Raw genomic sequence first — 72,089 nt, forward strand, 5'->3', positions numbered from 1 at the left:
CCAAGCTTTGATTTTCCACCTACTTGTATGGAATATATTTAAATATGGCCTTAGTAACTTCTTTCTCGAAATTCTCATAAAATATTCCTAAGTTAACTAACTTGGACATACATTCTTGAAAAAGTGTCATGTCCATATTTTCAACTATTTTTCTCACCATGTCACTTACCATGGTAATAGCTTCAATTATCCAAATGGAAAAATCTTTGATGACTTTATCTTTATTCAAGATAGGTGGTAACATAGTATCTTGGTATCCCTCTATTTGATCTTTTAGTTCAATCATATTATTCTCAATATAGTCTGCAAAATAGAAAAGTTCTTGATTGGTTTAACAATATTCACTATAGCCATGATGTTTGGGGGAGGGTTACTATCTACTCTTATACATAGCTCAATTTTCCTAATTTTCTCAATACTCACTAACCACTTTTGGTATCTTGGCATAAACAACCTGCTTTCATCCTCCATTTTGATAATGGTCAAATAAAGAACCTTACATACTTCATGAACTCTAAATAATTTAAAATTAATCTTCTCCAATAGAAACATATGCAATTCTAACTATGACTTCTTTTTTGTAGTCAAAATAAATTTTTTTTTTCTAACTACATTTTTAGATCCATAAACTCTTTTATTAGAGCATCATCACTTCTACTTTTATTTGATGAGATTTCCTTGGGATGGGTTGATAAAACTATTGGGAAAAAGGACCATGTTGAATTGCATTGATGAGGTGGTTGATCCCTATTGTAAACCATGGTTGCTTCAAGCTCTTCTATCCCTTTCTCTAGCAAACTTACATGTCTTTGCAGGTTGGTATTTTTCTTTGTCCTATGATCATAAGATGCATATACATGATTGTACTTTTCTTGCAGCTATTCATATTTCTTCTCTATCCCCTTTGGTACATTGCGAACATAGGCCACATGTTCTTGTAAATTCCTTGTGGATTAGGAAATTTTAGTATTTTGAACTCTTTACAAGACCATGTTTCCCTTTTCTCCACTATCCTCACTAGTAGCCTAACTAGAAGAAGAAAGTGAGAGAGACCAAGTAGCTAAGATAGCTAGATCTCCACTAGAGTACATCTCAGAGGTAGATATTTATGCTTCTGTCTAAAGTCTCTTCAACCTCACATCTTTCATGGTTGAGTAAAATGTAATTGCATCAACAATATTGAGATTTGGCAACAACTAGACTCCTAATTCTTTTACAAATTTTCCCCCTTCCTCTGGGCTAATGGCACCAAATTTCATAATCATTTCATGCTCAAATTCTTTACTAAGGTCATCAGGATCATCATTTTGTCTTTATTTTCTTCTTTCCCTTGACCATTTTGTGGCAATCCTCTATGTAGTAGTGCCATTGTAGTTGCTTGAAGGGGGATGATTTGAAAAATTCATCATCAGCTAATCCATGTTGCAAGATTTTTTTCTTAATTCCTTTTTTAATAGTCCCTTTATCTCTTTGGTAGTAATATCAAAGATTGGTTCCTTGGGAACTTGAAGATCCCTTGCTACATTAACTTTAGAAACTTATGCGAGGAGGGAATGAATAGCTAAGGCCAAAGGCACACCTAACTATCCAAACACCTTGTTGAGTAAACACAACAGAAGAAAACACACAGAGAACAACACAAAGGAGAGAGAGAACAAAATACTTTTATTGATTCATTAAATTATCAACATACATGCCCAGTTATAAGGCCTTTTGGCTTATGACCAGATACACAATAAAACTCCAAGATCTAAAATCAAGCTTCAAATTTACAATTCTAGAAATATCTACTCTAAACTCTCTAAGTCTTACTCTAACCTAAACTAATAATCTCTACTTATACTTTCTGAAATGGCTTACAAACAATTCTACATTATTACATAATAGAAAGGTTGACCTTAAATTAGTCTATCATCATCCCAAGATAAGATCCTATCATTAGATTCACAATCCAAAATAAATGCATAAGTTAGCTCAAACTTAGAACCAATCATAGAAAACCTTAGTCAAAGAAGGAACATTCATCAAAAAAAAATGTTCACTCAGTACATGAAGGAACCCTTGGTCAACACTATATAGCTCAGTTTAAACTAGAATTTAGTCAATAGTGGAACTCAATTAACACTTGAACTCAATTAACATTGCTAGTTAACACTGAACTCAATTAACACTACTAGTGAACACTAATCTTGGTTAACACTATTGGTTAACAGTGAACTCGACTAACACTACTAGTTAACACTAGCTTGGTTAACACTGTACTTGATTAATACTGTTGGTTAACACTAACTTGATTAACAATGCTAGAACTTAGTTAAAATTGCTAGAATAAACAAATGAGAAAGATTACAAAGAAACCCAAGATGCTCCTACATCAAAAACATAGATGTCTTCTTCTTCTTCTTCTTCTCCATATGGAAGATTCAAATTCCCAAATTGTTTTGTACCTTGAATATTTTTTTCCTCCCTTCTAATATCTTCCTCCTTTTCTTTGTGTATGTCATCACTATGCCTTTCATGTGGTGAAGCTATAGGAGGTGGTCTTGGAGATGCAGATCTTCTTGCTAGATCATTTGGCACTATTGCCTCCATACTTGGTATTTCAACTATTCTTTGGTCAATGAGCCTTTCTCCCATTCTCCTTCTTTGATACAATATTAGACCCTCTGGAGTCTCAAGATATTTCTCTAATTCATCATCATGGGTTTCTAACTCCTCTCTTAGTCTCTTATTTCCCCTTCTTTATTTTGGGACTATGTCAGTAGATTGTAACAACACATTTAAACTTTCTTCATCATCAATAAAAGTCACCTTTGCCTTTTTTTCTCTCCCCAACTTCTTACTCATGATATCATATATATTTTGGAAATTTTCCAAAAGTTTTCTCAATCTCTATTCTAAACTCTTACAATCTGAGAGTGGATCATAATTTGGGTCCTTTTCTTGAATCTCTTCCAAGGTCTCCCAATACATACACTGGTATACTTTCTTTCTTCTCTAAGATTTTAAATCCTCATCATTTCTGATGATTTCCTCTAGGTAGTCAAAGTCATGTTTACTCATTGGAGCCTTGTTTATCTTGCACATTAATCTCTCATAGAAACCTTCTACTTCATTAATCCTCTTTGAGATAACCTCAATGTTATAGGGTCTGCACAATTGAACCAGATTAGTCCTTCCATCTTTGATAATTGCAAAATGATGGAAAATGGTGAGGTCAAGAAAGAAAGTTCCTTTTCTAGCCTTATCTGGAGGGAAGTTAGTGCCTTGAAACATAGAAATCTACCTTATGATGTCAACGAAACCAATTCTCAATGGGACATATCTAAGGAGCACAAAAGGCCTCACTAGGAATCCATATATCTTGATGATTATGGTACAAGGGTATAAATAAATGTATCCACATTGGTGACACATCTTTGGTTTTGAATTAAAATCAATAAGCCTTAAGAAAATCTTCGATGGATGGAGAAAATTATCAATCAAAGACAAAATTCTTTCTCTCAAACAAATTCCAAATTGAATTTTAAATAGAAGTGAGTTAGAACCTTGCCATTCCATAGATATAATAGTTGACCAAAGGTGGACAGGTAATGTTTCACCATCCTTCTCAAGCTCAAGATCCATGTACTCTATAAAATAGTACTTATTGTAGAAAAGAATCATATGCATAAGAAATGAGTACCATTTAAAATTTGTGGATTCTTCATTCTTCAAAACTATCAATCCCTCATTGATATTGATTTCCAAGTATTTAGGGAAGTCATTAATTGTTGCATCCCCATACTTTTGAATTCCTAAATGTTAATCTCAGATTGGTTTTGACAAGGTAGTGACAAAACACTTACTCATTCTCTAGTAGTATTACAGTTCAAGCCAAGTGATTAGAGTGATTCAAGCAATTAATGTGAGTTGAGTCATCAAATCATTCCACACATAAGTTTTTAGACAATACATGTCGAGTGATTCATGTGTTAAGTAAATAGTGTGTGACAAGCTATTTAGAAGCTAAGTTACAACATTATAAGCATAGTAAAGGTTGAGTATTAGAGTCTCTGGATTCCAACTGAACATTTTTTGACATAGTTTTTTGTAATGGCACAAACTTCTATGTAAACCATTTTTGAGCCAACATAATCATATTTTACGATTCTAAGAGATAAGTATGGAGGTATATTATGAGTCCTTGTGTAGTACATGTAACCAATAAAATTAAGAGATGAATTAAGTAGCAATATGGATCAACCACAACTGTTGATTCTTAACTAACCCATTTCGCCTATGTTTATTTAAGAAGGGAAACACTAAAGATTTTGTGAGTGCATAAGGAGATGAATGCTAAATGTAGAGAAAGCATTCATGGTGGCTATGGAGGTTATGGTAGTGTTCTAAACTATAGAATCTATTAGAGAGAATAGAGTAAAGTAGAGATAGGATAGAGGAGACATATTTGATCAAAAGGATCAAGGATTTATTAGAAAAGAGAAGATCTGACATCTAGAAATAGTGTGCTAACTAAAGGATCATGGTACTAAATCATTCTAAAAGGTGATACAGAGAAAATCTCCTAATAGAGTAGTTTTAATAGGATTTTGTAAATCTTTTAATCAATTGATTTATTTATTGTAAGTTTAAATCCTTTAAAAGGTAAGACCTAATAGTCTGTGTAAGCCTTTAATAGGGCAGACCCTCATAGGGTAGATCAAATTTTATGGTCAAACTCATTGTAACCATTATTTGCTACACTTTAGGATGAAAGCCCATATTTTTGTCACCTTTGGAGCTAACTTTATTGATCTGGCAAGACTAAATTTGGTTGAACCTAATCTAGCCAAAACTGCATGGCGTTGAGTAGGCACCAAGTGGCATATACACATCCACAAGGATCTACTCAAAACCCTAAAAATTATATAAGTCACAAAAAGATAAATCCAAAAATCATTTGGATCATACGAGCTTGCTAGAACTATAGAGCAAGAAGAGCTATAGGAGTCATTCATTCAAATCAAGCATGTCAGCATTTCCCTCAATTTTTTAATATGTTTTGATATTTTTTAGTGTTTCCTTAGGTAAAAATATGATTTTTAATGTGCATTTCTAATGTAGATTGTTTAAACAGTTCATTTTTTATATTATTATATGTTTATGTTTTAAGTACTATAATATTAGATAAAGTTTAGAAAAAGTATTGAAATATAGTAAAATTTAGTACATTATTAGAGCAATTAGATTAATTGTAAAACATTATTTATAGAAAATAGTCAAAAATTATATAGTCAATATTAGAAAATTAACAAATTATTAGAACAGTTAAAAAAAATTTTAAAAATAAAAAAAATATATTAAATATAGAATATTAGTTAGATATAATATCAGAGAGTTTAAATATTTTTATTTTGTTTTTATTAGAAATCATTAGAAATTGTTGTGAAGGTAAAAGTTTAGAAAGTACTATAAGGTAACTAAAAACATTAGATTGAACTAAATCAAACTCTACCTCTTACCATGAGAACAAATAAATTCTAATTGAAACCTTAACATTGAACTTTATAAATTATTGGCAAGTGCAGAACCTAACATTGAATGTAATTAAACCACAACATTAAACCTAATCAAACTTGAACTAAAACTCTCACATTGAACCAAATTAGACTTTAATTCCTATATTGAACCTTAAATTTAAATATGTTGATCTAAACCCTAAACATTAAGCCATCTCTCTCTAGATCTCAAACTTGTAACCCTATGTCAAATATGTTGATCTAAACTCTAAACATTAAGCCCTCTCTCTCTAGATCTCAACCTTGTAACCCTATATCTCTCTCTAAGTCCTAAGCCCCATCTCTCTAAACCCTAAACTTCTTTCTCTAGAACTTACATAAATTTATCTCTCCCAACCGTAAACTCATCTCTCTCTTTCTAGATCTCAAACTTTTAACCCTTTTATCTCTATCTAATTCCTAGACCCCATCTCTCTAAACCCTAAAACAATTTGTATCTTGTAAACCCCATCTCTAAACCCTAAACTGCTCTCTAACTCCTAAACCCCATCTTTTTAAACCCCAAACCACTTTCTAAGTCCTAAACCCCATCTCTCTAAACCCTAAACTGCTCTTCAACCCCATAATCCCTAAACCTCTTTGTCTCTAGAACTTACATAACTTCATCTCTCCCAACCCTAACCTCATCTCTCTCTTTCTAGATCTCAAACTTTTAACCCTTTGTCTCTCTCTAACTAGTGGACCCCACCTCTCTAAACCCCAAACTACTCTGTAACTCATAAACCACATTTCTCTAAACCCGAAACCACTCTCTAACCCCATAATCCCTAACATAACTTCATCTCTCTCTCATACATAACCTCATCTCTCCCAACCCTAACCTCCTCTCTCTCTTAACTCCTATACCCCATCTCTTTAAACCCTAAATTGCTCTCTAACTCCTAAACCCCATCTCTTTAATCCCTAAACTTCTCTCTAAGTCTTAAACCTCTTCTCTTTAAACTCTAAACTACTCTCTAAGTCCTAAACCCCATCTCTCTAAACCCTAAACCACTCTCTAATCCCATAATCCCTAAACTTCTCTCTCTCTCTCTCTAGAACTTACATAATTTTACCTCTCCCAAACCTAACCTCATCTCTCTCTCTTTCTAGATATCAAAATTTTAACCCTTTGTCTCTCTCTAACTTCAAGACCCTATCTCTCTAAACCCTAAACTGCTTTTTAACTTGTATACCCTATCTCTTGAAACCCTAAACTACTCTCTAACCCCATAATCCCTAACATAACTCCATCTCTCCCATCTCATATCTCTCTGTTACATAACTTCATCTCTCTCATACATAACCTCATCTCTCTCAACCCTAACCTCCTCTCTCTCTCTCTGTTAACTCCTAAACCCTATCTCTCTAAACCCTAAACCACTCTCTAACTTCTAAACCTCATCTCTTTAAACTCTGAACCACTCTCTAAGTCCTAGACCTCATCTCTTTAAACCCTAAACTGCTCTCTAACTCCTAGGACCCATCTCTCTAAACCCTAAACTGCTCTCTAACCTCATAATCCCTAAACTTGTTATCTAAATTTGATTTGTACCTATTACTATAAAAAAGATGTACTATAGTTAACATTTCTTTATATTTTGTACAATAGGTTTGTTAAGCAATATTCATTTAGTGTGTTTTAATTCAATTAGTCTATATAATAATCTATGTATATGTATACATCTACATATGTATACATATACATATGTATACATATATATATATACACACACATAGATATACATATATATATACATAGATATATATACATAAATATATATACATAGATATATATACATATATATACATACATATATATATACACATACATATTTATATATGTAAATATATATATATATATATATATATATATATATATATGTATGTATATATATGTATATGTGTGTGTGTGTGTGTGTATGTGCATGTGCAGCTCTCTGTTATCATCTATCTAGTTTTGTTTTTTTATATCTTTCATCATTATGGAATTGGGGGGTAGTGATTCTAGAGAGGCCAATGTACATGGTCATCCCCATAGTGGTTCATCCTATAGATCGACTACTAGTACCTAGGATAGGGAGAGATTATTCAGTGACACTATTAAGCGCTTACAGAGTGCACTTGATATTATTGATCAGAGTCTAGAAGATTCATCTACCTTTTAGCATAGGGATAAGGTGGCTGGGGTTAGAGATGAGTTGATTATAATGATGCACACTATCAAGGGCTTTAACCCCTATGATAGTGTTAGTTTGGACACATTTTATAGCACTATATCATGTAGTATTAGTGGTGATTTTTGATGGGGGGAGATAGATGAGATGGTCTCGATGGAGAGTGTAAAGAGCATGTTCCCACATTATCGACCTTTGAAAATATTCAGAGGGTACCACACTACAATGTGTACTAATCCATTGGTGGCACCTTTCATATATCCTTGTTGGTTGGTTGCACATCACATATGGCCCCAAAAGGATGAGATCCCCTTATATTTCTACTAACAATTATGTGTAGAATTTCATCTACATCAAGAGGTTGATCAAACTAATATCCCTGAGCATGCTAGGTAGGGTCAAGGTAGGTTCTCAGATAAATTCAAACACCCAGATGGTCTTGTTCCCATTAATAAATGGGCATTGATTGGTCCTATTAGTGTTTTGAAATATCATAGTTTAAAATTACCCCGACGAGAACAAGATACATCTAGTGGTAACTACTTCCCATTTTTAATATACCCTTTCAAACACTAGGCCAACTATAAGGCTAGACCCTTCTTCTACTTCAAGCTCTGCAAAACCTAGGTGGCTAGACCTCAAATTCACTTATATGGTACTAGTGCTAAAACATACACTTGAATCTAACAAAGTAGATAAAAGTCTTGATCTTCTAACACTTATGCACCAATCTTAGACATGAAATAGCTAATAACATGGCCTAAGAAATTGATAAGTGAAGTGAGGGCATCCTTTTCAATTTATTGAACATTAAAGGGAAAGATATTTGATTAATGACATTGATTTCAGCAAATCCCCAAATATGCAGCAATAAGAACAAGTTGATCCTGTAGCTGACTAGTGCCTTATCAATTGGGAAATTCCACAAATCAAACACATAAATCTATCATACCAGTGACATATTCCATACATCAATATATCATATCTATCTTATCACTTTGTGAATTAGACATCGATGTTCATAAGGACCTCATTCTAATGAAATATCCTTCTCAAATAACCAGCTACCCTATCAAGTACATCAAGCATTTACTTGGCCCTTTGTTCCAATAGAAAAATATATTAGACATACAACCTTAAGGGGATGCAAATGGGTCTCAGTTCTTTGTCCCTAAACCACATAATATTAAAGATTATAGAGATAGGAGATGAGAATCAAAATGAAACTAATGAGATTCTTGCTCATTGTATTCATTTCTTTGAAACTATACATTTAGATGCATGTAAAATAATTCATAAAACCACTAAAAAAAATCAAAACTAGCTATATTAACTTAACTAATATTGTTTTTATAAGAGAAATATGTTGAAGAATGTGGTATCACAATGATGAAAACACATCAAAACTAGAACCCTTGGTCTCACAGTGAAAACTGCCAACCAACATGGTATCATAGTAGTGAGAAATTTTCTCCAAAATTGGAACCTCTACAATAAATTAGAAAGAGAAAAAAATAGGAAAGGAATTAAATCATGGATCTCATCTAGAAGTGACATGTTTCCACTTGAATCCTCATTCCCTACCATTGAAAAACATCTCTCATCTTTCTACCCATGAGCTCTGATATGATTTTCATCATTATTTTGTAACAAACTTGGAAATATCTCTTATGAATGATGAAAACCTTTGTGTTGCTCAAATATCTAAAATGTGTCATGAAATGTTGATAATATCTTGATTCAACTAACTTGGAGGTGACAAAACTTGACCCTAACTACATTTTTACTGCCTTTTACACACATTCAGTTCATCACCTTGCTAGAAAACAAATCTGAACTTGAATACCTGAATGTGGTTGTAAACTAAGTATCTAGGATAAAACCTTGAATAACCTAAGTAGATGGATTCTTATTAAAAAAAACTCCAAAAATGAAAAGTTCATTCTCTCTTGATTCTGGCAATATATAAAACTACTATATTTGCTTATAAAAAATACCCAAAATACCATTTTGAATATCATGCCCCAATCATTGCTCTGTGACTGAATTTCATTTCTCAAAAATTTAAAATATCGTAAAGTTTAAAACTTTAGCTTATATCCCTTTTTAATTTAAAAATTTTGCATATGATTTTTGTATGAAATAATAAAATATTGATTTTTTGTCATTTTGGATTTTTCCACTTTTTTTCATTCAAGTCAAACCCATTTTGATCAGGCTAACACATTTCACCATCTCATTGGTTAGAACTTTGCATTGTCACCTAACATCAGGCACCACATGGCACCCTCTGATTGATCCTACCTATCACGCTACCATGTGGTAGCTTCTCACTGGCTCTCGAACTATCCTAGTCAACACCACATCATCCTCTACCTAATGCTTTCCATATCACCGCCAACTAGGGATCACTACCACGTGTCAGCTAGGTGGATCCCCACGTGCACAGTCAGCAACTACTGATTATGTATGCAAGAATGCACCCTTTTGACACATGTCCCACTATGACATGTTAGTATCTTGGTTTATGTGTCAAGCTGGAACATCCCTACCATGTGTCACCTCTAGGTTCATCTATTGGTGCCACATCACTGTCACTTGTGAAGATGTGGTTGGTTTATGGATTCCACATCATGCTGATGTCATCTCCATCTCACAGGATATGTCAGCATATTTGTTCAAAATTTGGTTTTCCCCCATCGGCCAAGTGGGCCTCTTACACATGCTTACCTATGGCTTGAAAAGTTAAATGTCTTAAAGAAATTTAAACATTGAGTGGACTTGTATTTAAAAAACTAAAAGGACCACGACATGAATGTGGGATAAATCGTGATAACCTTTGCCTCAAAACATAAGGTTGGATAGGGATCTGTTTGGGATATAAAATGTTTCCTCTATGCTCTCCCCAACTGGTCTACATGAACCAAATCATCTTAAGCTCCTTGTGCTCTACTATTGCATTCTAATGAATTGATTCAGAGGACAATCAATCTGCTCATTGACCTCTTAAGCAAGCTAGGCTTGGTATAAAATTGTGCACCCTCGGCATACACTTGTTGCTCAGCCCTAGAGATAGCAAGGACCTCTAACTCATTTTTCTTTGGATGACCTGATTACTGGCATGAATTGATGCCTTTTAAATCTTTATTCAGTGATGCATGACTTGAAAGATGCGTAGTTTTAGAAGGAAGAAAAAGGTCATCAATTTTGTTGATGTAAATGTTTCTCTCCATAGTCTTGACATTCCTTCTTTGGCTCCAAATATAATAGATTTCAAGCCTACATTCACTAAAATTTAGTATCTAGAATCTCATTCAATCCTGCTCCTACAATACCCACCTACTCTTGCCTATATCATGTTGCAACTAATGAAAGCATTGAACATCGATGCATAGGGGAATAAGTACTCACTACATTGATATCTAGCCTTGAAGTTGCCCCAGCGAGGTTCCTTAAATGGATAAATGTTGACTTCATTGATCTAGATTTGTAATTGAAATCATAAATTTGTCATCCTTCTTGACTTTTTTGCATTCGTTAGCCAATACATCATGAGACATAGTTAAATGTTCATACTTCTTGTACTATATAATCTATTTTCATAGTAATTTTTCCATTTTTCACTTAGCATTCATAGAAGCATCATCATTTACACTTGATCACCATTTAACAAAAGCACTTTTCTTTAAAATGTCAAAATACCCTTAGCATTCCGTGACATTCATTCTTTCTAAAGCAATAAGTCAGACACCAAGTGGGTTTGGCTATAAAAAAATTCATTTTCGAACAACTAACATATCAAATTGATCCATTGAATTCATCTTGAAACATTGAATCAACTCTCAAAACTCATTTTACCCTTTCTTTCCAATTGTCAATTTAGTGCCAAGGGGTCTTTTAATTGGCCTTAAAAACTGACAAAAAACCATGACCAAGCTCTGAAAATAAACATATCAAATTTCTATTTCACATTTTATTACCCTGCCAAATCTTGCCTCATGACGAATTCACAATGAAAAGATATTGACTGTCAAATTTGCCTTGTTAGAATTGCCTACAAGAAAAAAAGTTAGAAAACCATAAAATGCATTCAAATTTGACTTTAAAAATAAGACAAACTAACACTTGGGGGCACGAAAACTAGGGCATTGGTTCATTTTCATGAGGAGAGTATAAATTTGGGATTTGAGCTCATGAAAAATAATTGGGCACATTTGGCAAGTGGTCAAAGTGGGCTACTAAGATTTGCAGAATTGGAAACACTGGTAGAAAAATGATTTTATCAAATGGAACAAACCTGGGAAAGTATGCAGACAGATTCTTCAAAGCCTACAAACTAGCACACTTAAATTATTTTCAAATAAAAATGTAATGATACAATCTATTCCACCTCACCCAATATGGATTTAGAGTTATGACATCACAAACAGGGGTACCGATCAATCTGTGTTTTATGACACCAGTAAAATGTTACAAATTGGACATGGAATCACATTCAAAAATTGATCAAATGGATTTTTCATAAGCTCAAATCAGAAACATAACAAGTCTCTAACCTTTAGAATGTAGTACAAATGGAATTAACTCATTTTGGTCAACTGGGTCAAAGTTATAACTAGTCAAATAGGGCCTCCCATTATTCTGAACAATTTACATCAACATGACAACAATAATCATCTGACTTTGAGGGATTCAAAACCTAGTCAAAACATATCAAAACAAATTGAAATCTAAAACATAACTTCTTTGATATGGATACTAAACACTCCCAAAGTGGCGATTCATGAAACCTTACTGGTGTGAGATATTCAAATGCAAGCTAGGCCTCCTGTCACTATTTGACATAGGAAAAAATGTAGATTTGGACATTGCTCAAAATAGAACTTCACAAGATGACTTGTGATGGAAATTTATCTTCATGGGATGAGTGAATATGTTGAATGCAAGGTGTTAAAAACATTAAACATGCTTTAAATATGCTTATAGGGCTTCAATTTTGAGTCCAAACATTTTGGTGATGCTAAAACATTTGGAGTTAGTTGTAGCTAGAGATAGAGTGACAAATAATACACATAGATATGTTTACAAGAGGATTGCCACTATTTCTACCCAGGTGCATGAGATGTCTTCTGATCGGGTGCATAGATACATGACACAGTCATGATCTACATCTACAGGTGGTCACAATGTTGCATCATCTTCAGGTGATGATGTGTATCATGAGGTTAACATCTCATCTCTATTATAAATCTCCATGGAGTCTTTAGCAGACTGCTTGAGGGCTATCAGTACATCTGTGTCCATTGATCTACTTTCAGCCTATCGAGCTATTCAAATTTTGATCAAAAAAACACTTAGTGCGGTGCCATTAGATGTGAGTGGTATCATCAGAGGTACATCGAAGGCATAGGGTTGTTAGGGGTAGGATGACATACATGTTGTAGCTATAGCTCCACCATATAATGCAATTGAGGAGGATGAAACTCCCTCTACCGAGGTAGGTTCTTACCCACCACAATGTTCATTGTTCACATATATGCTCATAGATTCCACGCTTGACATCAAAGATATGACCTTTAGTGATACAGACTTGAGTGAGATACGTAGGCATATATTTGTGATGATGATGGCATATGGGGACTTGCATACACCTACACATACTATGTAGCAGGAAACACGGGTAAAACTTTACAAACATGTATATTTAATTTTATATAGATCTTATATTAAAAACTTTAGTAAAGTATAACTTGTAATATATTTGTTTCTTCTATTGCATATAGACTACATCTACAACTTGTGAGGGTGGAGATGGAGAGATAGTTGTCGACCCTAGTCATCTTGAGTTACTAGTAAATTTAATTTTACTTATGTTATTATTTATTGAATTTATACACATGTTCATGATAAATTTGTTCTTATATTGGACAGAGGATTTGAGATCTCATCTGATTCAATCACATCATGGAGTGCAACATGATCATGTTTGATATTCATATATGTCATATACATGAGTTTAGCTCATATATTTTTTATGTTTGATATTGATTTACAATGATATCATTTAGATTTACAACTATGTGATATTTTACATTTACAACACACTCATATTTGACATATTTCATATTAGCATGAGTTATTTGACCATTTGCATTTATAGTAGACATAAATGATATTTTGATGAGTTATATGACCATTTACATTTATAGCTAACATATTAAATTTTTAATGAGTTATGTGACCATTTAAATTATAGCTAACATGTATGATTTTTTTATGAGTGATGCAGAGCATCTTAAAAATAAACCAATCAATGGGATACATTCTAATCTTTTCAAAATCTATGAAATAATTTCATTATATAGAGGCATCTTGTGAGGTAAAACACAATGTGTTTTAATACAAAAGCATTAACCCTTCTCCATTTACATATCCTGATTTCAATATCTAATTCCATTATTCATAAATTCTATTATAAACATCTTCTTGAAAAACCTTTTGGTGGAATTGTTACAAACTAGACCTATTAAGTAAACATTTTTTCATTATTGATCATATTAAGACCTCCTCTTACAATTTTAACAACTTATTACAAATGGCTCCTCTAGCCTTTACATCTTGACTCAAAAGACTCAAATACATTATAAATGACTCAAATAAATTTAAATATATCACATAAGATATATTATCCTCCTTTTGTTCTTATTTCTTAGGTGCTCTTGCACCATACTTCCAACCTTAAAAAGTTTTCAAGTCCCTTGGAAATATGGAATCAATAATCTGGAAGAAAAAATTAGACCAAAAATCTTCATCTTTACCTTCATTTGCCTTTGCCTCTTCATGCCTTTATCACCATCGTATTTTTCTTTAAGGACATGGGACTACCCTTAAATTCACCTTCTCAAATACTCCTATTAGTGGAGCATTAATAGTTGTAGATTCCATGGTGCCTTATCGGTTAGAGATCCACCTTTACCATGTTGCTTCAAACTCACCAAAACCAACTCTCCATGTGTCGTGCTCAGGATTCCTTCTCTTGCCTCTCTCCCTAGTCTCTTGGCATCCATTAGTCCTTCCCATGGCCCTTGATGAAACTTTCATATCTATCAACACAACAAAACAACATCTTTCTTTTGCAGCAAGATGGATGAGCACCTGCAACCAAAAACTCATCAACAAATCAAAACCAAATATCAAGGTTCTGGAGTGGATTGCCTCCTTTGACGCTCTACCCACACACTCAAGATCTTCAAGATCTAATACCAATCTGATGCATAGAATCTCAAAAATAAACCAATCAATGGGATACATTCTGATCTCTTCAAAATCTATGAAATAATTTCATTATATAGAGGCATCTTTTGAGGTAAAACACGTCATGTTTTAATACAAAACATCAACCCTTCTCCATTTACATATCCTAATTTCTATATTTGATTCCATTATTCATAGCCTTGGTTATAAACGTCTTCTTCAAAAACCCTTTGGTGGAATTGTTACAAATTAGACCTATTAAATAAACATTTTGACATTATTTATCAAATTAAGACCTTCTTTTACAATTTTAACAACTTATTACAAAAGGCTCCTCTAACCTTTACATCTTAACTCAAAAGTCTCAAATACATTATAAATGGCTCAAATGAATTTAAATATATCACATAAGATATATTATCCTTCTTGTGTTCTTGTTTCTTAGGTGCTCTTGCACCAATGAGTTATGTGACCATGTTAATATGTAGTTGATATATTTAGTATTTACATTTATAGAATATCTTTTATGTAAATTTGGAAACTTTTTTATGAAATCTCCATACATTATTATTTAGATAATTGTTATCATGTAAGAAATTTACATGTTCTATAAATTAATGAAAATATGTCTTACATAATTTTCTAGGTGTGTTGTAAAAGTGTATAGCAAATGTAAATGTAAATAGAAATAATTACATTATTTTTACATAATTTAATGTGTAATAAATTTACATGTTCTATAAATTAATGAAAATACATCTTACATCATTTTCTAGGTGTGTTGCAAAAGTGTATAAATATTGAAAAAACACTTAAACCAATGTAAACAAAAAAATAATTAATGTATATATAAATTTGAAATATTTTATGAATCATTAAACCTATCTATCAATTAGAAATTTGTTGATACATATGGTCAGGATTCTCTCTATCTTTAATAATCTCCAACAACTTTTCATGCTCCTTGATATCTAGCCTCCACTTTGGTTCGCTATGTCCTTTTTTTGGTATAATGTCAAACTAAATCTTTGTGGCTAAAACTAAGTGGTTTTAAAGAAAAAAAATTTGGCCAGGCATGTACTCAATAAATTGAACACCATTGTGGTCAATTTTTGTTTGTTGATAATAGGTGCCTACAAAATAAGATTTGTACTTCATTGAGTATTCTTAATAATATAGAAAAGAATTTTTTTTTAAAAATTAATCTATCATCTCTAATTAGTTGTATACATCTCACGAGAGGATAATCTATACCTTTTATAACAACTGAACCAGTTGGATATGATTGGTTATCATCATTTGTACTTGGTTCAATCAACTTAATTTTTTCTTTTGTCCATCTAAGTAAATAATAGTCTACACCTTCCACATTTTGAGGATCTACATACATAGCAAAGATGTCACCTACAAATGCACAAAATAATGGAAACTACAAATAAATAAATATGAAGACAAATAAATATAAAAGTGAAACATATTTCTAGAAACTCACCTAGAACAACTAAATAAAAAAAAATGTGCATAATTAGATAAATACATAGGATTATGAATGTCTATGTCATTGTCATATTCTTCATAAGGGGTGCTTTTGATTATGTTTGTCCTTGTCCATTCAGAGACATAGTCATTCACAATATTCTCACATTGATACAATGCATCATTTTGAATGCAGACATAACAAAAACATGATTTTTCTCCTACTTGAATTACTAGAGGTTTGTGTTGTCTGGTAGTCATCAATTGATGCAATCTTATAATTCCAACAATGGGTTGACAATTGTAAGGATATGATTGATCAATATGTGTAACACATTAAATTGGCAATTATCTATGTCAAAAATCAAAATAATAAAGTAATCATGTCAAAGAAAAATGGAAAGCTTACCTTTCACTTCCCAAGAAAATCATTTATGGGTAAAAGCAACAACATGTGTCACCCTTTTGTAAAGGAAAAGGCTACTAAAGTATAATTTTTCAACAACAATGACATAAAACTGGCATTATTATTTAGAATTTGGAAATGAAGTAAAATAATAAAATGTGTAGAAATGGATGAAGTTTAGAATTATAATTTTTAATAGTTATTTGGAGTAAGAATTGTTTTTTTTTTTTTTCCTAATTTTAATAGATAAACTTTTGTTGTTGAAAAATGCTAAAAATTAGGGGTCTAGCTGCCACCACAAAACTATATGGAATAAATTTATTTCCCTTTGATCTTAGACTATGTTATAGATAACATATATATCTAGAATAATAAAAAATAAAAAATGGTTTTAGACCTATATTTTCTCTTATATAATGATTCAAATTTTAACTCACCTAAAATCAATAGTTTTCATCTCCCATCACATTTTTCAAAACCAATCTACTCTAACCAAAAGGAAATTTATGCATTCTTTAACAAGGCTCTCTCCTTTAGAACATCGTATAATTTTTTTATGTTTTTATATGATTTAATATTTTTTCTTTCTCAAAATCAACATCTTGTCGATTGTTAAAATATGTGCTTGTAGAATTTTTTAATTACAATATACTATATCTAATTAAAACACTATAAACTCTATATAAAAATATTCTTGTCTTTGAGCTCTACAAAATGGTGTTTATATGTTATGAAAAAAATATCTTAAAAAATAGTAAGAGTTATTGAAATGTCAGTCTTCTAAAATAATTTTATTTCTTTAGTAATTGGATACAAACTACTATAAAACATGCATTTATTCCAATTGGAAAAGTGTGAGACCATATATAACTTAGCTAGAATGAATGTATCTAGATTATATGTTTGAACAAAATTAATTTTTAGATAGAAATACTCAAATTTAGCCATTCTAATAAGTTAGCCTGAAAGGTAATGCAACTTTGTACATTTACCCTTATTATATGTTGTATCATGAGGAAAAAAAAGAGATTTGTACCATTCAACAACTTGATTTGTTTTGTCTATCTTTGCACCTATATAAGAAAGAAAATTGTATTAATTTTAACAAAACATAAAATAATTATCTAGCAAGTGGTTAGATATGTCAAATTTGATTAGTACATAACAATATTATACCTAAAAGTTCATGTTGTTGAAGTGCACGCTTTACACATGCTCCTCCTCCATCATGCTCTCCTTTGTTGATATCTGATTGAAAAGTTCATTGATAAGAAAGATTGTTGAAGAAGACTATGTTTCAATCATTGTTTTGTCATTGATGCTAAACTTTCCATTTGCTAGTAAGAAAAATACTTATATGTTTCAAGTATTATCACTTAGTTGATTTATGAGGAAAATTTGATCAACAAGATGTAACAAAAGTACCGAGAGGAAAGGTTGAGTTATGATTATGTAATGAAGTACAAGGATCAGTTAAGATAGTGATAACATAATGTATTGATGATCTACTTGAGGTTACAAAATGGTTGGATACACTTAGAAAGTTTAGAAGAATAAGTTAAATAAAATTCATTTTCCAAGCTTGACCAAGTGGATAGTAAGTGTCGAGCAAAGTTAGTTCAAGCCAAGAAAAAAATTAGTTGGAGTTGAGTGAAAACAAATTCTAGTGGATGTCAAGAAAGATAGTAGATGCCAAGCAATTTTCAATTCATGCTAAGCACCAATAAAATCCAATTGATGTCGACTGATTTTACAGTTGATGTCGAGTGATGCAATATGTGTCAAGCATCAAAAGATTGATAATGCTAAGTTGCTTCATTATGACAAAGATCAAATATTCACCAAATAAAAGCTAACAAGTTTGTTTTCTTAGAACTTGTGAATTAGAATGAAGATAAGATTGATGAGCTAGTGGCATAAAATCTTATGTAAACCATTTTGGAGGCAAATTTAAATAGATTCTAAGAGAAGTTTCTAGAGAAGACAAGATATGGCGCAGATACATTCTATCCTACCTAATCCATCTAAAACCCTAATTTAGATGATGGATAATGAGTAGGAAAATGTTCTAATTTCTTGTACATAGAAATGTCTAGTCATGAAGCAAAAGAGTTAGAGTTTTTGGTACAAAAATATGATAAGGATAAGGAGAAAGGGGTTTTTCTTCATCGATTGACTAAGATAAGAGTCTATAATGGCATATTAAGCAAGAAGGCTTAAGAGGATGAATGCTTGAAGGGTGAACAAGATGTCAGAGCTATAAAGATTGGAAGCCAAGTAGAGATGAGGACTAAATAGAGATTTGTAATTTGTAAGTGATGTTGTAAGTTGTATCAAATCAAAGCTCTACTATTACTTTCTAACAATTGTATCAATCTAGGGTAAATCCTTTGGAGTAAGGTTGACTTAACAGTCATTAGAAAATCTTTTAACAGGGTAGTATTCCAAGTGAATGGCTTAAAGTCCTCTAATAAGGCTCACTTTTAACAAGGTGACTAAAATCCCTTAACCATGTCACATTTAATAGCGTGTATTGTAACCTTTAACAGGGTTGGTCTTTAACATGGTATCACTCCAAAAGAGTGAAAAAGGAGTAGCATGTTACTGGTGGTTTTTTCCAAATTGGGTTTCTATATTAAATCATTGTTTCAAATGTGATGATGGATGTGTTGTGTTTCATACTTTATATTTCTACATGTTGATTTGACAGAAAAATATAAGTTTTACTTGATACACAATGAATGCATGCATGGGTATGAATGTTTTATGGGTTCACTAAATTGTGAAAAAATTTATTTGTTCATTTGGACTTTGAATAATTGATTCACCCCTCCACCCCCTCAATTACTCTAAAATAATTCCAACAATTGGTATTAGATCCATGTACTTAAGAGGATTAGTTTTAAGGTACTAGAAGCACAAAGATCAAGATGTCAAAAAGAGAAGTACCCAAACTCAAAAGAGATAACTTTCTTGCATGGAAAAGATTGATGAAGCTACACTTTGGAGAGCTTAGAGATCATGCACAATCTTTCATTTTAGTGGAGCATCTTGATCCAGCAGGAGCCTTAACTACTGAAGATATAAAGAAAAAGAAAGAACACAATCAGGTGATGTTGGAGATTGCCTCTGCCCTAAGCTATGCCAAATTTTATGATATTAAAGATCTTGATAGTGCAAAGAAGATGTGGGATGTCCTGGCCACCACCTATGGAGGAGACAAAAATGTTCAAAGAGCCAAGTCAGAGAGTCTCAGAGGTAAGTTTGATGAAATGAGAATGGAAGGAGGTGAGAATATTGCTCAATATGTTTGTAGGATAAAACAAGTTGTTAGTGCAATAAAAGGTGCCACTAGTAGAATAGATGATGATACTATGTTAAGTATACTGTGTTAAGTAAAGTATTAAGGAAATTATTGCCTATTTATGCCATTAGATTTTCTACAATCCAAGAGTTAAGATGTATACTAGGAAATGATCTAACCCCTGAAGGTCTAGTAGGTAGACTCGCTGCTTTTGAGCTATCTAATTTTGAAAACTATAAACCAATGAGTATTGAATAATCTTTCAAAGAAAAATTTTTATTAAAGGATTATGAGGAGGTAAAATAGTAGAAGAAGAAAAGAAAGATAAAATATGCATCCAATGAAAGCAACACAAATGAGTAAGACATTGAACAATTGGAAGCATTGTTGGCAAGAAGATTTCATAGAGGAAAAGGAAAGTTCAAAGGTAAGTTACCCATCATTTGTTTCAATTTCAATGAAGTTGGTCATATTGCTACAAGACATACACAGAAGAAGAACTAAGAGAAGGAAACAAGCACAAAAATAAATGAGAAGATGATGGTAGAGATTACAGAGACAAAGGCAAGAAGTCGTGCTACATTGTTGATGAACATGACTCTGATGAACATGATGATGAAGTGGTATATGTTGCAATGAAGGAAAAATCTGATCAGGATGAGGTAACTACACTTGTGACTTGTGTGAACAAGAATGATAAAAGGATTATTGATTGTGGATGCTCACATCACATAACTGGAGAAAAAAGTAATTTTGTTACCTTAACTTGTTATGATGGAAATAGTGTAAGGTTTGGTAATGATGCACCATGTTTGATAAAAGGAAAAAGGTCCATCAAACTCATAGATAAGATTTCATGTGCCAATGCCTACTATGTTGAAGGATTGAATTATAACTTGTTAAGTGTGTCACAATTGAATAATTTAGGATGAAAAGTTGAGTTTGAAAACAAAACTTCCAAGATATATGACACAAATGGAAACTTGATTAGAAAAGGTTATCAAACTAGAAGTAATCTATTCTATCTAGATATAGAAGATGCTACTTTTCTTATTGCAAAATTTGATGATGTATGACTTTGGCACAAGAGATTATGTCATGTTTGATAATCGAATCAGTATCAGTAACATGAAAAGATTTAGAGGTTTTCCTAATTTGAAGAAACCTAATAATATAATATGCAAACAATGTCAGCTAGGAAAGATGACAAAGTCAAGCTTTAAAAGTAAAGCTTAGAAATAGTAGAAATTGTTCATATTGACTTTTGTGGACCTAATAATGTGTAAATCTACAAAGGAGATAAGTACATAATGTTATTTTTTGATGATTACTCTAGGATGATGATATTGACACTCCTAAAACAAAAATCTGTTGCTTTTCAAATGTTTAAGTGGTACTTGGCAAGAGTTGAAAAAGAAATAGGTAAAAGTTTGAAATGCTTGAGATTAGATAGAGGAGAATTCACTTTAAATGAGTTTGAAATGTTTTGTAATCATAGAGGAATGAAAAGATAGACATCTGCACCAAGGACCCCTCCACAAAATAGCATTATTGAAAGAAGAAATAGGTCCATAATGGACTATGCCAGAGCACTTATGATGAAGAAGAATGTTATTCTAAAATACTGGAGAGAAGCTATAAGTACTATTGTATATACCTTGAACCATGTGAATTTCAAGAAAGGTACTCATTCAACACCTTTTGAACTATGGTATGGATATTCACTTAATATGAAATACTTTAAGGTATTTGGAAGAAAACGTTATATTCTTAAAGATGTTAGGAGTGGAAAGTTTGATGCAAAAAGTGAAGGTATATTCCTTGGTTACCCCACAAGAAGTAAAGCTTACAAGTGTTTAAATACTAACACTAACAAAATTTTGGAAAGTGCAAATGTGAATTTTGATGAGTTTATAGCAGTACATGAGGCTAAACCTACAAAGGAACTAGAGGAATACAAATAATTTGTATGTTTCTATGAAGGAATTTCTGCTAAAGAAGATGCTACAAATAAAGTTTTAAACCAATAGAAAGTCTCAATAATTGTCAACTCATACCCTGTGAATGTCAAGTTGCATTCAGGAACTGAGCTACATTAAGATGTCGACTTCCAGAATGAAGAAAATGCACATTCTAATTTTGAGATCAACATACATGAAAGAGATGTTAAAATACCTAACAAAGATGTACATGATGACACTGAAGCTAATAGACAAAATGTAGTTACAAAAACTAAGCCAAGATTGTCCAAATATATCAAAAGACATCATCCTATAGATCAAATCATTGGAGAAAATGATGCAAGGCCAATGATAAGAAATAGATTGAGAAGTGGATCATGTTTATTAAGCATGAACGAACCTAAGACAATGAAAGATGCATTGCAAGATGATGAATGGTATAAGGCTATGGAAGAAGAAATTTAGCAGATAGAGAAGAACAATACATGGAGTCTAGTTCCTAGACTAGAAGACAAGAATGTAATTGGCACCAAATGGGTATTTAGAAACAAGCTAGATGAGAATGGTGAAGTTACAAAGAACAAAGCAAGACTAGTTTGCAAAGGATATGCACAAGAAGAAGGAATTGACTATGGTGAGACATTTCCCCCTATTGCAAGAATGGAAGGAGTGATAATTCTACTTGCTTATGTTGCATACAAAGGTTTCAAAGTTTATCAGATGGATGTCAAGTTTGCATTTCTAAATGGCCTACTAGAAGAAGAAGAAGTCTACATAGAATAGCCAAAAGGATTTTTTGATAAAAATAATAAGAACATGGTATGTAGACTACACAAAGCCTTATATGGATTGAAACAAGCACAAAGAGCATGGTTTGAGAGACTTCATACTTATCTTGTGAAGATCGGATTTGAAAGGACTAATGATAACAACAATTTGTACATGAAGACAAATAAGGACAATGGTATACTATTATCTAAAATATTTTTTGGTGATATCATATTTGGAGGACAAGATACTTTGTGTAAGGACTTTGCAAATTAGATGAAGCAAGAATTTGAAATGTCAATGTTTGGAGATATCAAATTCTTTTTGGGACTACAACTATATCAAATGAAATATTGTATATATATCACTCAGTCAAAATATGTCAAAAAGATATTGAAGACATTTGGACTAGAGGATTCCAAACCAGTAAGTACACCTATGGTGACAACACTCAAACTATCAAAGAATGATGATTCAGCTAAGGTAAATCAAACATTATATAGATCTATGATTTAAAAATTGCAATGCGTAGTACATAAAAAACTTGATATTGCATTAGCTATTGGAATAGTTGCAAGATTCTCTGCTAATCCCAGAGAGAATCACTTGATGGCTATAAAGATAATAATGAGATACTTGAAAGGAATAGAAGAGTTTGGTGTATACTATAAGAAGAATGAAAAGTTTGAATTGAGAGCCTACACTGATGTTGATTCGGCTAGAAACATTGATGATAGAAAAAGCACCAAAGGAGGAGAATTCTTCTTAAGGTAAAAGACTTGTTACATGGACTAGCAAGAAGTAGAGTTGTACCTCCAAATCTACTGCTAAAGCAGAATATGTTGTTACTACTATTAACTACACAAACATTGTATGGATCAAGTAGCTACTTAACGAAATGAAGGAAGAAATCATAGAACTAGTGACACTTCATTGTGATAATACAAGTGCTATCAATATATCAAAGAATCATGTGATGCATACAAAGACAAAGCACATTGCAATCAAGTATCATTATGTAAGGAAATTGGTTCAAGATAAAGAGGTATAGATGGAATATATCAATAGCAAAGGATCAAATTATTGATATCTTCACAAAAGCATTACCTAAGGATGCTTATGAGTATCTAAGAGGTAAACTAGGGTGATACCCCTACCAAAGACAATGTAAAAGATAGAGGGAGCGCCCTGCATCAAACAAGCTAACATTAATTTAAAACAAATTGATGTAGTGGATCTTGCTTTAGGAATTGCCTAAAGTAATCATAGAACTAGAACTACAAAATAGTCTCAAGCAAGGTGATAGAGGGAGAAATTGAAGAACCTGCAACAACCTATATCTACATATCTTAAAAATGCAAAGTGTTGAGTATATGTCTTTGGAATTATTTTCAAAGAGGGAGAAAATACATTAAACTAATCAAGCATAAGAGGAACAATGGAGAAATTACATCATTAGAAGATCAAGGAAAAAAGAGGGAGAAAGCATAAAGAAATCAAAGAAAGGATCAAAATAAATAGGGAGATATTTTATTGATCATAGGGAGTTATATTTTGTAACCTAATCAAATGGTGGAAGTTTTTGATAGAAGGAGAAATTTCAATACATTTTTTATTTTTGGTATTGGCTTACTATTTTAACCTTGTTAGTTTGATGGAACAAGATGTTCATCATTTGCTTCACTTGGTTGATTAATTTGGTTTTCCATCAATGCCAAAGAGGGAGATTGTTGATATCTGATTGAAAAGATCATTGATTAGAAAGATTGTTGAAGAAGACTATGTGTTTCAATCATTATTTTGTCATTGATGTCAAACCTACCATTTTCTGGTAAGACAATTGCTTATATGTTTCAAGTACTATCACTTAGTTGATTGATGAGGAAGATTTGCTCAACAAGATGTAACAAAAGTACCGAGAGGAAAGGTTGAGTTATGATTATGTAATGAAGTACAAGGATTAGTTAAGAAAATGATAACATAATGTGTTGATGATCTACTTGAGGTTACAAAATGGTTGGCTAAACTTAGAAAGTTTAGAAGAATAAGTTAAACAAAATTTATTTTCCAAGCTTGACCAAGTGGATAATAGGTGCTGAGAAAGTTAGTTCAAGCTGAGCAAAAAGTCAATTGGAGCCGAGTGAAAACAAATTTTGGTGGATGCTAACCAAGATAGTAGATGTCAAGTAATTTTTAGTTGATGCCAAGCACTAGTAAAATTTAGTTGATGCCAAGTGATTTTATAGTTGACCGAGTGATGTAGTATTTGTCAAGCATTAGAAGATTAATAATGTTGAGCTACTGCATTATGAAAAAGATCAAAGATTTTCCAAATAAAAGCTGACAAGTTTGTTTTCTTGGAACTTGTGAATTAGGAGGAAGATAAGGTTGATGAGCTAGTGGCACAAAATATTATGTAAACTATTTTGGAGGCGAATTCAAATTGATTTAAGAGAAGTTTCTAGAGAAGACAAAGTATGGGGTACATACATTGTATCCTACCTAATCCATCTAAAACCCTAATTTAGAAGATGGATAATAAGTGGGAAAAATTTCTAATTTCCTATATATAGGAATGTCTAGTCATGAAGCAAAAGAGTTAGAGAGTTTGGTGCTAAAATCTAATAAGGAGAAGGAGAAAGGGGCTTTGCTTCATCAAGTGGCCAAGAGAAGAGTTTGTAATGGTGTACTAAGCAAGAAGGCTTAAAAGGTGAATAAGCTATCAGATTTGCAAAGGTTGGAAGCCAAGAAGAGTTGAGGATTGAATAGAGATCTATAATTTGCAAGTGAGGTTGTAAGTTGTATGAAATCAAAGCTCTATTGTTACTTTATAACAGTTGTATTAGTCTAGGGTAAATCCTTTGGAGTAAAGTTGACTTAATAGTCATTGGAAAATCTTGTAACAAGGTGGCATTCCAAGTGAATGGCCTAGAGTCCTCTAACAAGGCTCACTTTTAACAAGGTGACTAAAATCCCTTAACTGGGTTACATTTAATAGTGTGTATTGTAACCTTTAACAGGGTTGGCTTTTAACAAGGCGTCACTTTAGAAGAGTGAAAAAGGAGTAGCATGTTATTGGTGGTTTTTCCCAAATTAGGTTTCCACATTAAATCATTATGTCAAATGTACTAATGGATGTGTTGTGTTTCATGCTTTACATTTTTGCAAGTGGATTTGACAGTAACATATAAGTTTAGTTGATACATAATGAATGCATGCATGGGTATGAATGTTCTATGAGTTCACTGAATTATGAAAAGTTTTATTTGTACATCTAGACCTTGAATAACTAATTCACCCCCCACCCCCCCCCACCCCCACCTTCATTCTTCTAAAAGAATTCCAACATCCTTTTCCATAACCACTTTCAAAGAATTTCCAAGGAAACTTAACATTTCATCTTGCATGTTGTGTTGAAAGCTAGTTCAATGCTTTTGTAGACTTAAATTGCCCTACGAAAAAATTAAAATAAATTAATGAGTAATTAAATCTATATAATTAATTGTTCAGTTAATTAAATGTGGATGAAATTTTAAAGTTTAACTCTCAAATACACATACCAGCACAAACATTAGACCAAATCCAATGTTTTAAACTAGTTTTCCCATGATTCAAGATATCATCAAAGAACATTCCAAAATAATGAGCTACATAGCTCCTATCATCAACCCTATTATCACTAAGATGAAAATTGACCTCCTTAATGATAATGTGTTCATCTGGATCGATACTTTCTACCTCATCCACCTCAAATTGTGCATGCCTATAGAAAACTTGTATAAAAATTTCAACTTGATCTAAGTTATAATATTTACCTTGAATTTTAGATTGAGGGGAAAAAGTATAGTTCTTAGAGAAGTCTACAATTGACAAAATGCATCATAGTGGAAAATAATTTTTTGAATCTTGAAACTATTTCACTTTCCATATTGCACCATGACAATGTTGGATGTGTGGATAAATCATAGTTTTGAATTTATCCATAAACTCACCATATGGAAAATTACTCTCCTTCAAAACCTTTTTTTTAAATTCTTCTCCATTCTTTGTTTGATATATCTCATAATCAAATCTATTCTACACAACTAGTGTTAAACATCAATATTGTCCATTTCATATGGAAATTTTTGCAACTCTCCACAATTTGTAGATGCATTTTTTATGCATTTTACATTGAATTCATCTGACTCTTCAACAATATTACTTAATAAAGACTTGAAAAATTATGTTGTGCTACTAGGAAATATCACATCTGGCTTAAGTGTTGTCTTAGCTTTTCTAAAATATTGCAAATAAAGATGAAACTGAACATGATTTCGACAACAACAAGTTTCACGTACCTTATTTATGTCTACAAAATAGGGGTGCAAACTCCCAAACATTTTTTTACAAATTTTCACATTTGCATATTCTTTTTTGAAAGCTTCAAATAATTCACTTTGTGTTGTATCTACAAAGTGTTTTGGATGTCCTATTTTCATACCTATCTCTTCATCTTTGATCTATATATTGTCTCTTCTATTGGAAGAAACACGTGACTAGCTAGTCCAATATTCAAAACCTGTCTTCTAACATCTTCAAAAATTCTATCCTTTTAAGAAAGTTGACAAATATTAACCCAATTCTTTTCAATGTTCTCATCAAGAAAATTTCTCCTTTTTATGCATCTTTGAACAGAGTTTCTAGATAGATTGAGCATTTTAGAAAATGCTCAAACTTGTTTTTTCTATGAAAAGTCCTTTCTCGTAATCATAATTATCAATGCTCTCCATGCAACACTTAAATCAACTACTCAACTTGTGTTATCAATAGTATTTAATGTATCTATCAAATTATAAATTATTGTTGCCTTGACATTATCTTATGAACTTTTCTTATTGTTCACACCTAACAACTCTAGAACATGCTTCATTTCCCTTTTCCTAAATAATCTAACAAATAGTTGTGCTTTACCAATTAGAGATTTATTTTCAAAAAAATTCTCCCAAATATTTTTAAGAAGTAGCTTAATTTTACTTTCAAGCATCATGTGTTCAGATGATTCAATTTCTCTAAAAAGAGAGTTTTCGTCAATATCTAGTAAATTTTCCAACCGTAAACCATATTTTCCAAATTTCATACTACTTTATGGAACTTCAATAGTATCTTCTTCAACTTCAATCAATGGATCTTCAATTGGTGGCTCTATACTCCATTTTGTCCATCCTTTCTTCTTGTCATCTCTAACTCAATCATATATTTTTGTTCTTTTTTCTTTATTCCCCATTGCACAAAAACTTGAATAGAGAGCTTGAAATAACCTGAACACAAAAAACTTCCAAATTCAATTACAGAAATAATAGTTGATCATATACAATTTAGAAAAAACTTTCAACTTTAGAAGCTTATTATATTTGATTATTTGTAAGACTACAAAATCTTAAGACAAGTAGTTGCATTAAAGCATTGCTAAATTTAGATTAAATAATTTACTAAATATATTAAATAAATTAAAAAATTTAACTATTTAATAATTTTAATAGTTTTCATAATGTTTTAAAATACCTAAATTCATTCTAATAATTGATTTAAATCAAATTAATTAATTAATTTAAAATAAATAATAAATTTAATTAATCAATTTAAATACATAAATAACTTTAAAAATCTAATTTCCAAATATTTCTTTAATAGAATTTATTTAATTCAATAAAATTTCATGTAAACTTAACTTTTTTAATACTACAAATGAAAATATGAATTAAATATAACAATTTAAAAAATAAAACTTTACCTTTAAACTAAAAAAACTATTTTATTGAATTAAATATTAAAATATAAAAATAAAACTTTACCTTTAAAATAAAAACTTATTTTATTGTGTTCTTTGAGTTTGCTTGCGGATGGCTCTCTATTTGAGCTCTTCTTCTATGTTTACCACCTATCAAATTGCATTTAGGGATAGAGTTTTTATGCTAGTTTATAATGACCCTAACCAGTGGTGACCTAGTTGTTGATATTGGTGTTCACATTGCTACTTCAAAAAGCCATGGCATCTCTATTGAACAAACATCCTTACAAATTCGTCTCGAAGGTCTTTCACGATGTAATCCTAATATTATCCTTCCTTTACAAGAATTTGATGTTGCTTGTGATTGGCTAGAATAGTATACCTTGATAGGGTATTTTATGGGTAGAATTCCTCTTGAAGCTATGCTCCAAGAATGAGTTAACAAGAGTTGGACTCCTCATGGAGTTCACTTTGATGCTATGAAAACCTTACCAAAGGTATTTTTATTTCATTTTGCCAACCCGTCTCAGGCAGACGCAGTTTTTAACAATGGCCCTTGGTCAGTATGTTCCTCCCTGGTATTTTTTCAAAGATGGTCAAGATTTTTTGCTATCTTTGATGACAAAAATCTTAGGGTTCCTATTTGGGTTGAGTTCTTAGGTTTACCCTTGCCATGTTGGCCTTTTATTGATTTTGTTGCCAATCCTCTTGGCAAAGTTACTGCCAAGGAACATAAATTTTTTTCAATGCTCATCCTCAGAAATGTGTGTGCATTAAGTTTGATCTCTCCAAGGATCTCAAGGATTCTGTGGAGATTATAGATTGGTTCTCAAACAATCTCTTAGAAGGTTCTCTATTTGAACCTGCTCAACACATGTAATAGGTGCCAATTAGTAGAACACAAGATTAGGGATTGCCCTTTGGCAATGCCTACGGTTAAACCCCCACCTAAGGACGGCCCTACCAAACTAGTAGAAGGTAAATAGAAGGAGGAATGGACTACTATTGGGTGAAAGGAATAGACTCCCTCGGCTCCTAAACAGTCATATGTTGTTGTCATTTTAGTTCCTTCTATTTCAATAGGAGTGAAAACCCCAACCATTGTAGGGTTGACGATAGTTTTCTAAAATCAAACCCTATTGTTTCTCAGGTTTCAAACCCTACTAGTTCACAAGGGATCAAGGCAGTTGCAAGGGCTACCACTTCTATTATGGTTCTACCACTTCTATTGTGGTTCACACTTTGTTTCTTGAATTCTCCATTGCAACTTAGAATGTGTCGTGTTCTCATAGTCCTCCCAAATGTGCTAAGAAACTAGAGGAGTTTCCCTATGGCTTCAACCAACTTTCAACTTTCTTGCAAAATAGTTACTCCTTTCTTGAGGACGAGGAAGATATGGAAAAGTTTTTATGAATTTTTAATCATGGAATGTGCAAGGTCTTACAGACCTCTCTAGAAAGTGCTATGTTAGGGACACCCATCATAGCCTTGGTAATTTAGATTTTCTTTGCATGAAAGAGGTTAAAATTTATGGTTTCATGCTTTCTTTTGCATGTCACATGATTTGGCCAAATGGCATTATGTTTTCCTCTCAGCATGAAACTAGTACAGGTGGTGTAGTTACTCTTCTATCACCTCATCTTCATTATGCTATTATTTTGCATGGTTTTGACCACATGCACAAAATAATTTGGCTTTTTATTTCTATCAACAATCATTCCTTTATAGTAGTTAATTTTTATACTTCCAATGACATTGTGGAAAGATCTCAATTGTGGGGCTGGATGGCTAACAACTTGCCTCCAACTACTTGGGTTATGTGTGCTGATTTTAATATGGTGTAGTTGGCCTCTGAAAAAGATGGCATATTGCCTTTTCGCTTGATAGCTGGAGAAAGGGAAGCCTAGTACTACATGGGTAATAAATTGGGCCTTTATGATCCCAATACTAATTGCCACCAGCATAGTGGGGTCTAGCACACTTGGTCAAACTTTTGTGTTGGCTCTGACTACATTTAAAAATATCTCGATTGTTCCATGATTACTACACAATATTTTTTCACCTTTTATAAGGATCAAATTTATCTAGCATTCCTCTACCAGATGTGTCATTATTAGACCACCATCCCATTTATTTTACCATTTCTTGGCACATAATTATCCAGTGAGCTATTAGGATGTAGTTTTTCCTCATTACATCAATGTTGACACATGCTTCCACTATTTCTCATATCCTACATGTCTAGAATTTGGAGCTAGGTCCATTTTCTTAGACAAGTTGGATCCAATGATGGAATGATGTTGTTATCAAAACTCCTAGATTTTTGCAAATCTATGGGTAGCAGTTGGTAGTTTTCAGATGATAGTCTTATGAATCCACTACCACAGCTCTGAAGAAAGCTTTTGAAACTCTCACACTTAACCCTTTTGATGTTGATTTGCAAATCCAACTTTCCAAGATTCGTCATGACAAACACATTGTAGGTAATTATGTTTCTCAAGGGGCTCAAATCAAAGCTCACCTCTATTAGTTGGAGGTTGGCAATAAGGCTTCTAAAGAATTCTTCCAGGCTCTTAGAGCCTATCATACCATTTTTGGGATTAAAATGATCAAATAGGGAAATTTTGTTCTCTTCAATCTCCCTAACATCCTACAAGCTTTTGTTCACCATTATGAAAATGTCTTAGCTTCGCAAGGAAATTCAATTGCTCAAAAGGAAGCCCTCAGAAAGTGTATTTTTGTTACTCCAAACCGCTTAGAATTTGATCAATGTGCTTTCTATGAATAGCTTCTTGTTGAGTTTTATGATGCTTAATGGTAGGAATCCTTACAAACTCCTCTCTTGAAAAGGTGATCTGGGATTAACTCCAAGGTTTTAGGTGATCTTGCAACCTACTAGAATCTACTCAGTGGAAGATAAATGTGAGTTTTCACAAGGAAGCTTTAGCTAGTTCAACCAATTTTGGATAAGATGTTCAATCTTCTTGCTATCTCAAAAGAGTAACCACACAAAAAGAAATATATTTTTGTATTATTTGTTTATAATTAATGTAATTTTAACTATGCAACTATATGAATGCCTAAATTAACCAAGTTTTTGTAAAAGCAAACAATGGAGGTAAGCTAACCATAATTTTAAACAAATGACTTTAAAAATAAATCCCTAATAGACATAAGACATGGAAACAACACGTCTATGAGTTAAACCTTTGAAAGGATTGATAGATAACCAATGAAAATAGGAGCAATGCTTCCTTAATTCCATAGATGCAATCATTGATGGGAATTCAGTAACCATAAGATGTTTCACTTTTCAATAGATCGCAAAGCCACAGAAAGTGTGCTCGTGCAAGACAAAGCTATGCAGGAACAATGGGGTGATCTCTTCTCTAACTAAGTACATTAGTGGAATTCGTAAACACATGGAAAACACTAGAATTAAAAGATCACTCAATCAAACTAACACAACAAAACTATTGGCTCCATTACACTCCATGAACATACATTCACAAAATATAACACACTCAGACAAGAATAAATACACTCTGAATGAGAGCACCAATAGCATACATTATTGCATCAAAACAATAACCTAGAATACATATTTAATTCCTTTATAGGAAATTTTCTCCTTAATTTGTGTTGAGAGCGAGAGATCTCTTCATGCAAATATATGCTTCTAAACTAATAAAACAACTCTATTTATGTACAAACTAACTCTCTAAATGGTGCTAAGTAGGACTCCACCCTTTTTTATATCATTTAATGGGTGCATGAGCCTTTAAATATCTTAAAACAAAGAAATCATAAGAAAGTAAGGAGAAAGCCATCAGATGATGTAGGAGTCTTTGTAGATGCCAAAAATAGAAGCTCAACCTTACTTTGGATGTTTTTAGGAGTTAAACTATCATCAGAATGCATTTTTGGTGCATGGAAAGCTCTAAATTTGGAACTAGTAGTTAACTATCAGCACACTAGCTTCTTCAAAAAAATTCAACACACCTTTGTATAAGTGTACCTTGGGAGACATCACACCTTGGGAGACATCACACCTTTGGAGACATGGTTTGAAAAATGCAAAATTTTTCCAAGTGTCAAAATTGAAATTCTAGCTTTTCGGTTTTGTTCCCCTTCATGCTAGAACTATGTCTAGATATTTTCTCTTGAATTTCTCTGTGATCTCCATCACTTGGGTTAGATTTGGAAAATTTAAAGCATCATACTTATCTTTTACTACTTTCCTATAATTTCCCACTTCTATGTGAGTCTTTGCAAAGTCTTCAAGATTTACATCAAATTCCAATAATGCCTCCTCCATCTTAAATGCTTGTCTAATGTCTCCATCAGTTGAAGCTTCATCAAATATCTTTAAAAACTATTTGATGACTATCTGCACTAGTAGGATTTTATCTCTTGTCTCATCTTCAAAGATGTCAAGGCACACATTACTATAATAATTCTCTACTACCAAAATTTTCTCTCAGGTTTGATCCTTGAGCCTATGAATATCCACATGTAGTGTCTCCATTACTTTATTACCAACCACAATCTTCTCAATTCAATCATCTATCTTATCTAACTCATCCCCCGTATATACATCCATTAGCATACCATATCTCTAATATTTTATTGATTGCAATGCTTGAATGTCTTTTTCTTAGGTATATACCTTGTCCATCAATCCAAAATCTTGGTTCAATATAGCAACCAATTTCTCCACATTTTTCTACATATGGTACAATAACATAAGGTTCCCCTGTATTATCTACACACAATTTTCCTCAAAACATTCTTGCCATAATTGACAAGCCTTCAAAAATGGATCGACAAGTATAACTGCCTTAACTTTCTTCTCCAAAGCTACTTCAAGAGTGGCCTCTAGATTATTTGGGTCATAGGACCAACTAACTCATGAAAAAATCCCCTCATGATTTCATTCTAGTTTCTCAACTTGACCAATTCAGCCTCATCTTTGTCTAAATTATTAAACACTTCTTTAATTCCTATGGTGACCATTAATTTAGATTTGTCCACAGTTGACTTTTCCAGCAATACTTCTTTGATTTGATAATCATTTGTGGTCAGATCTTCAGTATCTGCATGTAAAGAAGGGATAATAATGTGAGCAAAAAAATTGTGATTTTGGTCCCTCATAATGAAGTCCAATGTACACACATCACCCTTAGGTAACTTGGGCTTCTTGAGAGCTTCAACTAATTCTCTCATTCCCTCTTCCTTAGTGCAATACAATTTCCTTTTATGCCTAACCATCACCTCTTTTCTCAACCATCTTGGAGTAGTTTCCATTGGAGACTTATATTTAGATTAAGAGGGGATTTATTCTACTAGAACCTTTCCCTTATTGCTCCTCTCTAGAGTCCTTTCTTTCTATGAGGAATCTATATCAGGCATCCCTATATTTGTTCAACCCATAGTCCTTACCTCTATATCTTGAGAATTTTGTTGGGGTTCTTCATATATTTTCCCCTCCTCCGATACTTTATTGGTGGATCTTTTTTGTGGTTTTTCTTCTTACATTGGTTGCACCTATTCATGATTCACCAAAGGGAGATGAGTTGCTAAACCTTTATCCACTAAAGATACATCTTGACCTGATGATGGCAGGGCGCCTAGAGGTCCTTGTGGAGAAGATGGCAATTGACTCCAATTTCCTCCCAAAGGTTGATTCTTTGATGTATCCCTTATCTTGTCACCTATGATTTTAGTATCTATAGGTATGAAGTCAAAATCCAACATTTAAAAATATTTTCCCCTTAGTCCCCTTGTTCATCAATCCACTATTGTAACTCATCCTTCGAAGTTATAACCTAAATAGGTTGTGTAGGAATGGATGATGACACTATAGTGGAGCTACTTCTTCATTCTACCTTAGTAGCTTTGGCTAAATGAGTCCTCTGACTCAAGGGAAGGTTATCCTCTTCATCTTCTTCATCCTCTTCAACTCCTTTAAGAATGGTTTCCAAGACTAAAGGAATAGGAATAACCTTACTTTGCACCCTCTATCTTCTAGTCCTTTTAATTGGAGTCTTAGCCTTTTTCTCCTTGAACCTATTGGGACACCTCTTGTTCTTGCTCTTCAAATCCATGTCCCTATTCTGGTGGTGGCACTTGTGGATTATCTTGATCTTGAGTGGCTTCTTTAGCTTGAGTTTCCTCTTAGGCTTGAGTCCCTTCACCCTTGGGCTCAACTCGCTGTGGAGAAACTCTTTTCCTTTTATTTTTGCCTTTATGTGCCTTGAAGTACACAACTTCCCTATCATAATGATACACTATCTCTAGCTTAATTGAAGATTGGGTTGTGAACATTTGTACTATAACCTTCACTCTTTTACCTTTTATTGGGTGGGTTGTAGCTTGGAAACCTACTCTTTAATGGTCTCTTAATCCATTCCTTGGTCAACTGGATGATATGCCTCACCCTATGAATGATATCTTCATTTTCTTCTCTATCAATCTCTACATTCATGATCAGTCGATCGCATATCTTATCTCAATTATATAGAGGATTCAAAACATTTGAAGTGTCTTGTTGACCAACCTTCAATTTGACATTTGTTTTCAAGGCACTACCTACTAAATAAAGAGTCATCCTAGAATAATCCCTTATTTGGATATTGTAGTCATCTACTACACTCATCTAGTGATCCTCTATAGTATCTTCATGTTTAAATTGTTTTCTTACTAAGAATTGGACTTTTCCAATATTACCAAAACATGAATGAGGGGAGTTATAATCCTCCAAGGGATATTGATCCCATTCTGACTCAAAACTCATAGTATCTTGCTTCTACTTGACACTGAACAGACCTATGGTGATGGACCATACCCAGGTCTTCTTATGCTATTTCCTTACTCTATCATATGTAGACAAGAGTTTGCATGCAATCTCTTGAAAAATGTGTCTATCACATGGATACCTAGGGAGCTTCTTAGGATTTATAGTTGTACATGCTACCTTTAAGTAGGTGAATGTCTTAAATTGGTTGTAGTAGGCTCTTATTTATATAATTTTTGTTGCCATCTCTTTTGACACCCTTTTTACATAGTCTCCCTCAATGAATCAAATGATTACAAAAATGAAAGTATCATTCACTATTCTATATTCCTTGTTGTAATCTAAGAGCTTTTTCTTCTCTAGCTGAGGGTATACCACATAAGGTCATGCATCAGTATCTTGCAAGTTGCCCCTCTTAAACAACCCTAGGTAATCTATAGTTCTTGCTACTACTAGATACACCAAATAAGATGTCCTATAAAACCTTAGATCATTTTTTACTACCACTAGCTATTCATTTAAATTCTCACTGAGAATTGTGGCCCAATAAATTGGCATCTTTTTCATTATGATGGTTTCAATGAAGTGTACCATCTATATGTTTAAGTGTCCCACTACTGGTAATCCCATGATTCTACTCAGGAGCACTATGGAATGTCCAATATCATCCTTCATGTAACCTCTTGTCATTTCTACTTTTCTATATTTTCTTCAAAAAGGTGTCTTATCAATCAAATATGATGATTGAATAATTTATGTAGCTTCATGTTCATGATCTCTATACCACCTTTCTACTTGATGGTATGTCAGTCTTATCTATTGATCTACCCTCAGAAGATGAAATACTTTCACTATATTCTTGGGTCTTAGATCAAGAATGATCTCACTAGTTATGCTTTTGACCACCCTCTCTTCTAAAACATAACTCCTAGCTAGAGCCATGATCAACTTAGAAGATTGTACTAAAAATGGGTGTAAAGTTTCATTTACTAATCCTGATCTTATAAGTGTAGACACTATTAGGGGCCTCTCATTTGGTTTGTTGCATAGAACCAAGAATGTATTCCAACCAATGTGGCCCATTTCTATGTCTCAAATCTCTAAATGCGCATCTTAGAAGCATAATTTTGGTTGGGCACCTTGAAATTTAAAAATCACTGGCCTAGGAGCAATCTTTGCAGTGACAGAGGAATAAGAAGAAGCCACTATATCTACACAAAAATAAAAATATATTAGTCTATGAGGTGGAAAATCAAGTTTAAACAAACCCTATATGCTAGTAAAACTAACCCAAAACCTTAAAAAATCAAAAAATACCTTAAAACCCACTTTAAGCTACTATTATGCAAATTTTGGTGCACCTTGTGGGTGCACTAGATGTGTCCTATCACACTTAACAATTATTTACACCAAAGAATGTACATATTGCACACCTTGAGGGGTGTCCAATGTGCACACCTTACATTGCAAAGATGCATGGGTGGGTGAAAAATAGGGTGTGCACCTTGCAGGGTATGCAATGTGTGCACCCTTATCCCTTAAAGGTTTTGCCTTTGATAATGAGTAGTTGCACGCCATGGAAAGGTGTACAACTACACATAATCCTTATGATGTATTTTCTTTTGGTTTAGGTAAGGTGTGCACATATGCACACCTTACATAGGGTTTTTATGTATGTTTTAGGTTCTATTAAGTTTTTTTGCAAAATTGAAAAGTGTGCACCTCTTAACCTTAGGTGTTTGTGGGTGAATGTAGGTATCGAAGGAAGAGGCACACCTTTTTGGGTGTAAAGATGCACTGCCAGTAGTTTGGAGAAGAAAAATGCATAAGGGAGAAGGGGAATCCTAGGATTTTATAGGCCTAGGACAAAGTGTGCCTCTTGAAGGTGCACACCTATGCATGTACCTAGGTGTACACTTTCAAGAGGAGATGCTTCCATGCTAGCAAGCCTTAAAGAGTGTGCTAAGTGTGCTAGGTGCACTTGCACACCTATTTACACTTAAATCACACTTTTCTCAAGAATTCTGAATTTTTGGGATTAGCTTTCTCAAGAAAAGGACTAGGCTTTTCTCTAACACTAGGTAAAGCCCTAAAATGACTCAAACCCTAGACTAGGGGTCTGGAAAAGGAAAAATTTACTAGGGGGTCCCCATTTCTTAAGAGAAATGGGATGTTCATTATGAAACCACAACACTTCTCACCATCCAAGACCTCAAGGAGGTGGTCTTATCCATGGCTAATGACAAATCCCCCAGGTGTGATGGGTTTCCCTATGAATTTTACAAACACCTTTGGGAGTCTATTGGTCCTAACCTACATAATTTTTATCTTGAAGCTTATCATTCTAAGAGTCTAGGAGCCATTATCAACAAAGAAAACATCAAATTCATACCTACAATTGCTGATCCTAAGGATATTTTTAACTAGCAACCCATCATTTTTCTTAATGTGTCTTATAAGATTATTGCTAAGGAAATTTCTTCTTAAAATTTTCCATCTCCTACCTTTAGTTTTGTGGCCAGAGAAAATTGGCTATATCAAGTCCAGGTATATTCTTAACAACATCATTGGTATCTAAGAAGGCATGGAATGGGCTCACAAATCTAATCAGTCATCTATGTTTTTGAAAATTGATTTTGCTAAAGCTTATGATCGAATTGAATGGTCTTTCATCTTGGCTATTCTTCAAGCTCTAGGTTCTAGTCCCAATTTTCTTTAGTCTATGGAGATACTTTTTGGAGATACTAATGCTTGTATTACTATCAATAGCTCTCAATCTAAAGCCTCTGGGCTCTTTTTCTCCATTTGACAGGGTTTCCCTCTAGCTCTAGTTTTATATGTTCATTTTGTTGAAGGGTTTGGTTCCTTTCTATCCCACTCTATTTCTTCTAGTTTGGTTCATGGCATCTCCTTGCTAGATTCCTCATCTTATTTGGTCAATGAAAACTTTGTTGATGATTTTTTTCTCACTCTTTTGGAGGATGAGGAGAACATCACTAATGCCTTGCAATGCCTAGACACCTTTTGTCAAGCCTCTGGTTTTGCTATTCAATGACACAAAACTCTTTGTTATAAGAAATATTTTCTTCCAACTCCACCATGGCTTGACCAGTTTGAATGGAAATGGGTCACTCATAGGAAGATCTTTTACTTTCTGGGCATTCCCTTTTCCTTTCAAGCTTCACCAATTGATTTTTGGAATGGTGTGGTTGTTAAAATTAAAAAGAAGTTTCACTATTAGCTTACTAAACCCCCTACTCTTGCATGAAAATTTCAAATTTGTTCAAAGATCCTAGTGGCTATGCATGTTTATTATTCTTCTTGTTGGGATCCTTCCAAAGCCTCTTATCTAAACTTAGAGTGATTGTTCCATGACTTTCTTTAGGCTTCTAGTTTTGACCATCATGGCTTTCATAAAATGGCCTAGGATTTTTGTTGTCTCCCCAAACAATCTAGAGGCCTTGGCTTGTTGAATACAATTTTTCAATTTTGTGTTGTCTTTGATGTTACAAAAATGTCATATCAGTTAGTAGACAGAGTCTATCGAGCTCAATTGGTCAGCAAAGAAAATTCTAGAGTCTATCGAGCATTCCTAAAAATACTCTATGGAAATTATTTCTACCAAGCTCACTCAGGCATCGAAGGATTTTGTGGTAGAAGTTAGTGGTAACCAAGCTCACAAGGTTAGCAAAGGAAAGACAATGTTTACTCAGTTCACTCAGTCTCGAAAGGATTTTGCAGAGTTTGCAATGTTAACCAAGCTTCAATTGGTTAACACTAAAAGTCATTTTTGGAGAAGTGTTTACTGAGTAGGGTTAGCCAATGAGGGATTTCATTATTTTGGAAAAGAAAGCTTAATTATTTTATGTAAAAATTGAAGCCAATTGATGTAATGATTATTGATAATTGTAACTTTTAAATGAACCGAACCAACAATTTATAACATATAAATAAAAGGTCAAGTTGTGAATTCTAAGTTGTAATGAGTGAGCATGCAGGTGTGTTGATTGGGTGAAGAGGAAAGTGTGAACAAATTTTGAAGAAGGATTAGATATTTTTGAGGAGTAGCAAATTTGTATCCAATCAGAAGAGGATCTTGTAAAGTAAAATAGAGATCTGTATCAGCAATTCAATTGTATCTCATTTAGGTCAAGTCATTGTTACTTTCTTACCATTGTAGCAGTGATTTCTAAATCTCTTTATAGATTTGGTCTAATAGCCATTTTGTAAATCCTCTAACAAGGTGAGAGTTCTATTGAATTGTTATAAAGTCCTCTAGCAAGGCCACTCCTAATAAGGTGATTAAATCCTTTAACAAGGTCATACCTAACAGTGTGTTTTGTAACCTTTAATAGGGTTGGCTCCTAATAGGGCTCACTTTAGATTAGTGAAAATTAATTGCTAGTTACTTGGTGGTTTTTCCCATATTGGATTTCGACATTAAATCTAGTGTGTCTTGTGTTCATGTTATTTCTTTTATGGTTGCATGTTAATCTCTATGAATGTTTAAAGATCAGTAATAAGTTAGCATACATTGCATCTACTAAGTTACAGCATTTTTATGTATGGTTACTGAGTGATAGTAGCGACTAGGTTATAAGACATCTAAGGGATCTATGGATTTTTTTTTGTGGTAACTAATTCACCCCCCCTCTCAGTTACTGCATCTATATTTCCAACAATTGGTTTCAGAGCTTTTGATGCTTGCAGGAAGGATTTCAAGGATCTAATTTAAAGATCAGGATGTCTTACAAGAGGGAAATTTCAAGGCTTGACAAGGATAACTTTTCAGCATGGCAGGTGCTAATGAGACTTCATCTAGCTTCCATTGGAGTTACAAGATTGAAATGCCTTGATGAATAATATGTTGATAGAGTCAAACCAAGCATCAATGCAATCAAAGCTTCTATAGGAGATATCAAGGAGGAAACAGTTGTAAGGAAAGTTCTTAGAACATTGCTTCCCATTTATGCAATTAGAGTTTTTGCAATTCAAGAAAGAATATGTGAAGCAAATCATAAGATAAATTTAGAGGCCATAGTAGGAACATTGACTGCATTTGAGCTAGATAACTATGATAACTATGTTCTAGCTTCCAAAAACTTTGAATCAGCATTTGAATCCAAGCTTTCACTCAAAGAAAAGGGCAAGAAGATAAAGGATTCTCAGTCAAAAAGTGAAGAAGAATTAGAATAGAGTTTTGACAATGATCTTGAGGTGGTTGAAGCTCTACTTGCAAGGAAATATTCTAGAGGCAAAGGAAAATACAAATGTAAGGTTCCTCTAATCTTTTTTTCATTTGAGAAAATTGGTCATATTACTGCTAGGTGCCCAAACAAGAAAAACAAGGATGAGAAGAAAGGTCACAAGTGCAATGGCAAGACAGATTTTAAATCATTCAAGGAAAAAAGTAAGAAAACATGTTTCATGGCTAAGGATTCTAAGGATTCTGATAATAGTGAAGATGAAATTGTTTACATTGTTGTGAAAGATGAATCTAATAATGATGAGGAAGATAAGATAGCACTTATTTCTCATGTAAGCAAGAATGATACATGGATCATAGAAAGGGGTTGTTCTCATCATATGACTGGTGACAAAACAAAGTTTGAACATTTTGAAGACTATGATGGTGGTAGTCTAAGGTTTGGTAATAATGAACCTTGTTACATAAAAGGAAGAGGAAGAATCTCATTAACCAAAGAACTTGTATGTGATAATGCCTATTGGGTTGAAGGACTAAAACACAATCTGTTGAGTGTGGCATAGCTAATCAATATTGGATTCAAGGTGTTATTCATGCATGGGAAATGCAAGACTACTAGATGATAAAGGAAAGTTGATTGGATCAGGCATACAAACAAAAAGTAACCTGTTCTATCTTGAACTTGGTGAATGTTCATGTTTCATTGTTCAAGTTGAAGAAATTGGCTATGGCACAGAAGGTTATGTCATGTGAATTTTGATAACCTAGTGAAAATAAGAAAATTTAGGAAAGTAATACATTCCTAGTATAAAGAAACTTGATGTTGGTCTATGCAAGAATTGTCAAATTAGTAAGATTGGAAAGACTAGCTTTAAAAGTAAAAGCTATCAGTCTGAAGATATTTTGAAAATTGTGCATATTGATTTGTGTGGACCTATTGGAATTGAGACCTATACTGGAGAAAATTTCTTCGTTCTTTTTTTTGATGACTACTCTAGAATGATGACTATCATGTATTCGAGAGAGAAATTAGAAGCATTTGAGAAGTTCAAATGGTATTTTGCTAGAGTAGAGAAGGTAACAAGGAAAAGACTAAAATGTTTGAGATCAGATAGAGGTGGTGAATTCATTTTTCATGAATTCAATGACTTTTTCATTAAAAGAGGAATGAAAAGACAAGTATTAGCCACTAGAACTACTGAGCAGAATGGAATAGCTAAAAGGAGGAATAGATCTATCATGGATTGTGCAAAAACTCTAATGATTGAAAATAAAATTGCTATCAAATATTGGAAGGAAGCTATAAGTAATACAGTTCATACCTTGGACCAAGTACAGTTGAAGAAGGACTCATTCAAGACCCCCTATGAGTTTTGGTATTGCTATAAATCCAATGTAAGTTACCTAAAAGTATTTGGAAGAAAATGTTATATCTTGAAAGAATCTAGAAAAGACAAATTTGATGTGAAGGGTGATGAAGGCATATTTTTTGGATATTCTTGCAAGAGTAAGACATATAGATGTTTGAATTTGTCTACTCACAAAATCGTAGAAAGTGCACATGTGAAAGTTGATGAATTTGTAGAAAGGACTGAAGAAGAAAGCAAAATGGAACCAGAAGATTAGAGGAGATTTGTTTTCATTGAACCTGACACAGTGCCAGACACACTTGTCAATCAAGAAATTTCTAACCCCAAGTCTTCAGTCACCAATTTGCAAGAAGTTCAAACCAAGTTGCAAGAACCTAAGTCACATTCAAATTCTATCGAGCCAATGCCTACCAAGCTAGAGTGACCAAAACCTAAAGTTGAAGTTCAAGAGGATGACAATGTGATTCATTTAGGAGGCAAGGAACCTATATTGGCCAAGTATATTATGAGACATCATGTACCAGATCAGATTCTTGTAGATAAATCTAAAGGTACTATGACAAGAAGCAAGCTAAAAGGTACTTGTTTACTTGCTAATTTTGAACCTAGAAATGTCAAAGTTGCATTAGAAAATGAAAGTTGGATTGAGGCTATGAACGAAGAGATAGGGAAAATAAAGAAGAACAAAACATGGACTCTTGTACCTAGGCCTAAAGATAAAAATGTGATTGGAACTAAGTCAGTATTTAGAAATAAGTTGAGTGAAGATGGTAAGGTATCAAGGAGCAAAGCTAGATTGGTATGTAAAAACTAATCTCAAGAAGAATGAATAGACTATCGAGAGACGTTTTCTCTTGTTGCAAGACTAGAAGGTGTCAGCACCTTACTCACATATGCTAAACACAAAGGATTTAAGGTATATCAGATTGATGTCAAATCTGCATTTCTTAATGGTATTCTGGATGAAGAAGTTTACATTGAGAAACCTGAAGGTTTTTTTGATCCAAAGAAAAAGGACATGGTCTGCAAATTATACAAAGCATTGTATGGTCTGAAACAAGCCCCTAGAGCATGGTATGAAAGATTGCATAACTATCTTATTTAGATTGGTCTTCAAAGAACTAATGATAATAGTAGCCTGTATATCAAGGAAGGACCAGATAACAAGATTGTTTTGGTAGAAATATTTGTGGATGATACTTCATTTATAGGAAATGATGATCTATGCAAAGAATTTTCAGAGAAAATGAACAAGGAATTTGAGATGTCTATGTTTGGTGAGATTAAATTCTTTGTTGATCTTCAAATTCAGCAGAGCAAGAATGGAATCTACATTACTCAGTCTAAATACATCAAGGAAATACTCAAGAAGTTCGGTATGGAAGATTATAAACCAGTTTGAACTTCCATGTGTAATGGACTAAAACTTACCAAGGACAATGAATCAAAAGAGGTAGATCATACCTTATATAGATCAATGATTGGAAAATTGTAGTATGTAGTTCATAAAAGGCCTAATATTGCTCTTGCAATTGGTATAGTAGCACGATTTTCAGAAAAACCCAGAGAAAATCACATGATGGCAATCAAGAGGATCTTAAGATACTTGAAAGGCACTGAAGATTTTTTATTGTGGTATAAATTTGGAGGAAATTTGGATTTGAAAGTTTTTACTGATGCTGATTAGGTAGGAAATATTGATGACAAAAAGAGTACAAGTGGCGAAGCATTTTTTCTTGGAAAGAGGTTGGTTTCTTGGACAAGTAAAAAGCTAAATTGTACATCCCAATCTATAGCAGAAGCAAAGTATGTTGCAACAGCATTAAATTGTTCTAATATTGTTTGGTTTAAATAGTTATTAGAAGGCATGAAGGTTGAGATCAAAGAACTAGTTGTTATGTTTTGTGACAATACAAGTGCAATTAACATATCAAATAATCTAGTGATGCATTCCAAAACCAAGCATATTGCAATAAAGTATCACTTTGTCAGAGAATTGGTGCAGGACAAGGAGATTAGATTGGAATATGTCCATACAAAAGAACAAATTGCTAACATATTCACCAAGCCATTAGCTAAGGATGCATTCTTGTATATAAGAGGTAAGTTTTATTAGTTTAGTTAATTCTAGCTTTAATCATGTCAACTCTCACGAGGTGATCTTGTATCCCCTAAGCCTATTGTGGTTTCACAATGCATGCCCCATTTCACCTAGAAATGGTGATCCCCTACTTTAATTCTTTAGCTTTCTAGGTTCCTAGTCTAGGGCATGAGTCTTTTTTAGGGTTTTTCCTAGTTTCTTTATCTAATCTAGGTCTCTCCCTAAAAACCTAGATTCTAGAAACCTTATTTTGGAGAGGGATAATAAAATTTTCTAAGGAAAAGGGTGAACTAGTTCACCTAGTGCAACTCACTAGGTGCGCTAAGTTATTCATGCAAAAGCACTTCCTTCTTGGAAGTGCACAACAACACAGTTACACACCTCTAAGAGGTGCACTGAGCTTGGGGACTATAAAGCCTAGGACCCCTACCCCTCTCCTCACCTTCATTCTTCTCTTCAAGCTATCATCTCTTGCATTTTTGCACCTCCTAAGGTACACTACTCTGCCCTCACACCTACACACAACACACCAAAAAAAAAATTAAGTATATCTAAAAAAAGTTGCACATCTACCACATCTCATGAGGTGTGCTAGGTGAACACCTTGTATTTGCAAAAATTTGTTTTTATTAACTAAACTAATAAAACTAAAAAACCTCTAAGCTAAATTTTCACCTAGCATAAGTTGCACAGCTGTGTAAATTAACTAAAGTTAAACACCACCTTTGCATCATAAGCATGCACACCTAGTGCATCCCATGAGGTGTGTTAGATGTGCATCCTTTTTTTTTTAAGATCTTTCTTAAAGAAAAGTGCACCTAGCACACCTCTAAGATGCACTAAGTGTGCTCTTTTTTGTCATTTAGAGGGCTATTTAGGAATTTTTGATGTTTTTAGATAGTTTTGGTAAATTAGGGTTTACATTAGTGAGTTTTTTTCTACCTCCAAACTAATGGATGTTGATTTTGTGCAAATTCAATGGCCTCTTCCTCATCCTCCCTCACTACAAAAATGGTCCTAAAACTAGTGGTTTTCAAGTTTCAAGGTGTTTCAGAAAAATTGTAATTACAAGATGAGTATTCAGAGATCTGGGACACTAAACTTGGTCATATCAACTAGAATGCATTCCTAGTGTTGTGAAAAAAACCTACAGAGAGGTCCCCCATGATATCTTCTCCTATTCAATCAAGACTAGTAAATGCAGCATCACACCTAGTATTGGTACAGTCCTTAGAGTTGATCATGGAACTAGTGGAAAACTATGCCTCTAAAGAAAGGTTCATGAAGAGTATAACTGGAGAGATTGTGCTAGATCTCAGACCTAAGAAAATAGAAAAGGTATTCCATCTTTCGAGGGTAGTGTTGGAAATATAAGAGTAACTAAGAGGGGAGGTGTGAATCAGTTACTACTAAAATCCCTTAGATGTCAAATAAAATTTGGATTGATAAAACTGATTACTGTTGATACTCAATAAGCATACATAAATTGTTGTAATTTGGTAAATGCAAAATGTTTTTAACTTAGCAGATCCTAAGATATTGTCAGCAATTTTCCTTGCAAACATGAAAGAAATAACATGAACACATATGACACTAGGATTTAACATGGAAACCCAATTTGGGAAAAACCACCAGTTGTAACTAGTTATTGTTTTTCACTCTTCTGAAGTAAGCCCTATTAGGAGTCAACCATGTTAAAGGTTACAAAACACGTTGTTAGGTGAGACCCTATTAAAGGATTTAATCACCCTATGAGGAGTGGCCTTGCAAGAGGTTTTGAAACAATTCAAAGGAATTTCCACCTTGTTAGAGGATTTACAAATGGTTGTTAAACAAACTCTATTAGAGATTTTAGATCACTACTACAATGGTTAGAGAGTAACAATGAAATGACCTAATTGTAATACAACTGAATTGCTGATTACAGATCTTTGTCCTGGCTTATACTTGATCCTTCTTGTTTGAATAACAATTTTATGCTCCACAAGGATACCTTCTTATCCTTCAAGTTTGCTTCCTCTCTTCTTATTTCATTCTATTCATTCAACTTGCATACATTGAAATCACAAATTGACCTTTTACTTATACCATCCAAGTTGTCAAGTTGGCTCAAATACAAATTAGAATAACCAATATTCATTAACAAAGTTGGCTAGAATCAATAGGTAAAATAATTAAGATTTACATGCCAAAATGAGAAAATCCTTTGGTAGTCAACCCAGCTCAGTAGAAACTAATCTTAAAGAAATTTCTTGTGTTAACCAATAGGAACTCGGTTAACATTGCGACCTTACAAAATTCCTTTTGTAACTAAGTGAACTCAATTAATAGTAGCTCTATTCAATCTTCATTTTTTAACCAAGTGAGCTTGGTTAACACTCTTTTCCACATAAGTTCCTTCAACGCCTAAGTGAGCTTGATAGATACTTCCTTTTGTATAGAGAAAACTCAAGAATGCTTAGTAGACAAGGAAAACTATCTTCACTGACCAAGTGAGCTCGACATGCACTAACTATCAATTGATATGACATTTGTGTAACATCAAAGACAACACACAATTAATCAATTGTATCAAAAAATCTCCCTCTTTGGCATTGATGGCAACACAACATGTCATGGCACAATGAAATTTTGAGAACAAGACTCCCTCTATCAAAAAGTTTTTCCCTCTTTGACTTTACACATAAAACTTCTCCGATAGTGTTCTACCTCTATGAATTGGATCTATTTAACTTCTCCTTCTTGGAATTACAAAATTTTAGAAAGATGTGATAGTAAACTTCTCCCTCTTTGACAACAGATGCCAAAGGCAATTTTGATTAATGTCAATGTACCTTGAGTATAGATTCATCTACAATATATCCTTATCAATATTGCATCAATTGATTAGTCTTCAACTTAGTTCCTATTGATGCATCACTTAACTTTATTTAGTGAGCTTTAGATAGGGAAATGACCCCTAACTTACCTCTTAGATATAGAAATGCATCCTTAGGTAATAACTTGGTGAATATATTTGCAATTTGTTCTTTTGTATGCACATATTCTAATTTGATTTCCTTGTCCTATACTAATTCTCTTACAAAGTGATATTTTATAGCAATGTGTTTTGTTTTGGAATGCATCACTGGATTCTTTGATATGTTGATTGCACTGGTGCTATCACAATACATGACTATTGGCTCTTTGATTTCAACCTTCATTCTTTCCAACAATTGTTTGAACCAAACAATGTTAGAGCAATTCACTGTTACAGCCACATATTTTGCTTCTGTTGTGGATTGGGGTGTGCAGTTTTGTTTCTTGCTTGTCCAAGATACCAGCCTTTTACCAAGAAAGAATGTTCCACCACTAGTGTTTTTTTTGTCATCAAGATTTCTTGCCTAATCAGCATCAATAAATACTTTTAATTCAATATTGCCTCCAAGTTTGTACCATAAGCCATAGTCTTTAGTACCTGTTAGATATCTCAATATTCTTTTTTATTTCCATCACGTGCTTTTCTTTGAGTTTTGCTAAGAATCTTGCCACTATCCCAACTGACAAGGCAATATCAGGCCTTGTATGTACTACATATTATAATTTCCCAATCATTGATCTACATAAGGTCTAATCTACTTCTTTGGAGTCATTATCTTTGAAAAGCTTAATTCTAGTACACATGGGGGTTCCAACTGATTTTGAATCTTCCATTACAAATTTCTTGAGTATCTCTTTGATGTTCTTAGATTGTGTGATATAGATAGCATTTTTGTTCCGTTGCATCTGCAATCCAATAAAGAATTTTATTTCACCAAATATGGTCATCTCAAACTCTTTATTCATTTGTTCTAGGAATGTTTTGTATAAGTCATCATTTCCTGTAAATAGAGTATCATCCACAAATATTTCTGCCAGCACAATCTTCTTATATGGTCCTTCCTTGATATACTGACTATTGTTATCATTTTTAATTTTAAAACCAATCTGTATCAAATCATTATGTAATATTTCATACCAGGCTCTAAGAGCTTGTTTTAGACCATATAGTGATTTGTGTAATTTGTAGACCATGTCCCTTTTGTTAGGATCAACAAAACCTTTTAGCTATTCAATGTAGACTTCCTCATCAAGAATTCCATTCAAGAATGCAGATTTAACATCCATTCGATATCTTTTAAATCCTCTATGAGTTGCATATGCCAGTAAAGTCCAAAAACCTTCTAATATTGCAATGGGAGAAAAAGTCTCACCATAATCAATACCTTCTTCTTGAGAATAGCCTTTACATACCAACCTTTCTTTGTTTCGTGACACTTTTCCATTTTCATTCAACTTATTTCTGAATACCCATTTTGTAACAATTACATTTTTATCTTTGGACCTAGGAACAAAAGTCCAAGTTTTATTCTTTCCTATCTGTTCTATTTCTTCATTCATAGCCTCAATCCAACTTTCATTTTCTAGTACATCCTTGACAGTTCTAGGTTCAAATTTAGCAAGTAAACATGTACCTTTTAGTTTGTTTCTTGTCATTGTTCCATCTAATTTATCTCCAATGATCTAATCAGGTGCATGCTGCCTTCTGAAATATTTAGTCAATATAGGTACATTGACTTTTAAATGAACTGTACTGCCTTCATTTTGAATCTCAACTTTAGGCTTGGGTCCTTCTATCTGTGGCTCGGGTTCTTTGGACTCAATATACAATAACTTGGTAGCCTCTAAATGTGACTTGGGTCCCTGTGACTTGGTTTGCACTTCCTACAACTCGATAACTGATGGAGACATGGAGAGCTGAAGAGATGAAATCTCCTTTTTGTCAAATGTGTTTGGAAATGTATCAAGCTCATCGTAGACAAATCTTTTATAGTCTTCTGGCTCCTTTTTTGCATTTTTCTTCAGTCTTTTCTACAAACTCATCAATTCTTACATGTGCACTTTCTATGATTTTGTGAGTGGATAAATTTAGACATTTGTATGCTTTACTTCTATAAGAATATCCTAGAAATATACCTTCATCACCTTTTACAACAAATTTTCCTTTTCTAGATTCTTTCAAGATATAACATTTGCTACCAAATACTTTCAAGGATCTTACATTGGGTTTGTAGCCATACCATAGTTCATAGGGAGTTTTGTTTGAATCCTTCTTCAATTGTACTTGATTCAAAGTATGAACTACAATGATGATAGCTTCCTTCCATTATTTGATAGCAACATTCTTCTCAATCATTAGTGTTCTTGCACAATCCATAATGGATCAATTTCTTTTTTAAGCAATTCCATTCTGCTCAAGAGTGTTAGGGGCTGATATGTGTCTTTTGATCCCTCTTTCAATCCAAAAATTTTTGAATTCTTTTGAGATGAATTCATCACCTCTATCTAATCTTAAGCATTTTAATCTTTTTCAGATTTCTTTTTCTACTCTTGCTAGATACCATTTGAATTTCTTAAAAGCTTCTGATTTTTCTTTTAGATACATAACAGTCTTCATTGTAGAATAGTCATCAACAAAAAGAATGAAATTTTTTTCTCCACTATAACTTTCTATTCCAATGGGTCCACATAAATCAGTATGCACAATTTCCAAGACATCTTCTGACTAATAGTTTTTGCTCTTAAAACTAGTCTTTCCCATTTTACCAATTTGGCAATTTTTGTATAATCCAACATCAAGTTTTTTCAAACTAGGGATACCTCTTACTCTTCTTGGTTTTCTTATCTTGATGACATTATCAAAGTTTACATGACATAGTCTTCTGTGCCATAACCAGATTTCTTCTAATTGAGCAATAAAACATGATCAATCACCAAGATCAAGATAAAATAGGTTACCTTTTGTTTGGTTGCCTAATCCAATCAGATTTCCTTTGTTATCTAGTAGTCTTGCCTTGCCATTCATGAACTCTACCTTTAATCCAATTTTGTTCAACTGTGCTACACTTAGTAACCCAATAGGCATTGTTACATAAAATTTTAATGGTTAATGAGATATAACTTTTTCCTTTTATGTAACAAGGTTCATTATTTCCAAACCTTACACTATCTCCATCATGGTGTTCAAAATGTTCAAACTTAGTTTTATCTCTAGTCATATGGTGAGAACATCCACTACCTATGATCCAAGTATCATTTTTACTAACATGAGAGACAAGTGCCATATTATATTCTTCATCATTAGATTCCTCTTTTACAACAATATACACTATTTCATCTTCACTATTATTAGAATCTTTAACCGTAAAACAAGTTGTCTTACCTTTGTCTTTGTAGGATTTGTGACCTTTAAATTCCTTCTTCCCTTTGTACTTGTGGTTTTTCTTTTCTTCTTTTCTTTCTTTGTTTGGACACCTAGCAGCAATATGACCAATTTCTTCACAAGAAAAATAGATTAGAGGAATTTCACCTTTGCACTTTCCTCTACTCTTGGAATATTTCATTGCAAGTAGGGCTTCAACAATTTCAAGCTCACTATTAGAAATTTCTTTAGTTTCTTCCTCACTCCCTAATTGAATATCTTTTATTTTCTTGTCCTTTTCTTTGAGTGAGAGTTTAGCTTCAAATGTATATTTAATATTCTTGGAAGTAGGAACATAGTTGTCAAAGTTGCCTAGTTCAAAAGCTATCAATCTTCCTACTAGGGCATCCAAGCCTATCTTGCTATTTGGATCACATCTCTTTTCTTGAATAGTAGACACTTTGTTTGTATAGATGGGAAGTAGAGTTCTGAGTATTTTTCTTACAATAGTTTCTTCTTTGATTTCTCCTCTAGATGTTCTAATTGCACTAATACTAGCCTTAATTCTTTCCAAATATTTTGCAACATTTTTATCTTCTCTCATTCTCATTTGATCAAATTTTTCTCTAAGGGTTTTTTCCTTGGCTCTTCTTACATTGGCATCTCCTCCATAGATTTCTTTCAATTTGTTCCACAAATCAAAAGCAATTTTACAGTCTTTGACCTCATCAAATTCAGCATAACTAAGAGTAGATGCAATATCAATCATCATAATTTATGGTTCTTTTTCTTAGTAATATCTTCAACTGATAATATTCTAGTTGAAGTTTTTTATTCTTCATCAAGATATTTGCAACCTAAATTACTAATGGTATCCAGATGAAGCCTCATAAGTCCTTGTCATGCTACAAAGTTGACTCTATTCAACTTTGGAATCTCTCTTTTGTAAGACATCTTGATCTTTAGCTTAGGTCCTTGAAACCTTCTCTTCAAGCACCAAAAGCTCTAATACCAATTATTGTAAATATAAGAGGAGTAACTGAGAGTGGAGGGGTCAATTAGTTACTACTAAAATAAATTCTAGATCCCTAAGATGTCAAATAAAATTCAAACTAATAAAACTGATTATTGCTAATACTCGATAAGCATACATAAATTGTTGTAACTCGGTAAATGCAAGATTGTGTTTAACTTAGCAGATCTTAAGATATTGTCAGTAATTTTACTTGCAATCATGAAAGAAATAATATGAACACATATGACACCAAAATTTAATGTGGAAACCCAATTTTGGAAAAACCACCAATTGTAACTAGTTGTTGTTTTTCACTCTTCTAAAGTAAGCCTTGTTAGGAGCCAACCCTATTAAAGGTTACAAAACACATTGTTAGGTGTGACCTTATTAAAATATTTAATCACCCTATTAGGAGTGGCCTTGCAAGAGGTCTTGAAACAATTAAAAGGAATTGTCACCTTGTTAGAGGATTTACAAATGCCTATTAAACCAATTATGTTAAGAGATTTTAGATCACTACTACAATGGTTAGAGAGTAAAAATGAATTAACCTGATTGTGATGCAACTAAATTTCTGATTACAGATCTCTATTCTAGCTTATACCTAATCCTTCTTGATCAACTAACACTTTTTTGCTTCACAAGGATACCTACTTATCCTTCAAGTTTGCTTCCTTTCTTCTTATTTCTTTCTATTCATTCAACTTGCATACATTGAAATCACAAATTGACCTTTTACTTATACCATCCAAGTTGTCAAGTCAACTCAAATACGACCAATATTCATTACCATAGTCAGCTAGAATCAATAGGTAAAATAATTAAGCTTTACATGCCAAAATAAGAAAATCCCATGGTAGCCAACCCAACTTAGTAGAAACTATTCGTAAAGTGATTTCTTGTGTTAACCAATAGGAGCTTGGTTAACAATGTGATCTTACAAAATTCCTTTGGTAACCAAGTGAACTCAATAAATACTAGCTTTGTTCAATCTTCCTTTATTAATTGAGAGAGATCAATTAACACTCTCTTCTACGCAAGTTCCTTCAACACCTAAGTGAGCTCAATAGATACTACCTTCTATATAGAGAAGACTCAAGAATGCTTGGTAGACAAGGAAAACTATCTTCATAACCAAGTGAGCTCGGCATGCACTAACTGTCAACTAATATGGCATTTGTGTAACATTAAAGACAACACACAATTAATCAATTGTATCCAATAGGCACATCATTGTATCAGATTGACCTTCACCAAGCGAAAAGGTAGTACAGAGAACATGTAGAGGAAGCATTTAAAATCATCCAATCCTTATACCTCATTGAGAAGACTCCTCTTGGGTGTAAAGTAGGCAAAGTGGACATGACAAGAGACTATATGAAAGAAGATATTGGATATTTTATAATACTTTTGACTAGATTCAAGGGGTTATCAGCATTAGGACACCTGAATATATTGATGGTACACTTCATTAAGACTATTAGAATAGCTAATATGCCAATTGATTGGGCTTTGATTCTTAGTGAGAATTTGGATGAGCAACTAGTGGTAATTAAGAGCAATCATAAGTCCTATATGACATCCTATTTGGTGTACCTATTAGCTGGAAGGGCAACGAACTATCTTCAATTGTTTAAAAAAGTTAGCATGCACGATGCAAATGTGTGGCCCTATATAGTATACCCCCAATTGGTAAAGAAAAAGCTTCCAAAGCATAGATATGAATATAGAATAGTGAATGATGCCTTTATTTTTGAAATTATCAAGTTCATTGAAGGGGATTATGTGAAAAGGATGTCAGATGAGGTAGCAGCAAAGATTTCAAAAGTTGGCATCTATTACATCCAATATAGGAAATTCACTTATTTGAGGGTAGTGGGTATGATTGTCAATACCAAGAAGCTCCCTAGGTATCCATCTAATAGACTCATAATGTTGGAGATTGCTTGACAACTCTTGTCTACATTTGATATAGTAAGGAAGAAACACAAGATAACCTGGGTGTGGCCCATTACTATAGAACTATTTAGTGTGGCCTGGAGATAGGATATTCCATCTTTTGAGTTTGAGTGAGATCAATATCCCTTGGATGAATATAATTTTCCTCATCCCTATTTTGATAACATTGGAAGAGTGTAGTACTTAGCAAGAAAACAATTCCAACATGAAGATGCAATTAAGGACCATTGGATTAACATAGTAGACAACTATGATATTCATATAAGGGATTATTGTATGATGACTCTCTATTTGGAAAGTAGTGCTTTGAAGATAAAGGTTCCTTTAAAGGTAGTGCAACAAGATTCTGAAGAGGTCCTAGATCCATTGTATAATAGAGATAAGATTTTTGATCAACCTATTATGAATGCAGAGATTGATAAGGAAGAAAATTCAAATATTAATCATAGGGCTAGGCACTTCATCAAACTAACCAATGATTGGGTCAAAAGATCTTTCAAACTAGATATAACTCCTCAAATGGTAGTCTTCCAAGCTACAACCTATCCATCAAAAGGTAGAGGAACTAAGGTAACAGTGCCCACTTTCATAGCTTAGTCCCTAGTGAGGCCAAAAATAGTATACCAACTTGATAGAGAAGTTGGATATTATAGGTCTCAGAAGCGTAAATGCAAGATGAAAAGAACTTCTCCCCAACAAGTCAAGCCAAAAGAAGGAACAACTCAAGCACCACCACAACAAGGGGTAGAGAATGTACAAGGGTTAGAGAATGTAGAAGCTATGCAGACCCAAGTTAATTGTAAGAATTTTCCTTAGGGAAAAATCACCCAAGATCAAGGAACCCAAGCACAAGAACATAATAGACCAATAGAGTATGATCAAAATAACAATATGATATTCAATTGATGTACAAGTACACTAGGAGTGTTTGTTTATAAAGGCCTCTAGAATTCTTCTAGAATGTCTAGAAGTCAACACATTGATAAGTCTTAGAACCAAGCACATGTCCACCAAGAGTGTATTATCCTCCATTAAGCACAAGATTAATTGTGATGATGAAAGGATAAGCCTACATAGGTGTAGCATGAAAAATAATGTTGTAGACATCATGTACTTTATTAAGAGTGCAAATAACTATGTTATCTACATGACAACTTAGCTAATTACATGCAAACTCTAGTGTTGTAGACACCATGTGTTGAACTAGAGTTGCTTACTTCTATGTTGTCAACATGAAAACATAAAAGTACACAAACTCCTTAGTGTCAACCAAATAAATAATAAAATAATGCATTGACGAAAGTAAGCTTAAGTAAATTTTAAATAGTGAATACTTATTTATACCAATATTAATACTCAAGTTCCACCAACTAAACAAGGGCAAGGAGGAATTGAAACAAATGTAGAAATAGTGTCTCCTCCTCAACAAGAAGTACAAGCCTCCCCATCGGCTCCTAAGAGATGAAAGATCAAAACTCTAGTCAAGAGGGAAAAAAAGGTGATTAGAAGAGTTATTCCTTTTCCATGAGTCCTGGAAGTCATTCCAAATGAGGAAGAAGAGGATGATGAAGATGAAGAAGACAACCTTTCTTTGAGTCAGAGGACTCATCTTGCTAGGGCCACAGAGTTGGAGTAGAGAAGAAGCTCCACCATTACACCACCATCCATTCTCACTCATCTTATTCAATCTACTACTTTAGAGGATGAGTTGCAGCAATGGATTGATGAATAGGAGGATGAAGGGGCTAATGTCTTTAAGATGTTAGATTTTGATCTTATGCTAGTTGGCATTGAGTTGGTGGGAGATAAGATAAGGGATACTCTAACTAATCAACCTCAACAAGAGGATTGGAGTCAATTTCCACCTCAACCACAAGGACCCAAAGTAGCTCCACCATCACCAAATCAAGGTTCATCTTGCATGGATAAAGGTTTAGCTACTCCTCTCCCTCCAAGTAATGAAGAAGAGAAGGTCCAAGAAGAATAGGAGGAAGAGCCACAACAAATACATGCTGATGAAGTGTCTAAGGAAGGGAAAATATGTAAGGAACCTCAATAGACTTTCCAAGACATAGAGGTCAAAACTATGGACTCGACAGATACAAAGACTCCCAATGTGGATCTCTCACAAAAGGAGAAGACTTCGAAGACGAGTGGTAAGGGAAAGAGCATAGCAAAACAAACTCCTTATTCTTGAAAAGGTAAATCTTTGATGGAACATACTCTGAGATGGTTGAGGAAAGAGGTGATTATAAATAAAAGACAACAACATGATACTGAGGAAGAGGGAATGAGAGAATTGATTAAAGCTCTCAAGAAGCATGAGTCACGTATAGATGATGCACAAACATTAGTTTTTATCATGAGTGATCAAAATTAGGACTTGTTTGCACATATTGCTATCTCTCCTCCACATGTAGATATCAAGGACTTAACCCCAAAGGATTATCAAATCAGGGAGGTTGTACTTGGGAAACCTATGGTGGACACTATCAAGTCAATGGTGACAACTAGAATCAAAGAAGTGTTTAGGCACTTAGAATAGGAGTAGACTAAATAGATAACTCTTCTAAAGTAGAATGAGATCCTAAAGGGATATCTAAATGAAGAGTTGGTCCTTTAGATCTCAAAAATCATGAGGAGACTTTAAAAGTAGCACTTGGGAAAAGGGATAAGGAGAATGTGCAAGTTCATCCATTTTTGAAGGATTTTCAACAATGGCAAGAAAGTTTTAAAGAGAAACATGTGCAGTTATATAGGGAAATCTTAAACTGCTACACCATATGCAAAATAATGTAGATAAGCTAGTTGCTATCTTGAACTATGATTTTGGTTTAATGGACAAAGTACATGCCTAGGGTAAGGACCTGCAAGCATTACAGTCTATAAAGGGTCAAAGGTATTAGATATTGATGGATGTATATATAGTAGAAGAATTAGATAAAATTGATGATTGGATAGAGAAGATTATAGATGGAAATCAAGTAATGGAGACATTACATGCGGATATTCATAAGCTCAAGGATCAAACCCAAGAGAAAATTTTGGAGGCAGAGAAATATTGCAGTGATGTGTGCTTAGACATTTTTGAAGATGATTCAAGGGATAAATTGATGACTATAGAAGTAGTTATTGAATAGGTCTAAAAGACTTTTGAAGAAGCTTATAATGATGATAATATTAGACAAGCATTAAAGACTAAAGAAGCATTACTAGACTTGGATGTGAAACTGGGAGATTTTGCAAAGACTTGCATCAAGCTAGGTAATTATAGGCAGAAAGTGAAGGACAAATATGAAGCTTTAGATTTTCCAAATGTGACCCAAGTCATCAATATTATTGAGAAATTCAAGAGAAAATACCTAGACATAGCTCAGGTATAAATGGGAACAAAACCTAAAAGCTGGAATTTCAGTTTTGACACTTGGTAAAATTTTGCATTTTTTGAAACTACATCTGAGGTGCACAAGTGTACCATGTGCACCAGGTATACTACTTCTAAGTTGTACTTCTTCCAAGGTATGTTGGAAGTTTTTGAAGAAGTCAGAGGTGCACTAATAGTTAACTACTAGTTCCAAATTTAGAGCTTTCCATGCATCAGAAATGCATCCTGATGGCAATTTATCTCCTACAAACACCTAGTGAAGATGGAGCTCCTAGTTTTGGCACTTCCAGACACTCCTACATCATCTAAGGGCTTTCTTCTTCTTGTTTTCTCATGCTTTCTTTTTTTAAGACATGTAAAGGCTCATGCATCCATTTAATGATATAAATATGGATGAAGTCCTACTAAACACCAGTTAGAGAGTTAGTTTATACATAAATAAATTTGTTTTATTAGTTTAGAAGAATATGTTTGCATAAAGAGATCTCTCACTTTCAACATAAATTGAGGAGAAGATTTCCTATAAATTGAGGAATGTAATATGTATTCCAATCCATTATTTTGATACAATAATATATGTTATTGGTGCTCACATTTAGATTTTATTGCCTATAAATTGAGGAGTGTAGTGATTCTTGCCTAAGTGTGTTATATTTTGTAAATGTATGTTCATGAAGTGTGATTGAGCCAGTAGTTTTATTGTATTATTTTGATTGAGCGATTTTTTAATTTTGGTGTTTTTTATGGTTTTACAAATTCTGCTGATGTACTTAGTTTGAGAAGAGATCATCTATTTTTTTCTTGCATAGCTTTTTGTCTTGCATGAGCACACTTTTCGTGGCCTTGTGATTTGATGAAAAGTGAAACACCTTACAGTTACTGAATTCCCATTGATGATTGCATTAGTGAAACTAAGGAAGCATTGTTCTTGTTTTCATTGGTTACCTACTGATCTTTTCAAAGGCTTAATTCATAGACTTTCTATTTCTATAGTTTATGTCCATTAGGAATTTTCTTCTCATGTTATTTTCTTAAATTTATTGTTACCCTATCCTTGTTATTTCTTCGCTAATCCTTGGTTAATTTTAGGAATTCATATAGTTGCATTGTTAGATTGCATTCATCAAAAATAGAAAAATAGAAAAATAGATTTCTTTTTGTGTGGTTATTCTTTTGAGATAGCAAGCATATTCAAAATCTTATCCAAATCAGTCAGAACCAACAAAGGCCTCCCTATGAACAAATACATTTATCTTCAACTAAGTGGATTCTAGTAGGTCGCAAGATCGCCCAAAACCTTGGAGTTGATCTGAGATTATCTTTTCAAGAGAGGAGTTTGAAAGGATTCTTGTTGTTAAGAATCATGCAAAAAAAAAGCTCAATAGGCCCTTTTGTGTGAACTGTAACTAGTATATTATTTATTAATAGAAAAGGACAATTCATCAAAAAAATATTAAATATAGAAATTTAAAAAATTAAACTTTACCTTTAAAATAAATAATCTATTTTATTATTTAAAGCAAATAAAAAATTTAAGCTCATGCATGTGACCTTGTGTAGATAATTTTTGGGTCATACTGATCTGGCCAAATTTGATCCAGTCATATTGGATCCGATTGAAACCATCTATGTATCATCTGATGTGGCCCTTTCTTTCATGTTTTTTGCAATTCTAAAGAACTTAACACTTCACAAGCCAATTTCATCATTAGAATTAGGATTTCAAAAAATATATATACCACTAGATAGAACTTGTAGTTAGAATTATGCCAATAAAAAAGTATAGGTGACACAATATTGATTACAATAATTACAAAATAATGCAAGTAGGTATTTTGACATTAAAGATCGTGCACATTCAAAAAAAATTTAAAATTAGTAGATGATACTGAAAAAAAAATTAAAATGATGAATTTTTCTAGAGGAGAGAGTCCTCTTCGATAATAAACAATATTTGTAATGGTTAACATAGATTTACTAGGGAAAAGATGGTGGGAATGAAAAACTGTTAAATTATGAAAAGTTCAACTTAAAATAGCTATAAAAGACAAAATATATAATATTTTTAAAAACTTCTTTTCGATAGTTCTAGGTACATATGTCATCAATAACATACTTCAAATTTAGATGAAAAACATTTATTTGCAATTATTTTAGTCGTGGGAACTATAACCCCTAATTTGCCCGATTTTTAACACTATCAAAAAAGGTCATTAAAAATTATAAAAACATACAATTTAAATTTTTTTTTTTTTTTAAAAATAACATACATAAAATTTTTCCTTTTATACACATTTCATTAGTTTACACTAGCTTAAAATTCAAAACAGAAATATGACTTTCACATTGTTGAATTTTAACACTTTTTTTGATGTTAGCCTTTTCCTTTGTAAAAGGGTGACACATGTTTGTACTTTTACCCCTTACAACTGCAGTAGTGAAGATTTGTGGGTGTCATCCCCACCTGAATTTTACCTTCTCATTGGAGGGTTTATGGGTAACCAAATTTATTGTGGCATGTGTCATTTGTTTCATGTTATGGATGCAAATGTGTAGTTAGCTATTTTAGTTTATATGCTAAATTATGAGATGTATGTGTGGTGAATATTTTATGGTTTAAATTTTTTTGAAGTGTTGATTCACACACCCCCCCCACCCTCTCAGAGTTTACTTTCCCATCGTTATTCCCAACAATTGGTATCAAAGCTTTGTTCTCTAGAAAGGAAAGTTTTACAACTTTGGAGGTAAGGTCTTGAAGATGAAAGTCTACAAGTTTAGAAAAGATATTGAGAACTAGAAGATTGAAATACAGCTTGCCCTACACCAACTCAAGGAAGCAAGAGATGAATTGTAGAATTCATTGTAGAGAAGAAAGTAACTAGATATTCAGAAAAATTACACTCAATACCAAGAAGAAGACACTACTGAATTGTTTAAGAATTGAACTTCAAATGAATTTGATGTAGGAGTTGCAGATCTGATGGAAAATAACAATGCCCTAAATGAAGAGGTCAAAAATTTGAAAATAGAACAAGAAATCCAATTAGTATTTCTAAATAGAAAAAGAAAGCTAAAGAATACAAAGTCATGATTGAAGATAACAAAAGGATACTAACTAATAGACTAGAAGAGAAGACATCAAATGTGTGAAAGCTTGCTAACATGCAACTAGATACAATGAATCAATTGATTCTTGCAAACCACGAATTGAATGGAAAGGACAATGAGATCACAACTCTAAAGTTATAGAATAATCAGCTAAGAAATAAACTTAGAGAAGAGAAGGAATTCATTGTAAGATTCAACAAACCAAGTGAAGCCATCAGATACTTTGAGAAATTGATGGAATTTCAAAGACCTAACAATGATACTATTGGATTGGGATACTCCAATACTGAGGAAGGAGAATCATCTAAAAGTGGTGAGCAAAGGAATAACAAAGTTAAGAACTACAAACCCACTTGTCATAATTGTGGAAAGCCAGGTCATACAACAAATATCTATAGGAGAAATAATGGAAATCAAAATCCTAAGAAGAAATTAAAGTGTTATTGTCATAAGTACAACAAGCAAGGACATCAAGAACATGAATGAAGGTCAAAGACAATAAGCACTTAAAGGTTTTAAGGGTATTTCCACAATTGTTAGAAGTATAGGCACAGATCATATGAATACAAATCCAAGACCAAGTGGACATCAAACAAGAAGAAAAAGGTACAACAAAATGGAAAATCCTATGATTGGGATTACAACACAAGGTATAGTTGTCACTATTGTCAAGAATATGGATATGTTCCTAAGAATTGCATTAGAACACATTTTAGAGGCAACTACGTAGATGGTTGAGTGAAACTACACACTTTAGTTGTTTCAAGATTGGTTAGGTCAGTAGAAAGTGTCCAACTAGGTCACCAGCACCGAGTAATGAAACTATAAAAGGAAAAGAAAAGGTCAATGTTGAGAAGGTAAAGGTATAGATGAACAAGACATGGAACAAGAAGGAAGAATAAAATACATCAAGCTTATATGAGCTCACTTCATCTAATGGATTAGGTGATCACATCACCCTCAACTTGGTAATAAAAGGTATGTGCGAGACTATTATTTGAAAAGTTATATTATACATCAGTTCCAAGAATCTAAGATCTAAAAAGATAATATATGAATGAACTAAGATGCAATGTAGTGATTAGAACCTAGAGGAAATCTATAGTTTTTTTATTTTCTATTTTGGTGTCGAGCATGGAAATTTTCACAATTATTGTCGAGCATGAATGATATTATAGTTATGATCAAGCATATTGGAAATCATGTGTTAGCTGAGTATGTTGAAAATCTTATGATAGTTGAGCTTATAGTTGTGTAAGTACTGCGCATTTAATGTCAAATATGAAGGGTTATTTCTTTTTTTTTTGACTCATTTTCACCTACCAAAGTTTATTGACATTAGGAAGAGCATGAAGGCTAATTGATATAGAAGATTCAAGTATTTTTGAACTAGAATCAGATGTTACTTGACATCAATAGTCTGATTTGAAAGGTATTTAGCTACTGCTAAGTTATGCTACGTCATTTCTCACAAACCCTAAGTAGTTAAATGACATCTAGCTCTTTTACAAATGTTAGGAAAGATGGGAATGAGTTTTTCAATGTTTAATTGATAAGTAATGATGTTAGGCACCTCCCTTTCTAAGTTATTCTTGAGATAGCATATAAAGGAGACCCGTCTGGTGCATTATCTATGATACCACCAAAAGTATTGATGATCCAAGATGTTAGATGTTGTTATACTAGAAAGAATAGAAAAGTAGGAGATGTGGAGATAAGAGATTCCTATAGAAAAAATGTGTGATAATGGAGTTTTGAGGGAAGAGTATAAAATTGTTGAAAAAAAAGGGTTAAACCATGTTGTAGATTTTCCCCAAGTGTTTAAGACTAAATGGATTCAAATTTTTCTAAGCCGCATCCATGATAATTGTATTTGGTTGGAAGGTGGACCAATTAAGATCACTAAGAGGATTATATATTGAGTATTAGGGTATCCTATCCATGATAGAACCAAGAGTATGTAAAGTGATGCAAATGAAACTATTGAAAAAGAATATAGGTGTTGTGTGAAGAAAAAGAGGGATGTCTATTGACACAATTTTAGATCCCCTAATTTCCTTTATAGTAAGAGTGATAGCTCACAAATTATTCTAGTCTAGCTGATTGAATAGTGTATCATGTATGGATGTTGAATTGGGATTCAAGATAGTAAAGAGAGACCATTTTGATGACCTTGTCAAATTTCAACTACACAACTATCAAAAAACTTCGAGGCCATCAGGAAAGAAAGAAGTGCATCGTGTAAGTTTGCTTTTTTACTTGTTTGCATATTCTTTTATGTGTAAAACACCTTCCCCACCTTTGGTCAAGTTTCTTGGAAGACCAATAGGTCAATTACATAATAGATTTTAGAATTTACTAAGTAGCTAGGAGATAATTTTGAGTCAATGGTGACTAGTTAATTTGAGGATTTTAAGAAATCCATGAAACAAAGGTTGAGGATCCACTAGTGGAAAAACATTATGATGATGTTTGTTTCCTAATGGATGTAGACCATACATATGTGCAAGGAGTAATTCCAAGAGTCAAATTTCTAAAACCCTTGCCTTATGAGATCAATATATAAGAGGCCTCTATAGCTATTACATCTCTACTAGAAAAAGATATTGACAAGAGTGCCACCTCATTTGGTAATTATGAGGAAGAAAAATCAAGGATCATAATTGACCTAAAGGAAACTACTATTCTTAGAAAGAAGAATAAACTAGTGAAAAAATTGAAGGAGAGGTTTGGTTAAAGAGGTGAAGAAGAAGATGATAATGATGAAGAGGAAGAACAAGGAAAGGCCCCACTAGAATTAACTCAAGGCCTAGGTGAGGATCAAGCAGAAGGTGTTAAGAGAGAAGAACCCAAGGAAGAACCCAAGGATACTAAGACCAAGAAGAGGAAAGCTAAAGAAATAAATATGGAGAAATGGAGAAGCCTATGAAGAATCCACAATAAAACCCAACCATGCCTATTACTAGGTCAAGCACAAGGAGAACCACAGTTTAGGCTACAAAAGTTGTGAAGCCTAAGGTAAAGAGGAAATTTGACATAGGAGAGTCAAGTGAGTTTACTAAGAAGACATATAAAATATTGAAAAAGAAGTTAGTGCCTCAACCACATTCAGATGAGGAGAAGACTGAGTCAGGTGACTTGAATCAATACAAGGTGGTAAGCCACAATCGCTCTTCTAACATAGATAATTTGTGTGAAAATATTATTACAAATGCAGATTTATTTGGGTTCACACATGTTGATTTTGATAAACTAGGGAGTGTAGATAAGAATAAGGTTGAAGAAGTCATATATAATATGATGGCTACATTTAAATCTACTCCACTAGAGATTGTTGACTCCTTATCTAAAAGTCTATATGACCAAGTTGAGCAAAAGTGGCAATTTAGTTTGACCACTAAGAGACAAATAAGAGAGGCTTAATTATCCCAAGTTATGCCTTCTTTGGACAAATAGATGATGGCTAAATCCAAGAAAAAATACAGGGGGATATTTTCCCCCAAATATAGAGCTTTTAAAATTTTGAGGAATAAGATAGAAGAAGTGGTAACTCAAAGCACATTGCTTTGGAAGAAAATTTATGGTCTATCCACCAAGGCCACAACAAGAAAGAAGATGGAGAGATAAAGGAACCTGAGAAAGGTGAGAAAGAAAAGGATGAAGTCACAGTCAAATAAGCTAATGTAGAAGGGACTTAGGGAACTACAGAAGAGGCCATAGTTGAAGATGAGCAGTAGGATGTACAAGATGTACAAGTGTTGAGTGTCATTCCACCATATGCAAAATAGGAAAGTCAACATGAATCAGTGGTTATTATAAAGGATTTTTATGATAATTCAACATAGAATATAAATCCTTTAACTAAAGAATATTTGAAGAAAATTATTAAGCAATCCACCACAGGTGCACAACTATGTAGAAATCCTATACTGGTGAGAGTGGATGATATTGAGAAGGAAGAACTTGCATCTATGGGGGAGAAATCACAAGAAAGATCAAATGTATCCCCTCAATCTACAGAAGTGAAAGAGACAAATACATAGGATCTTCAAGGAGATCAAAGTGCAAACTAGGTATAGATAGTTGCTATGACTGATACACAATTTGTAGTGCCCATAATTGTATTTAGATGAGAGAGGTAGAGGCACAACAAACAAAAACATCATTGCCTAGCCTAAAGAGTTTAGGTTTTCTAGCATTACTAATTGGTGAGAAAGATGGAATTGAAGTGACAATAAGTCAAGAAGAAAATCATGTACCTAAAACACGATTACAGGGTGAAGGTTAAATGGAGGATAACAACAATGAAGAGTTAGGGTTGGCTACTAAGCCTAAGGAGAAGATATGAATACAAACACTAGTCACACTACCAGTATCTGCATCTCCTCTTAGTAGCCAAACTCTTCAAAGGCTAAGTATATAGGAAACTCTACTATGGATATCAAGGCCAAGCTCCAGCACACCACTTAGGCTTGATACTACATCATATGGTGATGTAAGTCTTGATGATGTGATTGAGCTACCTAAGTTTGATCTTAGTACAATCATTATAGAAGAGATGAGTATACTACATGAAGCTCTACAAAGAAAGAAGAGGCAAGAAATTTTGAGGGAACATAAGAAAAAGCAAGTGTTACATGATATCAAGGATATTTTCATAGATTACTTTAGCCTCTCACAACCAAATGACAACAAGCCTATCATAGAGAAACTTGTCACCATTGTGGACAAGATCAAAGATGAAGGCCTAGACTCAAATGTCAAATTACTTGAATGGCCTGAAAGGAAGTTTTATACAAAGGTATTGGAAAAGATATCAAGTGCCAGTGCACTTAGACAGGTTGACTTAGCAACCAGAATGGAAAGTGTCAAGTCATTGTTAGAGAATATCTTCTCTATATACACCAAACTATGCAATGTGGATAATTTCACACAAGAGGCACACATGGCTATTGACCAACTGCAAGGAGATCTATAGAACATATGTAACACTTTAAAGTTATCTCCTAGTCAAATTCAAGTGCATTTCCATAGGCTACTGTCCACTCAAGGTAGGCTTGTTGAGTTGCAAGCACAAGATGCTAATATTTGGTCTACCTTGATTAGTATCCAATCCATGTTGACTTCGCACATTGAAGTGTTGCATAAGGAACTAGCCTATGCAGAGACGTTGATGAAGAAAGATTCACATATTTCAACTCATAATGGCTTGGTTGACCTTGCTGCCCAACTAGATATTTAGCATCAATCACTAAAGGTAGCTTGCAACAACTAGGATGCAACACTGAAGATAATCATGGAGTTACATAAGAAATTTTTGGATAAATACACATTATGTGTATATAACCCAAATGACACAGGTGTCAAAAAAGGGGGATTATAAAATTTTGAGAATTTTTTTTGTCAAGGAAGATATCTACTCAAGAAGAGTATGAGAGTAGATTCAAAAATAGAAATGAATTATTTACTTAGGGGGAGTAATTGAGTAATAAGTTATGATAGATTAGTCTTCCATTTTCTAGAATTTTCAAATTTTAAAATTTTGTATATGAGCCAAGTAATGAAGTTTATATTGTTTGAATAATGCATGAATAAGAATATTTATTCCATGAAAAAGTGTTTTTTCCACTCATGTCAAAGGGGAAGATTGTTAATCTTAGATTGGTTTTGACAAGGTAGTGAAAAAATATTGTCATTCTCTAGCAGTATTACAGTGCAAGCCAAGTGACTAGAGTGAGCTGAGAAATCAATGCAGGCTAAATGATTAAAGCATGGCGTGCATAAGTTTCTAGACAATACATGCTAAGTGATTAGGTGCTGAGTAAACAGACTATGTTGAGCTATTTAGAAGTTGAGTTACAACATTAGAAGCACAGTGAAGGCTAGGCACAAAAGTCTTCAAATGTCGAGTGAACAATTTTTGAAATACTTGTTTCTAATGGCAAAAACTTCTATGTAAACTATTTTTGGGCCAACATAATCATATTTTATATTCTAATAGATAAGTATGGAGGTATATTGTGAATCCCTATCTAGTGCATGCAACCAATCAAATTAAGGAATGAATTAAGCAACAATATGGATCAACCACAATTGTTGATTCTTACCTAACCTATTCCACCTATGTTTATTTAAGAAGGAAAACCCTAAATATTTTGTGAGTTCATAAGGAGATGAATGCTAAGTGCAAAGAAAGCATTCATAGTGACTATGGATGTTATGATAGTGTTTTGAATTGTAGAATCAGTTAGAGAGAACATAGAAAATAAGAGATAGGATAGAGGGGACATATCTTATAAGAAGGATCAAGGATTTATCAACAAAGAGAAGATCTGACATCTAGAAATAGTGTGCTAATCGAAGGATCATGGTGCAGAATCATTCTAATAGGAGGTATAGAGTGAATCTCCTAAAAAGGTAATCTTAATAGGCTTTTGTAAATCTCTTAACCAATTGCTTGCTTTATTGTAAGTTTAAATCCTCTAACAAGGTGAGATCTAATAGTCTTTGTAAGCCTTTAATAGAGTAGACCCCTTACAAGGTAGATCATAGTTTATGTTCAAACTCATTGTAGCCATAATTGGCTACACTTTATAGCTACAGTAGTGAAGATTTGTGGGTGTCCTCCCCACCCAAGTTTTACCTTCTCATTAGAGGGTTTCTAGTAACCAAATTTATAATGTCATGTGTTATTTATTTCATGCTATCAAGGCAAATGTGAAATTAGATATTTTAGTTTATATGCTTAATTATGAGATGGATGTGTGGTGAATGCTTTATGGTTAAATTTTTGAAGTGTTGATTCACCCCCCACCCCCTAGAGTTCACTTTCCCATTATTATTTCCAACAAAAAAAGCATCCACATTATGGTCTTACTAAATTTTATTTTATTTTTAACCCTAGTACCTAATACAAGGTAGTATGGGTATTCGCCAAAAGTATGATTGTAATGCTCACAGTTACCTATTGTGTATCAAATGGCCAAAGGTATTAATTTGATCCCATATACTTCTTTCAAGAAGGAAGTTATCAAATTCTATTGCACATCTTTTCCTACTTGATCAAAAGCTTCCTCAAACATTTTGAAATCTATACTATCAGTCACTTCTTCAATGGGATGAAGACCAAAATCTTCTTTGATGGATTCATTGTCTAGTTTTAACATGACATTCCTATTTATGTCTCTAATTACATGTAATATAGGGTCATACTTTTCTACCAACTCTAATATTAGGTGAACATATAGAAAAATTGTAGACATAACTAGATTGCCTAAATCATATTGCCATGCATTACATAGACTGATCCCTGTATTGGCCTGACCATACAACCACTAAAATTTTCTAAACCCTTGGTTGGCATGTTTTTATCACAAACATTTCCATATTTGTGTTTCAAACTAGGATGTACCTCATTCTTTAAAATGTTCCATGCTTTAGTTGCCTCTCTATCCTACTTTGACATAAATTATTTGACAAAATCATCCTAAAGCTTCCTATCTTCATAATTAAACTTCCCAAAATACTTTTTCGGAGGCATTTTCTTAGAATAGAGGATTCACACAACTAGGGTTTATCTAGGTCTTAAGATTGAAAAATAGGGCTTATTTGTGACAATGCAAATCTTAGAACATGTAAATTTGTTAGAGTCTGACATAATCAAATACCCAATATATCAAAGTGTTGCATTTCAAATATCAATTAAGGGCTAACACATATATATAGAAGAGTCATATAGAACTTTAACAACTAATTCTACAATGATAGCAAAGGAGGGGTATTACACTTCACGTGTTACACTACAACATTGGGATAATATTTGATGCATGTGTCAGATTGGAGTATTATATAATATTCATTTAATGTTGGGGAAATCTATTTAATAAAGTGAAGCCTTAGTATTAAATGTTGAATTAGGGGCCAATGGTATCATGCTCACATGTTATTTTAGTGCACAAGTTAATTTACCTCTACTATTATTTCACTAGTACATTATAGGTCAATTTTTTATCATTTATTTCAAACAAGCCCTTAATCGATTTGTTGAATACATTTATTTTTGCTTTTATGCCTAAGTTGGTTAAAATTTTGACCAAATTTGGTTTTCCCATTCTAGTCAAAATATTGACCAAATCGGCTTAATAATAAATTTAAAAAAGTTGCCATCACTTTCTTATTTCATAGAGTTTGTTTGGATGCGATCTGCATGCACATGGGAGCCATTTCATGTTACTACCTCATCAAACATAGAGAATATTTGAGAAAGTTCTACTTTCATGTCATAGATGCATAAATTTGGATACTTTTTGGAAATAATTTAATACAAATGGCTTTGCATTGATTTAGTGACATGTTTGTTCAACTATCATAGATTTTCTTTTCACCCAACTACACAAGTAACATCCATTCATAAAGATTGCACAAGTTTTTGTCAACTAGATATGTCTAGCAACTGAAGTCATAGGCAATAACCCTAGGTTTTGTTTTTGGATCTAGCTAAATCAATCAATTTATATAGGAGCTCAAACATACCAAGACATCACCACATCATAATGAAGGGAATCTTGGTCCTCTACACAAAAGGCTAAAAGTTTCATTAATTTTTATAGGGAATTTAGGAACCCCAAAGTCCCCAGTTAACAATAACATCATCTACGAAAATAAGGTTCCCAAGAACAATTATTTTATTGCACACAATTTTATTTTATTCCACATAAATCATGATGTAGGTCTTGAAATAAAGAAACTCATGCCATGAATTGGTCCATTCAATGTTATTTAAATAAATGATAATAGGCCTCTCCCCCCACCATCACCTCTTTGAGTTTTCTCTCGTTTGATCAAAAAGTCCATTGCAATTTGTATTTGTTACTTGTCATATAAATATTTTGATATTGATATTATTGGTATTTGTAGATTAAAGTCCAAATCAACTCAGTTTGTTTCTCTTTCACAAATTTTAAATTTTAAAAATCATTTCTCCCACTCGTAGAGTCTCCATAGCAAAATGATAATAGGCCTCTCCACCCACCATTACCTCTTTGAGTTTGATCAGAAAGTCCATTGCAATTGGTATTTGTTACTTGTCATATAAGCATTTTGTTATTCATATTATTAGTATTTGTAGATTAAAGTCCAAATCAGCTTAGTTTGTTTCTCTTTCAGAAATTTTAAATTTTAAAAATCATTTCTCCTACTCGTAGAGTCTCCATACAAAATTTTCCCATTCAAACTATTCACATTTTTCATTGAAAGTAGAAGCATTATAATATTAGGTGATCTCAATATGGAACAACTAATTTAGGAATTGGAATTGGAGATGCAAGCCCACCCCAACAACCCACCATTTTTTCCCTTCCATTATTCAAGCCAACCAACCCACCTACTTTCCTTCACATAGTGTGGAATGACTCAACATTGAATCAATTAACTTTTTTTTTTTTTTTTTTTTTTAAAAATGCGCCTGGTAAACTTTTTAACGTGACCGGTAGCGCTGGCGCAACACGCCCACCGGTACCACCAACACTTTGACCTGGAGCTATGAACCAGTGAGGCCACAAACGGGGGACCTCATCCCCATGAGATTTGAACCTAGATGGCAAGGATAACAACGCAACAACTTAACCATCACAACATGCCACTATTGGCTGAATCAATTAACTTTTACTATACTATTAAAACAATAATAAATTAATAAAACTCACTCAACCTATGCTAAGTGACTTACCTCAATGCTTTCAATATTTTAATTATCAGTCTATAAAATTTACTTAAATTGAATGACTTCAAGTACTTCTAAAACCAACATGTTATGTCTATATCTCCTATTAGTAAACTGAACTCATTAAGTGTATATTGTTTGAATGATATAAATGCATTCAATGTCACTAGACCTTGCATTTATCTCATTTTGAGATAGTTGGAATATTGTATTGTCTATTTTATGTAATTCTTGATACCCACAATGATGTTACATGTAATATTGTTGGGAAAGTTGATTGAGACAAGTTGGATCAAAATCATCATACTGTATTCATATTAGAGAAGAAAGTTGATCTATCTAGGGTGAGTTGTGGGGTCTTACATATATTTGATTACAACTCAAAATAATGAAAAGGGAGATGTTATAGGTACCTATCCCACTTGAACTTGAATGATTTACATTTATAGACACTGAGAGTCTTACATATGGTGGAAGATGATTGGGTGGAGGTTGATTTTAGGGAAGGAAGGGCATGGGAATCCAATATTGTAGGTACTAATTCCAATGATAAGCTACTCTATTTGGTGTAGTCCAAATACTTGCTTATGTAAGCATTTTCCATGTGAGATTCAAGAGGATACTAGATCCTTAGGCCTCTTTGATGTAGGTTCATCTTAGGTTATGCCTTTGTATCCTTAGGAGGTTGATTTGAATGTGAGGGCTTAATTCAATCTAGTAGGTATGAAATTAATTAATAAGTTGGGTATTCTATTGGTTTAGCTTATGCAAGAATTTTCTATGTCGAATTCAAAAGAATCATATATTTCTAGGCTTATTTTTATTCTAGTTCTTGTATTCTTTCTAAGAATGAGGAAAATGATATTTTATAATGTGATACTAGTAGAGATAGATTGACAGCTTGCCATGGAGTTCCCAATGTATAATGACATATATACCAGTTACAAAGACATTTTTAAAATAAGCAATGTAAGCTATTATTTGAGCAAAGAAAGAAATAAACCTATTGATCAAAATTCACTATCAAAGGGAAAATATAAAGAGGAGGTTACAAATTTTTTAGGGCTCTGTTGTCATGTTTTGGAGGTGTGTGCTATTTTGGGTCCCACAGGTTGCTTCAACAACACGGACGATATTGAAATCTTTCATTCATTTAAAGTAGATTACCTAGATATCTTTTTTGTTTATGTTCTTGTATTCATGGAGGTTATTTTTAATGCAAGGAGGATAGCTACAAGAATTCAATTTAGTGGGTACTAAGTTTATTGATAAATTGGCTATTCTATTGGTATAGCATACATTACCTCTTATGTATATGGAACTCAAGAGGATGTTACATCTCTTGGCCTCTATTTTATAGTTCTTGTATTATTTCTAAGAACGACCAAATATAATATGTCTATTTTGTAATATGGGAGTGGTAGAGATACAGTGACATCTTTTCATAGAGTACCTATAGGTCATTTTTGTATTCCTACCAAAATTGCCTTATTTGAATTCAAATGTAGTAACGTTCACATATTTAAAAATTCAAATTAAATGGGGCACAAAAAATACCTTATGCTAAAGCCTTAGGTTACATTCCAATTCCTAAATGAGTACACACTCTAATATTTCCACGAGCCCACATCTTCCCCATCATCAAATCTAATCTACGACCATTGCTTTGTCACTTTGTAGAAGTGCTCATTCTCTATTTATGTGACAAAGTGATATCATGCTATGTGTATGTGTGGGTCCAAGTTAGTTTGGTGGGTTGCCTATTATTAGTTTTTACTCTCTCCATTAGATCAAGGATCATCTATGGTCATCATTATGTCATTATGCAAAGATGCAAGGGAGTTATTTTATGTGACATAGCGATATTGTGATGCATGTATCTAGTGATGTCATTTCCTTGGAGGGCCACAAAAGTAAAATTTTGTGAAATAGGTCAGCATATGGATGAGTCTTGATTGGTTTAGATCTTGGAATGATCAATAAATTTTGTGTGTGTTTCTAGGCTGTCAGATGGAGGAAGATCAATGTCTCTCACTGTCGCTATGGAAAATTGATCAATCTTTAGTTATAGTGACATAGCAAGGTCTTGACGAATGTCCTCAGTAGGACCCATTTCTCTAGATTGCAAAAGGTGAAAGGTTATGGTTATGATAAAATGACCATGTTTCTATGTTATGATCTTTAATCTCGCATAAGACTATGAAGTCACTCATCAAGGCTACCAATGTTACAATATGCAGTTACTGTAACATCGTAGAGGCATATGGTCATGGGAGGTGGTGAGAAGGGTTACGATCTTATGGTATATGGTTGTGACAAGATCATAGGTGCAGTTGTAGAGGTCTTCCAAGGGCATGAAGACAAGGGTCTATCATATCATCGTGGTGATCATAAGATCATAAAGAAATTTTAAATGGAGCTCAATATTATGAAAAGTTGATGATCATAAGATTGTAGAGATTATCAAGAATGTCCTTGACCATATGATGTATTAATGATCATAGGATTGTAAGACCTAGGTTGAATTGATAAAGGTCTTTTACTTGTCCAAG

The sequence above is a fragment of the Cupressus sempervirens genome, chromosome 11, assembly GCF_028749045.1.
Source record: "Cupressus sempervirens isolate cs-2001-9-10 chromosome 11, ASM2874904v1, whole genome shotgun sequence".
Classification (NCBI taxonomy): domain Eukaryota; kingdom Viridiplantae; phylum Streptophyta; class Pinopsida; order Cupressales; family Cupressaceae; genus Cupressus; species Cupressus sempervirens.